This window comes from Micropterus dolomieu, linkage group LG03 (genome assembly GCF_021292245.1).
Source record: "Micropterus dolomieu isolate WLL.071019.BEF.003 ecotype Adirondacks linkage group LG03, ASM2129224v1, whole genome shotgun sequence".
NCBI lineage: Eukaryota > Metazoa > Chordata > Actinopteri > Centrarchiformes > Centrarchidae > Micropterus > Micropterus dolomieu.
The window spans coordinates 15,123,171-15,195,259 of NC_060152.1; the positions used below are offsets into that span (position 1 = coordinate 15,123,171).

Here is a 72,089-nt window from a genome sequence, read left to right on the forward strand (position 1 = left end):
TAAATTTTGTCCCAGCTCTAACCATGTCTTCCATGTGATCAGTGAAGTCCAACAGGGGGGAGAGGGGAGAAAGGGTGTCTGGAGATAAGGGTGACCATCTTTACCCCCCCAATCCCGGGGGGATGGTGAATCCTCACTGTTGGTTTTCAGTGAGGGAGGTGGAGGCTCTTCCTCTTGGCTCAGTTGTCTCCCGTGATCAGAGCTCTCTTCTGGCAGGGGCTGAGGTGGCTCTCCTTCAAGGTTTCTGGCATGTTGTGTTATGTCTTCTTCTTGTTTAGATTCCTCTTGTCTCTTGTCCTTGGCAGAGGGAACAGATGAGTGACGCAGAGAGTAAAACAGGTTGGAGCTGAACAATTTTACTCCTGACTTGTTAAGTCCATCTGCCTTAAAATGTCTGCAATCCCACAGAAAGTAAAAGTTTTTGAAGAAATGCACTGAATAGATAGTACATGCCATTGAGGGCAACGTGTTCAATGCCATCAATCTGCTGAATCTCTCAGCTCCTCTTCGGATTGATGGTATAGGGCCACTGATAAACACCAACAGTTTTCAACATTATTATTATTAAAATCCTCTTTCAACACTTCAGATTGTTGCTTCACATCATTGGTCCAGATGTGCAGTATGATGTTTTTCACAGTAGGATGTTCAGCCACGATATGCAGGATTCTTTCTGCCAAGTCAGACACTGTATCCTTCGGAAAGCAGAGTATTTTGGTGTTCTTACTGCACATGCTTCTTACATCGTTAACAGCAGAGTCACCCACAATCAGAGTTTGAGGCCCAGTCATTAGCTTTCCCTGCAGCCTTTTACTTTCTGATTTACTCTCAGTCCTTACCCTTCTGTGTGAGGACGGGAGGTTATCCAGGTCATCAGACGGAGATCCAGGGTCCTGCAATAGTGGTGAAAATCTGTTCTGCTGTTGCACACTCGGTTGTTGGGAGGTTTGTTGCTAACTCTCCCTTTCGCATCTGTCCACGGCTGTGTCCTACCAAGAACAGGGGTTGAAGAGGCGCTCTGCCTGGATGATAATGCAGGCCAGCCAGTCGCATCACAAATCTCAGGGCGCTGGGTTCAGGCGTATACTGGGTCACCATAAAAGTTAACCCAGTATACGATAATAACAAAAAACACTTACATATTAAGCTAAAATGTAATAGGGCTTCAGTACTAGCTAAAGAGTGGTAAATACCACCTTAATTTAAAGGTGGTATAACATAATTTAAATCACCACCGTACACTTTTCTGAGTAATGTTATGATAAATGTGGACATTGCAAAAACTTGGACTACAAATAAAACACCTGGAGGCCAAATGTTGATATAATAGACTGTAAACATGTCCATGACATCATCTATAGGTGTCTGAAGAGCTGATGTGAAGTTCAATATGGACGACTCCTGGACGCAAAAAGGTAGAGCTGATGCAGGCTGAATAAAGCCTGGTTGCTGAATGTGCGGCTAGCCATCTGAGAGTGCAGCCCCCCGTCACTCAAAGGGGCCACTTCCTTAATTTTGCATCACTTTAGATGGTAAATAGACTGTACTTTCCGACCACTCCAAATGATTTACACTGCATGTCACATTCACCCGCTGATGGCAGTGGCTACTATGCATGGTGCCAACTGCTCATCAGAATCAGAAACTTATACATTCACACACTGACAGCACAGTCATCAGGAGCTATTTGGTGTCCATATTTTGTACCAGCCTGTAAACCTGTTTATTTCTGCCATAGGCAGTCAGGCATTTTAACATGGGAGGTCTTTGGAGAATCTCAAGCAGCCACTCAATGACCTGCATTTTTTGGCACTTCTGCATTGGTTTCATTTTTCAGACCCGGATGTTGCCGCCTGTTGATATGGAGATTTATCAGAAACAGCCTGTTTTTGTTAAAAAAAAAAAAGAGAAAGAGACCTCAGAGGTATTACTGACTGAGGGAGGACCTCTGGCCCTGGATGTGGGGAAGATGAGTTGAGATCCCCTGGCTAAGAGAAGATTGGTAAACTTGGCAGCATGATGGTCTCCCTACATGCAGTGTCCTCTCTTGAACATGACCTGGACTCAACACATACATCTGGACAGACAAGAAGAGGAAATGGGAAAAGTCAAGGCGTCACTGTTCACGTACGGGACAACAGGAAAGAAGACCTAAAGGGAGACACAAAGGCAGAGCCGGTTTAATTAAAGGCACTTAGCTTGAAACTATGGTAAATATAGAGGCTTTCAGTTTGGCAACATAAAAGCTGTTAAATAATTCTCTGATACAGCTAAGGCAGAAAGCAGATCACAGACTAGCAAACACAGGCAGGTTTACAGAACATGGAACCGGCAGGCTGGAAAGGTTGTAACACAAAGGCAGTATGGCACATGAGCGTGGTTGGTTTATGTACTTTGGGACTAAATGAGGGACAGGTGTGCAGAGGGAAACTGGATCAGGCCACTGGCAAATGATGGGGAACATCTGAGGACATCTGCTTGAGAGATGGGGACTGACAGGGTCACAAAAAATATAGAGAATAGGTGGACGGAGAAGGGCGGCAGGGCACAAGAGGTGACTGAATACTTAACTTTTGTTTGTATGACTTTTACAATTTTTTCCCCCAGTATGTGTGTATGCACTCACCTATCCTGTGGTGGTGTATTAAGGTTTAAGTGTATCCCCTATGAAAATGGCAGCCTAGCCCAGCTTTTTTCCCGATATTATTTCTCCTTTCATCATCATTAGTTCTGAATTCAATACTCTCTCTCATCATACATACATAACACAAATGCATGCATGGGCACACACCCGCACGCGCATAGACCAGTGTGTGTTGGTGGATCTGTCCCTCTAGTTGCCAGGGAAACACCAGGACACGGAGCATCAAAATAAGGGGTTCATCGATATCTCCACTTCGTAGTGAACTTTGACTGGTGGGGCCGTCAGATGGGTTTTACTGTTCTGAAAAGGATGGGAGAATAAGCAAGAGTGTGCGCATTTGTGTACTTGCTCCTGTTATGTGTGTGCCCCCCCCCCCCTCACAACATCTCAACATCTCAACATCATAATATGTTTTGGTGGTAGAAGCCTCCACTACACCACTCATATCTACGGTCAGTACAAAAGGAATTTAGAGATAAAAGATCCCGTTGCGATGGGAACAACCCCCTGCTGACAGAACCTGGTGACATTTGGGCTGGTTGTTCTGATGATGATTATAGTTGACAGGTGTACCACATGTTCGTGGACCAGGACAGGCAGGTGATAATGGTGGCCGACTTACGGCATCCACACACATGAAATGTTGGCAGTCAGAGGGAATGAGAATAAAAAGCAACATAAGGGAAAGAAAGGCATCATTGTTTCGTTGCATAGAACACACACTATGACGCTCCTTTTGAAAGTGATTTTTTTTAATGGACTGCATTTATTCAGCGCTTTCATCCAAAGTGCTTTACAATCTCATTCACCCATTTACACACACAGATGGCAATGAAATACCATGCAAAGCACTAACCAAGGCCTAATTATCTGGAACAATTGGGGTTCCGTGTCTTACTCTACATATGGACAGCAGCCCTTAGATTGAGCCTCAAACCTTGTGAATAGTGGAAAACCCACTCTACCTGCTGAGCCACAGCTACGCATTTTTTTAAGACTAAACAGACATATTTCACATTGGAAATAGGTCAGCTGTAATGTTAAGTATTGTTTATTATAATAACTGGCTTATAACCTGTGAAAATGTGGCTGTTATTTATTCTCCTAATGCATCTTATTACATTTTGGCCATTTCCTTCTTTTTGCTTTTTTGTAAAATGTTCTTGGAGTCATGTTCTTTTCATTCCTGGAATATGATTAAAAACTTACTAAATCCCAGTTTCCATTTTCTCTGGGTCCTTTTCTATCCTCGGCTCGAATAGCAATCCTGAAATGGAAAAGGCAGAGAGACAGTTGGAGGGAGAAAGACAGAAGCAGAGATGAGTTTTAAAAACTAGGCTCTGAACATTACCTTGGCCTTAAAATTATAGTACACCACCATGAAAATGCACATAGCCTGAGAGAGATGATGAATGCCTTGGGAGCAGAAGAGCCCACCAGTAAATAACACAGATAACAAGCTCATCACATCTGGGTATGTGCTGTTCCCTGGGCAGTGTACTGCCTCAGGCTTCGTGGCATTCACACCTCTGCTACTGTTTTATTTTCACCCTGGGCTAGACAGACATATGGCATGCTGCGTTGATATGATGCCTGTTTTATTAAAAAAATTACAATCAATTTCCTCTGTTAAGGTGAGATGTGTTAATGATGTGACTGCCTTCAGGCTCAAGTAAATTTATATGATAAACCCTGGGAACGTTAGTGTGTGGTCACCTTGGAGACAAGCATTGGTGTTTAATTTCAATAGTTCTGACCCAAATATCATCAATCAGTAAGACAACATCAAGTTTTTGATAGGATCTCAGTATGTTGATGTTCATTATTTCACACCATGAGCTATGGCCAGTGAGCCAATTATAAATCTTTTTTTTTTTCACAATTAATTACATTGTGACATTAAAATGAACAAACAAAAAGTCAAAGAGCCCTGCGATGGACTGGCGACCTGTCCAGGGTGTACCCTGACTTTTGCCCGATGTCAGCTGGGATAGGCTCCAGCCCCCCGCGACCCTGTACGCAAGATAAGCGGTTGACGATGGATGGATGGATGGAAAAAGTCAAAGAGATAAGAAAAAACTTACATCACCCTATTTCCATGGCTGCCTATTGTGAGTATTTTTCACTGCTAAACTATGAACTTCACATAAGGATTATATCCTTAAGGAAAATGACTCCTGACAAACAAATCCTAAAGCAAACAGTCTTGTTGTAAAATGCATCTCTTACTGGCAATCTGAATCATAGAAAAATGGAAAATACGCAAACAATCTTGCAATATGACTGACTGAGTGACCTGTTACCACAGGCATTTCAGACATAATAATTTAAGCAAGGACCTAAATGAAAATCTGTTCTATAGCCACATCAGCCAAACCAGTAAATGCAAACACAAAATTACTTTTTCTCCTTCTGTTTGTGTGTTTTTATTTTTTATTATTAAGTTTATTCTCAGTCCGCCAGCACAGTCATCACAGTTCAACTGAACTATTGTACTTTATATTCACTGTTGTTGCATTGACTGACGTCAGGTAAAGGTTGCATGAGGTTTACTGCAAACTTTATCATAACCAACACACTTCATAAAAACTTGACATTTCCCCAACTGTAACTTAATTTAGACCAATAATGTTTGCTTGTGCTGAATACAAATGCAGGGGAAACATATTGAGGATACCATTTTTCAACCCAAACAGCCAACCCTAATTAGCTGAATTAAAATGTGGAATTGGTGCCCACATTGACAAAGATAAAACCAGATACAGACCTACACTGACCATCCACATGTCCAACACGTGTCTCCACTTGACCAAATGATGTTGATACCAGTATAAAGGACACTGGTGTAGCAGAAACTAAAATCTGCTGGCTGCAGGTTGAGGCATGAAGAACTGAAGAGAGGGAGAATGGGATGTAAACAGAGGCTGGACACAAACTGTCTCAGGTCTGGATGATTTCACATATGTATTAACACAGACACAGAGACAGATGCACACACAGCAGCTCACTACATAATATTACTTTGTACTGTGTAAAAACGTAAGTTTACACACATTCAAAAGTAATTAATCCCAGCTTCCTTTAAAACTTTTAACACGCAGTGTATTTGCACTTCCCACAAAGACAAACTTGGCTGTAATTCTGCCATCTATTTTGACCATTGACACTATTTGAAAATCTGACTAAGACTAACTTTAGCTCAAAGAAGCAAAAGCTGCTGCAGTAAACTGAAATTTGCAAAAATCTTTTCAGAGTAACTTACATAGCATTAGCTTAATTAGGTAGCCTAACTAAATTACCTTACTGTAGACCAAGTAACTCTATCCACTTGTCCAGCTAAGCTAAGTACAAAAGTTAAGTAGCTAGCCCCAACATCTAAAATTTGACGCCTAAAGACAAATAATATTGATTATTTCAAATCTCATTTCAGAACACAACCCACTCTCTTAGAAATTAGCTAAAGTTAAGTTCTCTAAATGAGCTTCCTTCAAATATCGCGAGAGGATGAGCAAGCTAAAATCAGTGTGACGTACCTACGCGTTGGAATCATTTACTGTGGTTTGAATCCATAGCGTCCTGATGGTCGTCCAGGAATGTAAACATCCTTCACATCGGTGCAAAAATAACTCTCTTAATTTTTTCGTTACAAACACAATATACACAACTTTATTGTGCTCCAGAAGTGAGTTGGCCGCTCTCACACTGTTATAAATATGTAAAATAGCCAACTCTAAACTTAGTTTGTTACAGTAGGTTGTATCCGGTAAATTCCTCCGGTTTGGGGACGCACAAAATTACCTACAAAATGTGCTTTCTGCTGTCACACAGGAAATTGAATGAAACGGAATGAAACCATCCAACCTGTACTGCGTGAACTGTAGGCCTACAATAAAGTGCGTTTTATTTTTCTAAAGCAATTTTAAATAAATAAACATAAAAATAAATAATAGAATACATAATTGCGACACAGAAAACATGGAAGCTATAATGTTATAGATATATACTTTATTAATTCTCTCTGATAAAATAAAATTACAAAATAATTTCAACCTCAAACGGCACTTTCCTTGTTCATAATTATTTAACGTATTGTTAATACATATATCATAATTGTCATGATGAATGAGAAGAATACTATAGTTTAGTAATATTAGATATCAGCTAGAACTGCGTTTAATCATAATGGTAGAAAAGACTAAGCAATACAAAGCTAGATTTCGTTAACAGCATACTATACAATATTCCAAGCGTATGTAATTCAGTTTTTCGGCCACAGCGTGTCGCTATAAGACAGTTTTCGATATTGTCTCCAATGCAAGGATAGGCTTGTCTTTTTCCCCATCACACCATTATAATCTTTGTTTCTATGTTGTATTTATTTCATAAACAGCTGTTCCTTCATGGCCATTTATCCTTTATAAGGTTAATTTGTGTTCCCTTGTGTTCATCCGTAGTCCACCTTGATCTGTTTTAAAGCAGTGAAGAGCATTCCTTGTACAGCACTGTAACAAGTCCATGCCCAGATTTTCACAGTTATTCCCTCAGAAATATTGTCAAGATATCTGCAACGCCTCCTGCTATCTTTTGTCCCCAGTGACAGCAATGTTCCCTGCCTCTTATTGAAGTCCATTTAAAGAGAGAGCACTTTGGTTGTCGAGGTGTGTTTATATCTGTGTACGTGTGTGGGGGTGTCTGTTCCTCTGTCTGCGTGGCAGTTTAAGTGATCGAGCAAGCGAGAGTGTTTTTCTTTACACAGAATACATTCATGTTAACAGTGCGTTGTTTTGGGACTGCAAGCTTGAAAAATAATGGCAGTATGTAAGGTCTTCTTCCCTTCATAAAGGGTCATAGACCCAACCAAACACTGAAAAAAATATTAATCACATCAACTTATAATCACACAGCTAAGAAATTTCCTCTCCCAAGTGAATTAAATTACTAATGTAAAAATCCATATTTTAGTAATTCTAACATTTTTTTCAGAGAACGAAAGCAAAACAACAGATACTATAGCATCCCAGTCAGTCAGATTCCCCTGACTTACTGTAAGCCAAATCTAAGTAAAAGAATAAGCAGATAATTTATTATTGATGGATAACATTTTGACTGTTATTTTAACTGTCTGCAGCAGACCTGTCGGTAGATAGACTCCAGTAAATCTAACAACAAGAAATGAGAACACACCAAATGTGGAGCATTAGGTTTGTGCAAGGCTCGTTCTTGTAGTCAGTGTTTCATAGTTGTGATACCACCTTCAAAATTAATCAACCAGATTGAAATGCCAGTTTAATAAATGTTGTTATCTATTCTTTCTTGCAACAACCATCCCAGTATTAATGCACTTGATACAACTATAATTTTTCTGAGGGTTTCATAAGAAACATTCACATAAATTAAACAATCAAAAAATGTTTAAAGACTCATTTCAATACAGCAAACCTACAAATACACTTAAACATCAGTTCAACATAATCTGTAATTCCATAAATGCAGTAATGAAGTCCTGTTGTAGTTGTGTTAGGTTGTTTTATCATCTGCTTCTGTCTTCCTCATCACAAACACATGTTATGATGAGTCATGGCTCTCAGTGTCATGCCAACTAAATTCAACTTGATTTGTAATTTGTGTAGTTCAATGAATGGTTATGATTCTCCCAACGGAGTAGTTAAAATGTCACAACTATGCATTGTAAGTCTAAACTACTGCATTAGCTCACACCCACAAAAGATAAGTCGTTTGGATGAACATTTCTTACAGTGTGTCCACATCGCTTGGCAGTGGTCTGTGGAGATTGACAGTGCATTGAGTGCTTGGCAGTATAGGCTTTAGTATTATATTGTGGGCTGCTGCATTCATTTGTTTGTGTGAGTTTAAATAGGGCCTGCATTGTGAAAGATGTTTGTGCTGTGTTAACTTGTATTGCATGGATGGCGTGTTGATATATGTTGTGTGTGTATTTATACGTGTGTGTGTGTGTGTGTATGGCGCATGCCACTAGTTTTTTTATCATGGTCGTATTGATCGAACCTTCTGTTAAAGGGATGCTCGTTAACACACAATTAGCATTCAGATAGAAAATACATCATAAGGATAAAAAGTCATGGTCATTAATTCCTGATGAAAGGAGAGAGGGATAGGGAGAGGGGGGGAGGAAAGAGAGAGAGATAGAGGGAGAAATAAAGGCCTTTTTCAGTATGAGTGATTCCATTTAGGAGCTCTGAGTTCATATAATTATTCCTAATTATTTCTCGTTCTCTCTCCTTCCACCTCTTCATCCTCTCTACCTCCATTTCTCACCCTCTTGACAACCCCCCTCCCCCTCTCCCCACACACACACCTTTTAGAGTCTCCATTTTATCTCCATTTTTCTTCTCCTTTCCTCGTCAGGGAAAGCGCCCCAAAGTCCCTAACATGTCTCATCGTTCATACTGGCCCTCCATCTTAATCCTATTATTTTTCCTCATAGTCACATCCTGTCCCTCCCTCATGGAGCGTTAGTTTCAGAGGATCACCTCCCACCTCCCTCCTCGTTCCTCTCCTTTAGTCTGAAGTGAGAGGACTAGCACAGGCCCCCCGACCCCCACACTCTCCCTGTTTCATTTCCATATTTGTCTTCTCCTCGTCCTCAGAGCTGTCTTCAGCAGCTAGAAGTGCAGGTGTTGAGGTTGGGACTGGCCTCCAGGCTCTCTTCTGGGCTCAGTGGTGGGGGTGACTGAGGGGACTCCAAGGCCAAAGTAGGGACCTGGGATGGGGGCAGCACTGGAGATGCGACCTGGACTGGAGAAACTGAAGTTGGAGCAGTGGTTAAAGAGGCAGCTGGGGACAGTGGGACCACAGCACCTCCTCCACCACCTCCTCTGCCATCCCTCGCATCCCTCTCTCGAAGCAAGTGGACCAGGGCGGCGTGCTGGGCGCTGAGGGTGGCCGAGAGGTGGGCAGGCAGGGTGTTGAAGCCGGCGGTGAGCTGCTCCACCCGTTGCTCCAATGACAGCATCTGACGCTCTAAGTCCTCGCTGCGGTCGTTGAGCTCCGACATAAGCTCATACATGACGCTCTGCATCTACGAGAGGAGAGGAGAAAAGAGGAGAGGTGAGAAGAGAAGAGAAGAAAGAGGGAGAGTACACACAGAGTACTTTGAAGAGAGGAGACAGATTGCAAATACGTAAACACGAGTATTATAAGGATTGCTTTATTAAAGCTTGTTCAAGAAAATGATTTGGGATTGAATAAGAAGAGACAGTAAAAGGGGTTTGAGAGTATAATAAAAGTGGAAAGAGGGTGAGCGCGAGGCTAGGGAGGACTGAGTAAGACACTGAGCAAAAGGAAAAAATGTCCAAGAGGGAGTAGAGAAGCTGGAACGAAGAAGAGGCTGGAGGGTAGTCTCTATGTGGGAGTTATAACAAAGACAGAAGAGAGAGAGAATGAAAGGAAGGCGGCAGCGTGTCCCTGCCTTGCACATCCTGGCCTCCGTAACCATGGTAAACGCACAAGTGGCCAGTTGAGATGGAGTCATTGAGATGGCATAATTGCAAAATATTTGGTGCTAAAGGCATTGCTCCTCGGAAAGACACTAACACACACACCTCCCTCGATCTTTTTTCTCCTCTCAATTCAAGTCTCCATCTCATTCCCTCTCTCTCTTTCACAATCTCTTTCACAATCACATACTCACCCACAGAGACACACACACACACACACACACACACACACACACACACATAGACACATGTGCGCTCACATTCTCACTCAGACACCCACACAGCAACAGAAAAACACAAGCACTCCCCTCCCTCCTCTCGTTCCCTCCTCGCTCTCTCACTCAGTCATTCCTGTTTTAACACTTGTTCCGGTTGCTAGGAGACACAAAGTCACAGAAACGGTCAGGTCAGCGCTACAACGGAGGAATGTGGTGGTATATTTTGGGGTGGGGAGTGGGGGCAAAGGCACGTTAGATATGAGTTACTAACCTGTACGATGGTTAGTGCACGTGCATGTCCTAAATAATAAAGGAAACAGATGTGTGTCTCACCTTTGAGAGGTCCACTAGTGTGTTAGCCTGATCACTGAGTTTCCTCTGCTCCATTTTTACACTGCGTAATCTGCAAACAGATACATACCCACATTAAATATACAAACACACGTACAAAGTTGAAACCCAGTAAATACACAGCGGGCGGTCCAGAGAGCTAATCCCTCTGGGTCCAGACAACAACTCTGTGGAGCGGTCACCTTGCCTAGTTGAGCTTAATTTCTACCTGCAGTGTGTCACTGGATTTGAAAGTACAAACATAGCAAGCACACAGTGTGCTCTGAAACACTGTAATCTAATACATAGCAAAATTTAATGTTGAAATAAGATTGAGACCTTAAGCTCTGGAGTAAATGAATGGGGTAATTTTAATATTAAGGAACCTTCAGGGGAGTATGACCTGTGGAGAAATAAAATAAGGGGAATGAAATTATATAAAATAAAATAATCTTTCTTTAAAAATAAGACCTGGCTGACTCTCAAAATGCAATACAGTAATTAATAACTAAATCTGTGTTTTCATAATTTTTCTTTCTCTGTTATAAGTGCACACTGATTTTAGCAGGCTGCACCTCCTGAACCACCCTCCCTGTTTCGCTAACAGGTCTAAACCAGAAAAAGTACTCATATCCCCTTAAAATTACTCGTTCACAGAGTCAGCCACTCATCCACAGTCCACGTGCTAGGTCTCTTGAGTCTGGCTTTTGAAGGCCCTTGTTAATGTTGTCAAGACTAGGCTGAACTATTGAAGATCAAAGGGGCAAGCTACAAAAAAGGGCCACTTAATTTTGATGCTAGACAGAGGATATCCGGAAACCTTTGAGTAAAACAACCTTTAACAAGACAGCCACCGATGAATTACAATGCGCGATTAAGTTCTGCTATATGTATTTGCATCATCAACAACACCAAGTACAGATGCTATGATCAGAGTGTATGCAATAGTACACAATGCACTGATTATCCAGTCCCACAACTGTATTTGCCTGGAGTGAACCTGCCCTTTAGCAGATGATGATTCATTTTCATGTGTCTCTGTGTGTGTGCATGTGTGTGTAGGGATTCATGCACTTTATCTGATTATCGGCGTTGATTCAACCTGTGGGTGGATAGAAAGTACAGCTGATTTCAAAGCCTTCATCAGCTCAGCGGCACTGTTGCGTGCATGCATGTGTGTGTGTGTTTTGAGTGTGTGGGTGCGTGTAAGTTGTTGTCTCACTGATGTATGGCCTGTAGAAACTTCCGCTGGTGTTTGCGGACCCTGGAGTGGTCGATCTTCTTCATCAGCTTGGTGTGTTTGTAGATGAGCCAGGTTTCCCTTAGCACGTTAGCTGCTGCATTCTTTATCTGCTCCCAGACAATAAACACACACACATACACACATTGTTAGCAACAGGTAGCCCTTGGCAACTGAAGCAGGCAACAGGTTTTCCCAGTCCTGTTATCTTTCTCATTTTCCCTCCATTCTCTATAGTCTGCCTGCAAAGAAAAAAGGCTAAACTACAGTTCTCTTCTAAGAGGCTGCCCTCATTCTCTTTCTACACACGTTAGCTTGCTTGCCAATGCTTTTCAGAAACGGCTCTCTCCTTAGGGAGATTTGGCAATAAGAACCAACAGGATTCTCTCCTTCACATACACTTCTCTCTTCTCCCGGTCTGTCTGCAGTTATGTGCCACATTATGTCTTAGACTAACTAAAATAGGCTGCATTATCTTGGCTGGTTGGAAATAATTCACCACAGTACTATTGCAGTTTATTAAAACCTGCGATCCATTTAATTATGACAGCAACTGAAAGAAACAATAGTGGCGTGCTCTTAAACTCACTGTCAAAGACAATCTTCATCCCTGCGGAAGAGACAGAGTACAGAAATAGCCTATGTAATGATGCTCACTTGAAAAAGCCTGATAACCATCAGAGGCAACGGCAAGATTATTATTTATCTCCATGTTACTGGTGATGGAATAGGCTTTCAGTTATTTTTAGTTTGTCCCATCTGAATGTGAGATTGCTGTGATTTAATAAAATACTCATACAAAATGTCAGCGTAGTCTTCAGATTTCTGTGGACAAGGATCGGGATTCTGTTAGGGGTATAGTTGTAACATGAGGAGAGTTGTAACAACACCAATTCCACCAATTAGAGCTAAGATAGGAGTTATGTGATCATTTCAGTATTTACCTACTTCCTCCCCAATCAGGCTTGGTGGTTATCAAGTCTGGAAACAGGTACATTTTTGACCAAGACTATATTAGTATTTTTTACTCTTGCAGATAGAATTTTTGACTTATATTAGACTGAAATGTAGTTTCTTAGGCTACATGTGATGCATTTTTTCCTTTCTAATTTCAAACCACTATGCTAAAACAGCTAGCACTTCTTTAAAAAGTGCTATACATACAACCAGGGACTTTCTATTTTAATATTTTACAGTGTGCCCTTTGCAGTCTGGGTCCACCAAGCCTGCACTGCAGGGTTACCAGCATTCATTTGTCAGCACTGTAACCAGTTCTTCACTTTCACATGTTGCCGTGTGTATCGGCCAAAGAGTAAAATATAGAAGTGCTTTTACTGCGTACCGGTGAGGACTGGCCCACTTCAAGAGAGAATCAGAGAAGAATATACACACATCGACACACACAGATACAAACATCTTTTTTGTTAGACCTAAGGATGTACAAAGATGTTCGTATTTACATAGCATTTGTAGTGAACAGATGTGGGTACTTTGTATAAAAATTTGAGAACTCAGGCTAAAAAATTCAGCGAGTTATAGTTGCTGACGCAAAAAGTGTTACAGCCGGTCCCCCCTACATCCATTTATATCCATATCTGCTCCTGTATGTTTCATGTACTGTATATCCCTCTATACATATATATATTGCACTGTAATTACAACACAGGGGTCTGACACCCAGAAAAAAAAGCGCGGGTGGACACCATAGAGAAGGGAGAGAGAATCTGTAAGGACATAAATTGAATGAGAGACTTCAAAGAGATGCTGAGCACTGAACAAAGAACAATTATACCCCCGTTTGAGGAGCACAAAAGACCCTGGCAGCTTGGCTAATCAGCACCTATCCACCGCAGTCAAGGACTGCTCACATGCACACATGCAGACAAACACACACTATTGGCTGCAGATGAAGAGAGCAGGAGGCCCTGGGCGTTGCAGATGTGTTCAGTTCAGTGACATAGAGAAAGTCAAACCAAAAAAAGCTAATCTGTCATTCTATAGATAATATATGACATCTCCATGATTGAGTCATACAGCAAACTTGCTATGTTACCTATCACTCTTAATGACAGTTATTTTTACAAATGTATTAATTCTTACCTTTTATACAGCTTATTTACTGATACAATTTTAAAATAGTATATACATCTCATGTGAATAAACCTAACAAAAAAAGTTTAGTTCACATGCCATGACAAATGGGATTTTGGATTTGAATCTAGTGCTGGAGTATGAGGTAAATGCTGCTATCCCATGTTTCTCCTCTGAGTCTTAGCTCCAAGTTTGTATCTATAGGATAACAAAACTCCCATCCATGAAGTAAGGACTGGCACTGACAGCGCTGCAAAGATCCTAAAGAGATCTTGATGATATAGCGTTACATCTTTTTAGATAGTATTTTAACACAACATTTTAAATCACAACTTAACAACACAACATAACTTGTCTAGATTATGTTTAAACAAAACACAATATCTCTAGTTTTAATCATGGGCCAGGTTACATTACAAGAGCACATTTAATATCCCTCATATCTACAGGCCCAATGGTAAATTGATATGTCAAATCCTATTTGTCAGTTGATTAATCACTGCAGGGTGTCTGAAATATGATGAATGATGACACTTTGTGTCTGTCTGGCCGGCTTGCTGTGGAAGTTTTCACACAAACTTCCAACATAATCTGTCCAGCACAGCAGAGGGAGCCTGTTGCACTGCTTCAGGCCATTCAATTAGATGATGCTCAAGCTTCACCCTTCATTTAAATCCTGGGAACTGCTTCCCATGCAAATACAGGGGACTGATAATACAACACGCATCTTACAGTTATTTACCACCCAGCACCCTTATTTATTTTTATTTCTCTCTCCTCCTGGTAGTTAATGTAGGTGGTGAGGCAAAGACGACAACTCCATAAAAAACTTAACATGAACCACTAAGAATACTCCACAAGAAACCACTTGACAGCAGCAGCAGCCATTCCTGGACCATATGGCCTGTACTTGGGCAACCATGTTGGGGCCATATGGCTGGTTTGGGTCAAAGATCTGTTCTGGCTGCTCCCCTACACGGCACACCTTATGGTAAGTACATAAGAAATCTGTTAAGACAAGGGGTTCCCACACCTCAGCATGTTGGGTGGTTCATGGCATATTGTGGAATACAAATCAATCAGTACAAATAGAAATATTTTAGAAATGTCATTACAGACAATACCATCCATCCATCCATTGTCAACCGCTTATCCTGCGTACAGGGTCGCGGGGGGGCTGGAGCCAATCCCAGCTGACATCGGGCGAAAGGCGGGGTACTCCCAGGACAGGTCGCCAGTCCATCGCAGTACAGACAATACTATTACCACTATTAATAATAACTATTTATATATCGGTATCAAGAACTAAAAAAATAACAATTGGGCTCTGATGCTTTGTTTGGTGCTTACACTGAAAAAAGAAAACCAATCCTGGATTGGATTTTTTGTTGTAATGAAGACATTTTTTTAACATCGGAGGAAAAACAGAGGTGCCTGACCCTTCCAACCCAGGAGAGCAATAATGACTGATGTGTATATGTAATTAGTAATTATGTGATGTGGTGCTAGAGATGCTATCATGTTTTCTAGGAGAGCAGAAAACATAAACAAACGGGCCAATTACCTTGGCAACAATCTCCCAACTCATCCATGTGCCACGGTGACACGTGGCCTTACCTGCTCTCACCTTCCCCTCAAAGGCATGATGACAAAGGGATGAGATGAGTATCACATACACACACAACCATGGTCACACATCCATGAATGCACACAAACACAAGAAAGAAACTCAAACAGATCAATGAAGGGTCACAGAAAATAATGAAATGAAATTTGTCTCCCACTGGTTATATATGTTTTGTGTCGCCTGAATGAGGTCATTTGCTAGATGACTCCCACAGCACACCATAGAGAACCTTTGATGAATCTAGACGGTGCTCCAAAGGAAGAGTACACTCAGGTTCAGTTAGTGGAAAAGTGGAAAACATCGGAAAGATGTGTTAATGCAGTCAGAGTGTGAAATAAATTTTAGTTGTTGTCACAATATACGTCCACGCTAATAATGATCCATCTGCCTTGCGTGTGAATTAAAAGCTGTCAGAAAGCGAGTTATTTTTACTGTGTGCAGTGAAAGCTAGCTTAGAAGAAATCTTCTGGGCTTAGATTGCTCCCATTTGGCTAGTGGTGTAAACACTGGAAGGCATTGCAGCACCTCCTCCTTGGCCAGAACCCAGAGTGCAGTCTGAATATTCAGAGGGTGAAGCTCTGAATATGCCACAGGACTTCTAAAAGTGCTCTGAATTAACCGAAGGTCCAGAGTGGAGGCAGAATACACATTCGGAGTGACAATTTATATATGAAGATCTAACATTTTCAACTGACCTCAGAAACAGACACAGTTAGCCATATTCACACGGTCAGCTGGTGTATTGCTTCGATGAATGGGATTTAATTGACATGGCAGTGCCATCAAAAGGAAGGAGACACTATTCCACTCCACTGACTTAGTGCGTACGGTAAGTGCGTCCGGCTTTTTCAGTGTCGAGAGCACTCTTTGAAGGTTCAGGGCCATGTTCTGACCAGATGGACATTCAGCAGTGCTCTAACTTAACCAATACTTCAGTATGGTGGAGCCACAGTACACTGCTGCAACCTTTTAAACACATGTTTTAACACTCTGCATCAAGACAACAAGCACTGACATCAAACATGCGCAGTTACAACCTCACACACGGTCTATTTAAAGGCTATGTCAGCTGTTATTCAATTAACATTCGTATTAATCCTATCAAAGGCCAAGGCACACTCCACTTCACTGAACTCTGCATGAAGATTAGCACTGTGCAACAAACTCGAATGATGTTTCTAAAGCACATCATCCTCCCTGATAAGGTTATTAGGTCCTCTGCCACCAATCTGCACCACACAAGATTTCAAGATTTCAACTTCAGTTTTGTCGCGCGCGTCTAAAGATCTGATCTAAGCATAAAGAGCAGAGAGCACTCAAGTGATGGAAAGTGAAAATATTTTGAAGTATGTTTCAGGCAGTGTCAAATATTACCACACATATTTGGATAAAATGACCTGTGTGGTACGAAGATGAAGGACCAATTCCAAGAAGAAAAGGTTTATATTACTGTGAGGTGTAGAAGTTTCTTTTCTTGCAGTCTTAGGTCTCTTAGCTCTGTACTATTCAGGTACTTGTGGACAACCACACTCAACACTGTTTTTAATAAAACACATGTAAAGACAAAGATCAACAAAGATCAAACATTACCAGCAGCACAGTCCACTGGACTGGCTAATAGCTTCACTAATTTAATTGACATTCTGCAAAAGGAAGCCCACCAATTTATTGAAGTAGAAAAGCAGTGTGTGTGTGTTTTTTTGGTCTATTTGTGTGTGTGTGTGTGTACATACGATGAAGGCAGGATGTAGAGTCTATTGTTGCATTATTCATTATAAAGCTGTGAGTGATTGTATTCTCTTGTTACGATGATATGGCAGAGAATGGCCCCAGCCATGTAAATCAATGCGCATACAACAGCTTCAATCATTGGTCTCTCGGTAATAGAGGGCAGGAGACAATTACCACAGCATAAACCGAAGACCCTTTGAAGGAAATGTCACCAAGCAGCATGCTGTATTCTGTTGAATGTAGCTGCTATATGTCACCTCCCTTACTTAATGACTGGCTTTGTTAAGACTGAGATTTACTGGATTGTGTTGCTCAACTAATTTAAAAAGCAAATTATGTTATGTTTTCAAATGTCATCACAATGACGATGCTAACATACTAACATGGACACAATGACAACATTCATTCGGTCATCAGCAGTCATTAGGATTCATCCTCTGGGGACCATACGTATCTTCACAAAACATTTGTGATAATCCATCCAAAAGTTGCTGGAATATTTCAGGACTGAGCCTGAACAGACTCTGGTTGACCACAGCCTGCAGGAAGGTGAGTTGAGAGCCCGGCTACAACAAGGAGTCTATTCGGTTTCTCTGTCAATAGCTTAAAATGGCTGAAATTATTGATCACCCAACCATTTCAGTCACCCAGATACTCTGCTGCCAGAATGTACCCTACATATTTGATATGGGAGCTATTTTTAAAACTTGGGTCTTTCAACTGTATGAAAAATTGAAAAGGACCGGAGGAGGGAGGGAGTGAGAGATGGAGGGAAGGAGAGGGCAAAGGAGGGAGGAGAGGAGAGACAGTGACAGATAGAAAGAGGGAGCGAGAGAAAGGGATTTACTGTAAGAGAGACAAATGTCACAGGAGAGGGGATGTGGGATGGTGGAGGGGTGGCCATGTGGGAGGAAAAAAGATCGGAGAAAGAAAGAAAGAGAGAAAAGGTAAGTGAGGCAGCAGAACAGAAAGGACGAGAAAGAGATGACCTTTTATTCAAATAACATGGCACACTGTCACAACAATACAGGGTGTTAATGTGATGTAGTAGTTGGGGAAGGTGAAGGAGGGCCAGTGAAAGGACAAGCCGTTTCGCTGGACTCTCAACCACCTCGTCAACCCCAAAAGCAATCTGTAGATATAGTACAAAATCACCTAAAGGACGATAAAACATATAAAAAAATTGTGCATTTCTAAACTACATTTCTGTTAGAGTCTGAATGGCGCATGCACAAAATGTGTGCTTTCTTTTAAAGATGACAGTTTTGCTTTATTTATGCAAGACACACTCATTCACACCACACAAGCCTACACACCCTCTTGGTGAGTTGCGTGTCCATCATGAAGTTGTGTACGTGTTTCTCAGCCTTGGTCAGCTCCAGCTTCCTGGCTACCACAGCAACCACCAGAGCCGTACAGCCAGCACCCTGAGTGAGAGAGAGGGAGGAGGAGGAGAAAACCGAGCACTGAGTCAATCAGTAAAGAGGAGGAATTGGTAAATCGGTGGCTTTTGGCTGGGGAATTAGCCGATATGATTGAAGGGAGCGTGGACAAACATGAGAAAGAGAGCCGCACGACAGAAGGAGAAGTGAATGGGAGAGAGGAGAGGATTAAGAGGGAAAGCTCTTTTCAAGATCCACATTTCCTCATGTTGACAGGGAAGCCAAGTCTATTTTCACTTCTTTCCATCTGGTGTAAGATCACTTCTATATTGCTTCTATATGAAGCTGAAAAATATGCCCCTTATAGACAAAAAAACCCCCCACATCAAATATTGACACCCCATAATTTAATTTAATTAGATGCTGTCAATCTGAATTACTTGGTGTCAGTCTTCTCCTGTCACTGGAGGCTTGAGGCCTGCAGGAAGTGTAAAACACAGACCGGTTTGTCTGTATTCCTGCTCGGCCCACATGGGACATATGGCAAATTCATTTGGGAGAGAGTGACAGCAGTCTCTCAACCAGAAAGACATGCTTGAGGAGAGAAGAGGAGCGGGGACACGGGGAGGAAGACAGACTTAATTAACTTTCAGATTAGACGCTGCTTTCAGTGGGCTGCTGAGTGCTCACAGGTTCCTCTGAAGGGGCAGGCACTGAGAGGAAAAAAGGGAGAAGAGAAGAAAAGATAAAGAGAGTGAAGAGCTACAAGTAAATGGGGAAGGAAGGAAACATGTAGGGTGGGTTTGGAGAGAGGGATGAATGCAGGAGTCGAGGGTGGGAGCATAGGATTGGAGGAGAGAAAGATGGAGAAGAAGGCAATGTTAATGAGGTCACATATCTCCTGATAAGTAATGAATTAAGATTATGAGTGTTTAATGAAAATGTACGAGTGCTCTTCCTTCCTGCTTGTGAGCGTGTGTGCAACTCACAGTGGGGGAGAAAGACTGAGAGAGAGTAAAATAGATATAAGGAGGGAAACATAGTGAGAGAGCGAGGGCGAGGGAGCATGCAACATTTTGAAGCGTGTAGGAAATAGCAAAGACTTTGTGCACACTCTTGAAAGATAAGAAAGGTCTGCCAAAAATAACTTTGGCTGGGTTCAGTAAAATGTAACTCACAAACAACCATTAGTGCCCACGTCTATACACTCATCCACTCTATTTGTATTTATTCAAAAACTATGAATAAAACATGATGAGAGCGAATGGAAAACCCATGGAGCATTTATACATGTCTGTTTTTTAGAGACTCCAATATGTACGAGTGCAGCGCGATGTGCATGTAGCCAACTGTGTATATGCGTGTGCGTTCAAAATTGTCCTCCTCAGTCAGAAACAGTAGGTGCTTATTGGTTTGTCAAGGCAGGCTGTGTTTGTGTGTGTGTGTGTGTGTGTGTGTGTGTGTGTATATGAGAGTTTGTTTGTGTATACGCCTGCATCCATTTGATTTCAGCAGGGTTCCCTGTGCAATCTCCACAGAGTGACACAGCTGATGATGGCTGTGCTGCTGTGTTTTTTGTTTCATACGCCTGGGTGTTTCCCTCGCTTGCTCCACCACCGTGCAGCCATCAACGTAGCTGTCAGAAAAAGGTTGGAATCACCCATCTGTGCTTCGTGTAATATCCACACACTACAGGTAAAAACCAGCATTGTTTTGGCTTCATGCAAAAAAAAAACCCTCCAAACATAGGAAAAATAGTTTCCCAAAAAGGGCAGTGGGCACACATAGAGAAAAGAGGGGAACACAAAAAAATGTGAAGTTTAATTTTCTTAATTAGTGTGCACATAACAAGTACGTAGGGACAGAGAAAAGCACAAAATAGGTTTGAAATGGCAGCTCCCTTAATACATAATTATACTTATAAGCAGAACAACACTTCATTCTAACCAGAAACACAGGAATTAAGGGAATTCCCTGACTGTTAAGCTAGTATACAGTATTTATCAATAATTTACCTTCCCCTATGAAGAAATACTTTCTATAATTACATCTGTGTTTTACGTTCATTATCTGTTAATTTATCTGTTTCCATTTTATCCTGCCCACAGGGAGAGTTATACTGTTGCTAAATACATTAAAACACTTATTGAACTACATTATTGTTATAAACCTTTTATTAAACATTTATACACAGTTTCCAAATACTAAATGGGGAGGTTAAATAAATTAAAGTGCATACCAACATGCATGAACATTCATGAACTGATTTATCTGATATGATACATGCATGTTTTGCTGTATATAAGGACAACATGTTGTGGTAGTCTACCCTACCACCACCCACCCACCAGCAATGACACACTAACACATACACACCAACACCTAGCCTTGGGGCAGTACTTTTCAACACGGTTGCCTTTCATGTGTTGTCATAGTAACAACGGCGACGATTTCTCCTATAGAAACTCATTACAATAATTCTCAACAAAGAAACAAATCATATCCGGTTCTCTGCCCTCTTAATCCGTGCCCGCCCCCCCTTCTCACCTCCACACTCTGTTTTGCCACAACTTGCTGCGTCCGGTCTCCCTCACCAATACAAGCCTCACCTTTCTCGCTCTACCTGCATCCGCACTCCTGCTCTGATGATGAACGAAAATAAACCACTCTGAACACAGTGTGTGTGTGTGTGTGTGTGTGTGTGTGTGTGTGTGTGTGTGCACGTATGTGTGACAGGAGAGGAGAGGGTGTGTGGGAGTCATACTAAGAGTGTATGTCAAGTTCTGTGTCAGTGTTTGTGTGGAGGATGCAGTCTGTAACAGTGGGCTTGCGACGTTCTCTATCCACCCTCTGTTTTGTGTCTCTGTGTGTGCTAACATGATAGTAAAACTTGTACTCTAAAAAACTGATTGGATGATTCACACAGCAAATGGGGGTCTGTGTGCGTGCACGTCTCTGTGCATGGGTGTGTTTATTCACACATTTAATGGACTATTCAGTAAAAAATATAGGTGAGCTGGCAACAGTCAGAGAGGTTAGACAGACCCAGTGAAGATGAAAGAATACTGTTAAAGCTACCTAGGGCAGCCCTCTATGTATTTCACTGTTGCTGCTGTTTTGATCCACATGGTAATAAGGCTGTAGGGTTCCCGGCTGAAGATTGGCTGATTCCAGGGAAGTTTCGCCAGATCCCGCCTCCTACACCTGAGACCCAGATTGAAGCGGCACAACAACCCTTCTCCAATCCCTGAGCTGCCCTTATGTCCGCCTTCAAACTCCTCAGAGGGCCTTTTCACAAAACCAAGATGGGGGATTAAGCCAGGATTTTCCAGATATCCTGGCTGAATTAAGCCGTGACTGTGTTTCACGAAAGCAAGGGCACATAAGTTACCATGGTGATTTATTCTGTGCAGCTAGCCTGCTCCAGACTAGGCTAACAGCCAGGCTTAGTTAATCCTGGTGCCTTATATGTTCAGTCATAAGTTCAGTTAATAAAAGCACATAACATAACATAATTTTTATATAATTTATATAAGTAGCACGGGCACAGTAATAAAACAGCGAAAAAAAGTGTGGCAGACAATAGTGAATGTGTGAGTTGCTAAAAATATGCTCTTAACTGAAACTGGAGCACTGGACGTTAATATGTCACTCAAAAAATGTATGGCACACACACAATATAGGATATATGGCATATATCAGACTCAGAAGGAGCTTTATTGCCAACTAGTGTTTTACACATACGAGAAATTTTCTTTCATGATAAGGTGCTACACGTAGACAAACACACAGTGCAACATTGTGCACAGTTTATTCATGAAACAACAGGGAGATGTTTTTTGACCTTTTTTTTTCTCCCTGGGATCCTCTGCGAGTTTAGGAGAGAAAACAATGATTAATACATTGTGTTACAGTCATGCTTAAAGTGTGCATTGCAATGACCACTTCTCTTTTTAGTTACTGGAACTGTGTGTAAAGTATGCTGCACAAGTCCTTTCCATGTCAGCATCAATGAATCTGTGATCGACCGTGTGGTCTCTTGAAGAAAGCTGTTGACGCACATTTATCTGAATTACTTACACCTGGCTTGACATAGTCGTTCATGGTTGCCCAATTTCTGTTATGACTTTTGTTTGTTTCCCTCTGTTTTAATAAATAACATTTCCACCTTACCACGTACTTCTGGTTAATGCTTACGTCTCCTCTACCCCTAGCAAGCTGGGACGTAACAATACACATGCAGGTTTTGGGGAAGTAGCTTGTAAGAAATACAGACACCAAAACCATCTATGTGACCTGAGCAGATGATTCCAGCCATTGGTGCACTACAATGACAAACAGCAAATTCATTATAATGGGTTAAAAACTAATAGTACATTATTTTCCAAAACAGTGCTAGTAAGCACAGTGAAGTAAGTTACTTTTGATTTTGAGAGTTATGTTAAGGGCCTTCTAATTCACGCTCTTGATTTATCTATAACCATCATCCATAAATCATCACAGTGAACTGCATCTTAAGGCACTTCTATACTGGCTTCAACATTCAGCCATGGTGGTTGCTACTTGACAATAGGCACACTTGAACTAAACACACTTAACTCAAGTGCAAAAGGACTAGGCATGTAAGTGTGTAAACGATAGACAGCCGCATTGATGGAATTGATAATAAAATGTTGTTCTAGCAGCTTATTATCTTATTTCCTCAAAGAACAACAAGCAAATCAGAAGCTCTGCTGTTTGTTTTAGAATCACTGAGCCAGTGGTCACACCATTTCACATCTTACCATGTAACTTGACTGATCTGAGGACTGTTTAGGACTGTTTAAAAATGTTAAGTGGTGCTCTTCATGTTGCCTTTACTTTTCATTCACTTTAACAAGCTCAACTACACTGCTGGCATTATTTCTATGAGAAAGGCTTATGCGCAATGATTCCCTCAGGTTTTAAAAATATAACAAACATGACAAATTCTTCCACGGCATTATCTTGTTAATGAAAAATGACATTTCAAATGTCTCATCCGGCCTTCATCGTTTTGTAGGAATGCCGTTTTGAGAAACACATTGATAATGCAGTACCTCATGCATCACATTATTATTATTTTGAAAGTCCGTTGCTCACTGGCTCTGAATACACATAAAGTCAAACCACGGGTCACAGGAGGGGTAGGATGTTGATCAGCCTGCAAATCACCCACCCAAACAAGCAGTGGAGGGAGGCTTCGGCAGACTACGCTGGATGCAGCGTGTGAGAGAAGTAGATAAACACATACAAGACAAGCCTACACGCTGCATGCTGATCAGTATTGGGGAAGATGTCGGTCTTAGGAACGTCCTTAAAATCGCAACGTGAGTAAACGGCAGGCGCTCTATGGAGGGTAACCATGGCAACGGCTTCTGTGTGCTACATAGCTGTAGCCTTTTTAACTTAAGTTAAAATTATAGGCTACATAACTTTACATGATAGGCCTACATCTAGTTTTGCGGAGACGATCTGTCATGCAAATTCCCTCCTGTTGATGCCCCAATAACTATTTAGTAAACAGTAGATTTTTGAAATAAACATCGAGGATCAGTCTCTCTTCCAATGAATTGTGCTGTGCGTCGTCAGAACCGCAACAGTTTCACTGGAACGCGCCTGCTTGTCGCTACGCCTTATGCTCGACCTCTTCACTTCACCTCAGAGACACTTGCTACTGAACATAGACTGTTTATGGTGCTCCACGATAAACGAAAAATGTTGATGCTGATATCTGTTCAGAAAAAAACACAAGAAAACTGGACTCTGATGGTAGGCTAACTCACCTTACCTTACTTGTTTTAAGTGTTTGCAAACCACATTTTATTGCACTTATAGCAGTACATTTAAAGTGCACACTACAATTTTGCACAAAACAATGCGATTAATCACAAAAAAATCTAATTTTAAACGTTGCCCATCATTAATTCTTACATAACTTTCTTCACCTTTAAAGTTTTCTGTTTCTCTCTGTACTCTCCCTTTTGACATCACAAAACACGTGGCACATGGTGTCCTATGAGAAAAGTACTCCCAGGTAACATATTATTATCGTAGCTTACATTGAGTTCTATTTTTTTCTTTCCTGACCTTCTAAAAATCCACAAATACCACCATACTTATGAGGGCAGTTAATTTGAGATAACATGACATTTAGCTGTAGAGCTATTAAGACTTTTTTGCATTTAAGAAGACACTAATTACCTCCAATCATTAAGAACAGTGTATCTTAAAGCCACAGCATGGAAAACGATGAATGGTGTCTACATTCAAACTGCTAAATGACCAGTTTCCTTTCCTAACCAAAAAAAAAAACTAGAAAAGAAAAAGGCAGTTCATGAGACAGAGCCAGAAAACAAGCCTGAAAGACTGAAGAAAAAGAAATAGTTTGAGGAGGGAAGTGAACACCTGTGAAGTGAAGCAAATAGAGGAGCAGCTTAAACACTGATACCAACAGATGGACGGTGGATCGAAATAAACAAATGGCCTCAGGGAAGGAGGGATGGACAGAGAGGAAAAGAATGATAGAGAGATAAATAGAAAGAGAGAGACGCTAGAGAGGTAGATGGTGGTACAGAAAGAAAATTAAAGAGAGATAGAGAGAGAGAGTGGGAGGACATGGCACACGGAAAGGTGGGACCTTCATTATGCAATGAGGACAGACAAGGGAATAACACGCATAGACACACAAACCACTAACGTGCTCTTGTTTGCACGCCTACACACCCAAAACACACAGAAGCACAGATGCAGGCTAATTCAGGGAGGATTGCCCAAATTACACAAATGGCAGAATTTCTCTCGCAAACGACAGCATGCTCTCTAATCTGCTGACCTTTGAACGAGGCGAGGACAGCACCGAGGGGAGGGAGAGCGAGAGATAGAAAGAGAGGGGAGAGAGGGAGGAAACATACTGACCATGATTCCTGTGAGCAGACAGACTCCTTTGCCACAGTAGGTGTGAGGAACCATGTCTCCATAGCCGATGGACAAGAAAGTGATGGATATAAGCCACATGGCGCCAAGGAAGTTACTGGTCACATCCTGGGCATCATGATACCTTAAAAAGAAATATTGTCCACGTTCAGAGGATAAAGTCAGTCAATAGTAAAATATATGAATAAACAAAAACAACATAACTGGCCCACTGGTCCTATCTGCAAATGTGGACGTCAAACCTGAAAGACGAGTCATTCAACTTTGCCGGACACAGAACATAAAACATATCTGAGGCTCTTTCCTCCATTATTCCTGCCCTGTTCACAACACTGTTGCCATAGCAACCAAACGTGGTGCAGATCTTAAACAAAGTTGTTTTCACAAACACTATTCGACAGAAACAAATGAAAATTTCAGCCTTGGATGTTGTACGTTTGCTCTGAGCATGCTATTTTCTAGCCTGGAGGGACACGCTCTTAAAATTCTCAAATGTTCACCATGTCTAAACCAGTTTAATTGAATTTTATTCGTGTTTATTTTACCTTTGTTAATTTGGTTTGGAGAGGAAATGCCAATTAAACTTGGATGTGGACCAAGCAACGGCTTCCCAGCAGCTGCGCAATGATGCATTTAATCAAGCTTATTAACCAACTGACATTTTCCCGTATTTCCATGATTATTTCCCAAAGCAATAGAACACATCAAAAAGGGTGGTTACTTTTTGCTTTTCTCTTGATGGCACATCAATAATATTAGATTACTCATAAAATCAGATCATCAATCTTTAAATATAACTGGACAATTTGATTTACAGTTCAAAACAGTTTCTCTGTAACAGTGAGATGGTTATTTCAGTCTATTTTATTTAAATTTTTAAGTAAAATATGTATTCTTATAGAAAAAACTTACTTTAGGACATAAACCCCAGGAGAAGTTATACTATAAACCCCACAACTACTAAAAGTGCTTTGCAAGATAATGAAAGGACGGGAGAATTTCATTTTAACCCACTATTATATCTATTCTATTATATCTACTATTATAACAGCACATTGTCATACATTTATGAATGTACATGTCAAAAACCAATACTCTTCCTTTGAAAGATTTGTAACAAGTGTATAAATGACGGATGACTTATTAATAATATAATATACAACAGTTGTAATCATGACATATGAAGCATTTGTGAATTTTATTAATTCACTCCCAATGACAACTGAGTAAACATGATCCACCGATGAAGGTCATGATATGAAGCTGAAAACTCTGGGAGAAATGTAGTAAGTGGACTTTGAGTCAACATTTTTGGTGAATACGCTGAATGGCTTTCTTGCCAAGACCAAAGTCCTTATAGGCGAGTCCCGACACTCGGCAGCCATCTTGGTAATGTCTCCGAGCAGTTACTTTGGACGAACATGAGCAGGCCCCTATCTGAATGAACAGGGAGAGAGCCATAACTGGTCACTGGGACATAAAAACTGCATGTATAGAATCACCACTAAAATCTGATAAAAAAACACTGAAAAAGTTTGTTGACTTTTCCCCAAAATAAGGTTTTAAAAAGCTTTTTTTTCACAACACCAACACCAATTAGGCTCTATCCAGAGTGCCGGATACATGACACCATGAGCTCATCCCACTGAAGCGCTTGAACAAATGCTATACTAATTGAAGTTATGGATACAGTCATTATATCGTATATCAAGTTTATAGAAGGCAACCTGGTATTTTCTAACACATATTTCAAGTACTGTACATCAAATCTCATCTGGTCACACACCTGCTCCTCGCTGCCACCACAACATTTGAAACGTTCTGTGCACTTACGTCAGAAGAACCACACAACTGGATTACTAGGTTTACTGGCTTGGCTGTTAAAAAAGCAGACGGTTAACAGACGGGGAGGGATGTGTGCATACAACCACCATCTTTGGCGTTATAGCCTTTCCCCATAGAATTCTATTCAGCATTCTTTAAGTGGTGTGTTTCTTTCTAAATCGCTAGAATATTGATTCCACTCTCATATCTGTATGGTAAAGGTATGGTATTTTGTGGACAAAAAAAAATAGTTTGAAAAGCTTAACAACACACTGTAAGGATTTGTTTGTGTTTGTTAATATTGTGATTTTGACTATGTTATCTTGTGTTATGAATAATTCATTCATAGGTTTATACACCAGTTTCAAGTGCATCATCGGCGAAGGTATAGTTGTTCACAAATTATCAAATATTAATGTCCTAATATCTGCTTCAAAAGGTCCGGGATACTGCAAAAACAAAAAAGTGTGTACACTAATTATAAATGCTAAATGGTAGGTTTAAAATAAAGTGTCTTTGAGGACACTATTATATTGCTGATTTATGAGATAAAATGGACAAACGAAGTAACAACTCCATCGCCTGGATCAAATTAAGTGTACAACTGTTAAGAAAGCCTCATAAACTGAAGTCTAAAGATGGATTATGTTGCACACATGTCCGAGATTATATTTCCTGCCAACTGAATTTAATTGCTCATTTGAATTCCTCTTCAAATCAAAGTCCAGCACTATGTCTCATGCACGCACACGCACAAAAACACACACACACACACACACAAACAAACACACCTGAGCGAAACAGTTCTGTTACTGACCTCTCGCATACTCGTACGGTCCAGGCAGCAATGATCCATAGAGAGATGCTGAAGACCAGCAGCACCGTCCCAGGGCAGATAGTCATGAGGGTTTTCATTACAAACCGTGTGTTAAAATGCACCTGCAATGTACACACACACACACTCAATACAGCAGAACTGATAAATGACATTGTAATACACATTTTTACCTCATCCTGCACACTGTTTCCTACACAGATTTGATGTTTTAATAATTAGTCTTCTGAGTAGGTGTTGATAGCGGCAGCACTCTCCACTGTAATTGGAGTATTGGAGTCGAGACCTGTGACACGGGTCAAACTGCAACCATCTTTGAGTAATTGGCCTATATCAGTGTAGTTTTTATCTGTGGCGCACATGTCGTCAACTTCTGGCAGATGAATGATCTGAGAGCAATGATTGAGCCCCGGAAGGGTTAAGCAGCTGATAAATGAGTTATCATGTTAGAGCTGCACTGCAGTGGCAGCTTCACCTCCACTCACCATCACTCGCCTGAGGGTCAGAATAGTACCATTGCAGATACACTCGCAACCCGCTAAATTACTCATCTAAAATCTATTCCATCTCTCCCGCTGTCCTCCTCCTCGTGGTTTGCATATTTCCACCCCGCACTACATCTCTACATTCTGATTTTACAATAATGTTTATCGTTTAAAGTCATTACAAACCTGGCACCAATCATTTATTGGATGGCTCGTACAAATTTCTCCGCACTCTTATTGCAATCTCATTTGACTCCTTTCTTTTCATGCCCCATTTGAGACATATGCAATATCTTGTTCCCATTTCACATTCCTATTTCATATTGTATTATCAAAGATCCACCACAGCTTACATCTAAGTCTCTATGCACAGCGACAACAAAGGGAGAAGGAGGGGATTTGAACAGGTAGATGAAAAGGAACAGGGTGACTTGAAGGACATAGCGGAAGGAAGGACTTGAGATCGTTGGAGAGATAGAGGTCAAGAATGAAAGGGATAGTGCTGACACAGATTTAATTCAGAGGAGAGCGCTCTTGACCATAATGCCTTTACAACTTCTTCACCTCTTTCTGGCTATCAATGCACACACACACACCTGCAAGAACAAGATCTTTCTGACCTTATTTAGGGCACCTATACTTCTGGAGGAGGCATCGGTGAAGAGTTTGCTGTGTAGAAGCATTACTCTGGCGATGAGGTAGAGGCGCAGGAACATGGGTACACTCAGCACCATGTCCAGGTCAGCCTCGGCCTGCGATGGTGCATATGAGAAAGCCAGCCGCGCCCGCCACTGAAACTTAAAGTCCCCAGGCACGGGGTGCACCGCAGACACCAGCAGCTCCAGAGCGATCAGCAGAACCCTCTCCATAGTCATGGCGATGCGCCAGTCGTCCGCTCCGTTGTCGATGACGAACAGCTGCGGGGACAGACAGGACATGAGGAGAGTTTAAAAAAAGGGAACATTGTTTTAATGTGTCGCTGTGCAAACTTTTCATCACGATCCTCTGCTGGCACAGTTCACTCATCAGTACAGCTGAGTGATCTGATGATTAAAGGGACCAGCAGTCATTTAGAGTAAATGTCTCTTTTCCTGAGATGTAAAACACCATCCATCTAATCAGTAATCTATTCAGTTTCCACACAGTGCCTTGGCTCATTTTCACATAACCTACAACTCATACTAAAATTAAACCAAAGATTGCCAAGTCATTTGAAGCTCTTCAGCAAAACAGGTTGCTAATTATCACAATCGCAACATTTTTCTGCAGAAAAAGACCACTGTGCCGGTATTTCTGCCAGTTGCATGAGCATGTGCCTAATAATGTTACTTTTATTGCAGTCTTCCCTCCCTGTATGTTGATGTTTTGCATTTGTAATTGCTGTGGTTACTCTCGATAATGTCGCCAAAGCCGTTGTTATAAGGAAGTGGTAAGAGCAGGTTTCATTACACGGGGCCCTCCTCCAGACAGGGCTGACAGGAACTGGGGGGTGGAGGGGTGGGGGGAGGTGGATGAGGTCGGGTTGATGAGAGGAGAAGGCGGTGGAAAGAGAGATGGATGAAGTGCAAAGGAAATGAACAGATAAAGATAGGAATGAGGAAATATCAGGGAAAGGAGGACACCGCAAAAAAAAAATCTTTTTTAACTCATGTTAGTCTTTTTGAGTCTTATTTTCTAAAAGGAATTTGCCACTGCAGTAAAATTATGTCAACATGTTTCTACAAAGAACTTTCTATAATTTTTTTAGAAATGTATATCTGTAAACAAAAAATAATGCTTGATAAAGATAAAGGCAAATAGGAAACAGGTTGGAATCTTGCAATTTAGCTGTGGAATTGCATGTATTTCTTTCATTTATTAAATATAAAAAATAAACATTTAAGACTAAAAAAAAGGTCTTGATTGGATATTCTTGCAGTGGCCAGAGAAGGTTAAAGAGAGACAGACGCGCCACATAGTGCCTAAAAGAAAAGCCGGGACACAGTGAGAAAAATGAGGAACTCCCCGGCTGTAAATCAGCAGAGTATGAATGCTATACTGCCTCGAGAAACAGCCAGTGCTAACAATTGCTCTTTATCACATGATTCATCTCAAGGGCTTTTAGCCCACACAAACATTTATTTAGAAAACAAAAAATACAATAACAGGTAAAACATCAGAACAAGTGAGCATGACAGCCAGCTGGTCACTGTCATGATGAAGGCAGACTGAAGCTCTAAAGCTTCCTCAACCACCTTTGGATACACACGCTGCATATTTCATCATTATCTAAATCTATCTCAGCAGGATGTTTGCGTTTTCCTTGTTATACTGTGTGCACACATGTAGCCAACATGTGCGCACACACACACACACACACACACACATAGCCTACGTACAGTGTGTGAGTCATTGTGTAATCTATCATTTGAACCACGGGTCAAACGCTGGCTGTATTCTTTAATGATTTCAGTGTGTATGTGTGTGTGTACTGTACTTGTGTGTACTTGTGTGTATTTATGTGTGCCTGAGTGAGTTTGAGAGAGAGAGTGTGCAGACCCGGCCTCGTCATGGTGACTGTTGCCAAGGCGACAACATCAAAGAGCAGCCAAGCTTAATTAGGATCCCCAGCGCGAGAGAAAGAGAGAAAGAGAGAGAGAGAGAGAGAGAGAGAGGGAGGGAAGAAGAGTGAGGGAGGAAGAGGGAGTCAAAAAGAGAGAAAGTCACAGAGAGACAAGACAAGAAGAAAGAAAAAGGAGATACAGGAAAAAATGACAGAGAGGTGTGTGTGTGACAGCGAGTGCAGAGCTACAGAGAGGAAAGCACAGACAGGTTGTCTAACACTCATGTTCTCTGCACAGACTTGCAATGGTTTATGTGTGTGTGTACTCACATTTTGGGAACCAAAAATATAAAATAAATAGTCGCACAGTCACATTACGGGGTTGCAACCAAGACATTCTCACTCCCGTCTTATCACATATGGACGCTTGGTCAAAACCCTTTGGTATCGATTATCAAAGCCCTGGGTACCCCTTTGATGTTGATTTTCAACGGTTAGGGCTCTGTGGTCAAGTTAGCAACAATAAAATATGCAAAGTCCGGTCAGACTTTCAAGATAAAACGTTAACATTGCGAAACATCCCAGAGAGAAGCTTCCGGTCTGAGATGTGAAGCGAACGCAGAAGTCCCTTAAACCTGCATTCTATCAAACAGCCAGCAGGGGACGACTCCTCTGGTTGGAAAAATAAGTCAGGCTCCATTAGAAATAATCGTAAAAAGACCTTACTTCTCACCTGATTTATTACCTCAGTAAACACTTTCATAAGGAGTTTATCGTAAAATAAACACCAAGCCGCTGTGATAATATCCTTTACCGTCCAAAACTGGCACTACAGGGCTTCCCCCACTGCATTAAACTGTGACGCTATGCAGTTCCACAGTTCCTTATAAACTAACGCTGACGTGGATTTCATGGGAACTTACCTCCCATTTGGGGACAAAAAAGCTGCTTCCCTTAAGGTAAAGTACTGAATTTCATGCAGGGTTATTGTCCTCTAAGTAACAAAAATAAGTTAGTGTGTGTGTGCATGTGAGCCAGAGAGTAGGGCACCAAACTCCATTCATTCATTCATGTTTGCCTCTGCATGAGACAGAGCCACACCATCAGCCCTCTCTTTTTTTTCTCTGTCTACCTTCTCTCTGTTTTTCCTCCTTCTAACATCCCTTACTCCCCTTCCTCCTCTCTATAAATGACATATTTCCAAATCAAAACGGAGGTGATCCAGTTTCTTGCCACTGGAGGAAATGAGTGCTTCTCCCTTCCTCTTCCCCCAGCCCTCCCCTCCTGTCTTGTCCTCCCTCAAGCTCCTGCTATCGGTCTTTTCCTGGCTAAATCGCCACAAGGAAGGGATAAATAATTAAATTCCATTAGGAAAGCAATCTGTCAATGGGAGTGAGTGAGTGCCACTGCCCCTACATGACCAGGACGTAAGGAGGAAATGAGGCAGGAGGAGTTGGGAAGAGGAAAAGTGGGTAGGGACTGTCTATGTGTGTCTTTAAACACAAACTGTCAACTCTATCAGGAAAAGATCAGAGAGGAAGGTCAGAGGACAGCAAAGCTAAATAAACTAAGACATAAAGAACAAGCCCGAAGGGAAAAATAAACAAGATCATGCAGGGGAAAAAGTGTCTTCTGTTATTTTCTTAAATTTAACAAAACATGACATCACAGTGCAGAGAGCAAGGGACAAGGGAAGGCAACGGAAAGCAGACAGGACAGAGGTAGGGCAAATAAGAGAGAAAAGAACACATGAGCAGGCCCATGTTAGAGAATGGGGCCAAAAAGGAGTAAGGTGTGAAAATGACAGCACCGAAGACAAGCTCAGGTCTCATCACATGTGAAGGTGTCAGGACTGAGAGGACACGTTCAACCTCAATCATCCCCCACTGCTACAGCTGCAACCTGCTGGAGGAGTTTGCCCCCCTTCCATCATTCCTCTTCAGCCATCCCATTCACCCATCAGTCCTTCCGTGCCTCGACCCCTTCCAGTCCCCACGGCCATCGTACCTTAGTAATCGTGTTAAGTCCCTGATTGCAGATGTCTCTCATCACGGAACCAGACACAGTCCTGGCCAGACTCCAGGCCAAGCAAGCAAGCGAGACATACAATTTTGCACACATGCACGCACACACACATACAGCTCAGGAAAAAAAGAGGTAGAAGCAGGCCAATCAGCCTCCAGTCGACATTTCCCACAGGAGGGGGAAAGACTAAAGCTTCGTTGGGGACGGAGACGGCCCTAATCACCAAAGAAGACAGTGACAAAGTGAACACCAAAAAGCATGCACGCATTCTTTAACACACATAGTCACACTTCTGGGACATGTCTGGGTCCTACAGCATGGAAATCCCTGGAACAGGCAGAAAATAACTGGGGCAAGCCAAACACACACACACAAGCACAGACTCACACACCCAGCTACATGTGTATATGCAACTTTAATTGCAGCTCTAGGGGAAAACCCTCGTGGCTGTTTCTACATAGTCGAAAGAGGAAAGGAAGGAGAGGGGGTGTCATGGAAGTGAAAACGAAGTGTTGGAAAGTGTGAGAGGTGAGGAAAGGTTCCCGGCTTTGGTGTGTGCATGAGTAGTGTTGCAGAGTTTGCCACTAGAAAGTCTAAAAACAGCAACTGGGAGAGAGTGAAGAAAGGATTCCACCAGCGTCTTGAGACCAGGAATCTCCTTCATTCAATGCAAATATGAAAAACAAACTGGGTTACTAAAAATGGCCAGAGATTAACAAGACACAAATGGCAGCTGATAAATTCACATTTCTTGGAAATAAGTGGGTGAAATGCTTCTTTCATGCCTACAGTCTAAGGAGGACGCTGTGGTTTACTTCTCTCTCATTTTACTCTTCCATTACAGTTCCCAAGGCGGATGTACATTATGCAGAATCTGCAGAAAATGACATCACCCAAGTATTAGGACTCTCAGGACTCTAAAGAAGAGAACCCTTTTTGAAAGACTACTGCTCACTTTACTTTCCTAATGCCATCTGCTTGCCTTTGAGTGGCTATGAGCGCCAAGTCGGTATCTTCTTGATCAATGGACTGCTTCTAAAAATCCTCTAAAAGTAACTGAATAACACAGTTCACTAATGCTTAAAGTGCACTAATGGACACTCTCTTGGAGTTTTTATTTGATTAATTTCAACAACAATTCAATTTTTGCCTTTTAAGTCTGGATTTCTTGCAAGTTTATGAGCTAAAATGAATCCTTTCTTTCTAGACTACTTGTTGCTGGGTATGTAAAAGTTTGTGTCTGTGTGTGTGAAGAAAAGAAAAGGCAACTGGTGAGGTGGTTGAGATAAGTGAGTCACGCAACAGACAATATCTTAAAACACATGAGCATGCATGGCCGTCCCTGGATGCTGCATGAAACACATTAAATATAAGTTGCAAGCTTCCTAAATTTGCAGATATGATTTTTTAAGCAAACATTTAGCATGGGTTTGGTCTTATGGGTCATTTATGTTTCTGATTAGATTGGAAACTGGTTTGTAATAACAGCTGTCTTAAGAGTGTTTTTCTTGATTCATCATTGGCTGGACGATGATATTGCAACCCCCAGACTGCATTGTTCCTGACCAATCTCAGGTACAATGTTAACTCAAACTAATGGCGTACGGCTGCACCGATTGAACAGTCAATCACAGCACTCTCTAAATGTCTCTTGAGTTCACGGTGGTGATAAAAATTTCAGCTCAAGTTCTAATAATGTCTGTATGATAATAGTCTTTATCTATGGAGAATTTGTCTAAACACACGGAGTAAGTGAATGCATTTTACAAAGTACACAAAAAGCAAGGTTAAACTCAATCGTACAAAATAAAAGAGGACTGAGGAAAGAAACACATTGTCAAGGGCAGAGATGAAACCATGATTACATGATTTTCTGTCAAGTTGATTCTTATTCAGTGTTCAGTTCAATAACCAGACCAGCGTTTTCTCCCTAAAATTTATGATAACTTTTCTTTAATCCTAAACCAGGTAGATTACAATACTAAATGATTCGTCTCAGTCCAGCAGGGATATGTTACCATGGCAAAACTGTTCAAGTTAATCTAGTCTTGATTGCAATGTAACAGTGGTTCTTGTTGTTAGTGTTTATATAATGTGGCTATCAAGAAATAAGGGGAGAAGGAGATGGCAAATGTACCTAAAGCGCATATACACAATATATTAATATATAAGTAAATAGGATCTGAAGTCATCCAAAACCGAAAACAAATACTGCATAAATAACTGACAAAATAGTGTATATGAATGTATCTTTATGGATAAAACTAAATACTCCACCGATTTAGTATTGCACTCTTATGACATATAACATGCTTGGACTCAGGATGGACAGTTAAAAAATTCAAATTCAGAACCAGATGTTTTTTCTGCAAGCATTATTCAAAACCTGGTGCCTACATTACCCACAATGCAACTCAACTGCCAACAGCTTGCTCTGAGGTTCAGGAATGCTATGCTTGTAGCTACTAATGCAGCCTTAAGCAGAGATGAGGAGCGGGCTACAGAGATCTGGTAAGCTCACCTCTTTCTAACACCACACCCCCAGATTGTTTCTTTTTCAAATTCACTAGCCTTCAGCTTCAACTGATGCAGACTCAAGAGAGATTTAGCACAGCTCCCTCTGGAACCACAAAAGTTAACTTTTTTTCACATATCCACTACTCCTCAAGACCCATAAACAGACGTTGAGTTCCCCTTTAGGGACAAATGTGAGCTCAGTTAAATATATGTAACTCATTATTTTCTAAATATATTTTAAAATAACGACTTTAACATTTTTCTTTAGATATTTTATGCAACACTACCATACACACATCCGAACTGTGGCCAAGTACATTTGTAGATCTGTAGGAACAAACTGTTCTGCTAAGAGCTGAAATGATTCCAGACTGCTTTAAGATAAAATGTCATAACTTTCTCACTGAGCCATAGCAAGCAGAGTCTGATGGCCACTTGCAGTCCAATCTTGTGCTTTTATGCAAATTGCACAGCAGAGTTGGAAATACCAGACACAACACACCAATAACCACCTTGAGAACGGTACATTTTTGCCAAGAAGACATAATCAGAACAACATTCTTCCACATAGGAAAAGGAAGGAACAAACAAACCAACAGAAGTACTCACAAGTGTCTCACATTTTCAGCATTTTTCAACCACAGGCTTTATCCTAGACTATCAGCATTTCAGTCATTTGACTTGTTCAGTACTGTACTGTAATATCAGCACTTAAATGAGCACATATTGAGGATATTTGTGGTATCGATGAAGAAAATTCCCATTATGAAATGCTATAACATCTATAAATCTTCAAAGTCTAATTTAATTAAGCTATAATTGATTTACTAATGTAACAATGAAACTATGCATTTGTAAATACGAAATTATAAACAAAAGTACTTGAATCCCCAAAATTTAGATATGTTTGTACAATTAATGTGGTGAATGGTCTCAAACACATCTGATCAATAAAATTCTGAAATCTTCTAAAACTAATAAATAATAGATGATGATGAGATTTTGATGATGATGATGATGATGATGATGTTGTTTTTTGATGACTTTGGTAAGAATTGTGTTGGAACATGACTGTGAAACTAATATTTGGGTATTTTAATAGCAGACATCTCACTGTAAGAGGATTTCGATCATTTGGCGATTTGCTAATTAGTGCTCTACTGATTTCATCTAAACACACAGTAAACTAATGAGAATCAAAGTTTCAGCAGCAAGTTCAGATCTGATTTCATTTTTAGCCAGGATTTTAACTTTCCAGTTTCTTGGATTGAAAATGAAAGAAACCCAATGGTATCAATGTGGTTCTACTGACTGAGCACAACACAAAACTGCAATGTTCTCACTTCTAAAAAAGAAAAAAAAGAACAAATTTATGTCAGCTCCCTGTCATTTTTCACTATAATGCTGGAATGCAAAAACCTTTAAATCACACACACTTCTGCTAGATGTTCATGTTGGTTACAGCGTGCTTATATAGGAAACACTTATCTCTCTTCCATAACAAGCTACTTACTGTCAGTAGTTAATAAGAACTCAAATTATTTTCTTTGATGGCAGTGAAAAAGGGAGAAATGTGTAATCTGTAGTCTAGACTGATTGCTATTCCTTATTTCATGCTGAGCACAATTGGTTTGGACTGTCCCCTGACAGATTAGAAGAGACAGGGAAGATGGAGAGAGAGGAGGAAGATGAGGAAAACATCCAAATGAGGAAGACAGAGAGGCAAGACACCGAAACACCGAATGGAAACGGCAAAAAAAAGTATAAAGGTGTTAGAGTTAGAGAAATGCAGACAAGTATTTAAGTATAACAGGAGAATTGGTGAGAAGTTAAATGCTGAGTAACAAGGGAAGAGAGGAGTCAGAATGAAAGGATGTAAAACACAACAACAAAATTGAATTGAGGCCCAGTGGAGGAGAAAGCACAGAGATCCGATCAGATAAGCAGGGTGAGAAATAAAGAAAAAAGACAGATAAAGAGAAGCACACTGATGGTAAATAAAGAATACTGTGAGATAAAAGACAGGTGGACAGAAGAATGGAGATCAGTGAAAGAGTGTGTGAGAGACAGAGAGAGAGAGAGAGAGAGAGAGAAAGGTGGTGGTATAAATGCTAGCTAAACCCGATAACAGCATTCTGATCTCTTGCGACTCTGCTTCTCCAACCTTCTGTGCAAATATATAAATATATATATATATAAATATATGTGTGTGTGTGTGTGTGTGTGTGTGCGTGTACGTGCATATAATATCCTGTTACATGCTGGGCAAAATGCTCCGGCAGAGTGTGTCGTAATCTGGGGATGAGATCTTTATTGAACAGTGCCTTTTATTTTGCACAGCATTGCTTCTCATGGTGTGTATCAGTGTGTGTGTGTAAAAAAAAAATAAAATAGAATACGGAGACAAACAGGCACTTCTTATGCTGCTGATGTATACAAGCAGGCAGGCTTGGTGTCAGCAGGCAGGTACTGAATAATAAAAATGAACGTTCATGTAATGAAACATGTATGGTTTCACGTGTATGAAAGCAGTTTTGCATGCACTCTGTGATGCTGCACGCTGTCAGTCAATGTTGAGTTATGGATGTAACTCAACCTACAACCACAAATTGTTGTCTTTACATTTCTATTTATGTCACTGGCAGTGAACAAATCAGGCCTTCAACACTTCTCGCTTGCTGCTGTGGCCCTGTCACCGCTCACAAGCTACATTAGCAGGTAGCTTACTGGTTAGCAAACATTATGTGATAAGCATTCTATGATGTTTAAGTGTAATTTTTTATTTGTACCTGTAATCTTGGAGGCAAGGGACATACAAAAGAGGGACCCAGAAAGCACAATATGATCTGCTCCTCCACAGAAATTGCGGAGCCTTCAGGCGAATTTCTAATTTGCATAAAGGTAAAAGTGTTAAACTTTCAACCCCTCTGGTTTTTTGTGTCACCAGTCAGTCCTGCAGTGCCTGGAATCCCCCACTGCCTTGCGAAACGATTTGCTCATTGAAAATGCATAGGGGCAAACTTTGCATTGCCTCACCCTGCATTCAGTTGGTCTTCACAGTTAGTGCTAAGCTAGGCTAAACATGTCCTGACTACAGCTCTGTATAGACATGTGAGTGATAATGATCTCACTCTCACAAAGACAACAAATTAGCAAATTTCCCAATTTGTGGAAAAGCGGCTTTAATCCATTTGCAGTATTGTATGAAAGGGGTAGTGATTTACCCACAGAATAATCATTGTGCAGTTCCCGTCGGCTCTACAGAGTCCTTCTGCTTAATGCTAAGGTTTTCTAGCCTGCACATTTTCTGTTTTGGTTCAGTCTCACCTCAGCAGTGTTGTTTTTGGCCTCACAAGGCAGCAGTTTTGAGTGAAAAAGCTCTGAAAACTGACTGTATGCTCCCTGCTCAGCACCAAACAGCAGACAGACAGAGTTAGAGAGTAGCTGGTGAAAATAGTGGAGAATTTAGCAGCAGATCCAGATATTTCCTCAGGATTTGGTGAAGACCAAAACAGAGTTAACAGAGTGAATATTGGACTTACATTCTCCAGGTGTCCTGAAACACAAGTCCAAATGAATGATAGTGTTGCTGGATGTGTAAATAAGCAACTGTTTTCAAACAGGTTTTCCACATCTGCTTAAAAAGTTGTTCTCAGGTCCTTTCCACTGACACAGACTTGTTACTGCAGGTTTAAGGAACACTCCCCTTTTATATAGAAATAATTTAGAGGATAATATCAGTTTACCACAAGTTGGGTTTTATTTGTGTAATTGTGGCCATCATATCTATTGGTAATAATAACATTGTACTCACGGGTCCAACGGGTGTGACTCATGAGTGGTCAGTTGATCAGACACGTTTAAAACAAAATCCCTAAATTAGCTAAATTCATTTGGAAGAGACACAAAGTCTAACAGTAAAACTAATTACCACCCTTAGTTGTTTAAATAAAGTGGTTTAGCTAAACTGGCTAAGCTATTGGATTAGTTGAAACCTGTCTTATTACCTGACTGCAGTGTCACTGTGTTCCCAGATTTCAGCAATTTTAGTGAGTACAGTGTTATAATAATAACCAATTGAAATTATGGGCAAAACGACAAGTACTACTCAGGTTGTAATAAAGCAGGATTATCCTTTAAAGCTGTCAGACGGTGTGGGGTAAAAAATGCTACAAATTATCACCATCCTCACTCAGGTTATTATTAAAAATGATTTTGGGATAAATCCAAACATCACCTCCCCCACACTGCTGCCCGTACCTTCACAGCAACCCCCTGAAACTCCAAACTTTATTTAATCAAAACTGATAACTGATTCCTCAAAGAGATTACCAAGACCTCTCTCTCCATCTATCTCGGTCTCTCTCTTGGCCTTACAGTAGCTACTCTCAATGTCTTCTTTTCCTTTCTTGGGTGCCTGTCACGTGCAGCTGCCACAGTGTGTGTGGGAGGATGACTGACTCCGTATGTGAATGTGACATCAAATTATCAATGAATTCTTAGCCATGTATACACACACACCACTGCACGGGCACCACATGTGCATAAACTGACTCGGTTCCTTTTCGCTTTGAATCTTAATACAGAGTGACTGCCTATTACAGACTGATTGCCAGTGTATCAGTCCCTGTGTATGACAGTGAATAAGCAATGGTCGTCTAGTTATTGATCCACAGAAGGAAAGCCCGAACCTCAGAGCAGAATGCATCAGAATCCCTATCTCAGACCCGTTGGAACTTTAATAGACATTTCCAGCAACATCCAAGCTTTGATGTAATGAAAAAAAGTAACAGCATTAAACTAATATGTGGTTAGATGGATGAGACTTGCTCCTCCGTGGTTTAGCTGGTGGGAGTAATAGCTGGTGTGGGGGCACTCATTGGGTCTGATTCCCGCAAGGCTCCCATAAATAGTCAATGTGCATCGATTGCAAATGGCTTCAGATGAAACCACAGCTAAATGACTGTGGTACCATTATATTAGTGAAATGACAAACAGCAAAACAGATATCATGAAGCATGAAAGCATTTCTGATTGATTGTTTCAACCTTGCAAGAGGCTGAGGCTATGTGCGCTTGTGTGCCTTGCGTGCATGTGTTTGTATGTTTATGTGTGTTCTCTGTGCATCTATTGCTGAATGATTGTTATTGGCTGAGTGTGTATTTAACATTCAGTGCATATCTATCTAGTTTGGTCTATCCCACTATGACTCTCATTAATGTCATTAATTGGCTGGAGCCGACACACACCTGGGTCCCTTGGTCTTCCTCAGGAGCCTGAGGGACAGAAACATATTGTGTACTCTATGGATAGAGCTTAGATGTCAGTGTGTATGTCTGCCTGTGGATGTATGTGCATGTGTTTTACCTGAACTTCCCGTGCATGGTAGGCTATGATGAGGCCCAGCAGTATGACTGTGGATAGACTGATCAGACACTTCAGGGCCAGAGAATACATGGAGCTCTGTAGAGAGAAAATTGACACACACACCCTTAGAAACATGCAGCACAAACATAATACACATTTCAGATCGACTTTGCCATGATAATTCTTTTGATATTCAGAGTACAATGAAAAAAAACATCTTAGAAAGATGTGACTCTTATGATAGTCCACATTCTGTCACAAGTCCGGTTCAACTTGGAGCGAATCCCAGATGTCCCACGATGTCCTCTCTCACTCCTCTGCTAAAATGGCATGTGTGCCATATAAGCACTGACTAAGCATAGACAATAAAAACTAAAACAAAAACTAACAGACTTTCAAACGCTGAGCAGGAGTAGAATGGTAGTATTCCACCCGTCAATATCACTGCAGTGGAGCTTTAAATCCTCTGCTTGTCTGGTTTCATAGGGCTTATAATCAATGCACTGGGGAACTTCCGATCAATACAACTCATAGCACTTCAGTGGCTTCTTTAACCCTCTCACCTCACATGCTCAGAACACAGCAATGCCTACTGGAGTGTGTGCACACACATATACACAAGCACACAAGAAACACACAACTGCCCACACTTAATCTTCTAAAAAGTGTAGTCTATTGTCTTTGTTAGATGTGCTGTGGAAATAAATAAGTGGTTTCAGGTGCCACAACATCATCAAAAAGGAAAAGGAGCATGAGCAGCCACCAGGTATCACAACTTAAAAAAGACACTCAAAAGCTGCTGGGATAATAAGAAAGCATGGATGTTTGTAGGTGAATTAATGCCCTATGAATCATCATGGCACATTAACAACAAAAAAAAAGATTCAGAGGAGGAAATGTTACTCCACCTCACATCCTGTTTTTTTTTTTGCTTTCACCTCATACACAGCTGTCATGCATGAGGAAACCTTGTTATCCATGCTACTGGCAATGACAGTCTGTATGTCTGTGCATCCACCACTTTGGTCCAGACGAAAACATCTTGACAAGTACTGGATTGTGTCATGAAATTTTCTACATGCATTGATGTCCCCCACAGGATGACTCCTACTGACTTTGGTTATCCTCTGAGTCATCTAGCACTAACATCAAGTCAAAGTTTTGACCTATTTAGAGGAATATTTCAACATCTACTTGATGGACTGGCACCAAAATCTAATACAGATATACATGGTCACCAGATGATGTATTCTAATGACTTTGGTTATCCCCTGACTCTTCTGTAGAGCCGCTAGCCAGTTGACATTTTTTGTTTTAATTTAAAAATCTTGAAGTTTTTGGATGGATAAAATGTGGTATTCATGGTCCCCAGATGATGAATTGTAAAAACCTGACATGTTAGCATTTGGCTCAAAGTACTGCTGTACTTAAGTACACCCCAGGCTGTGGATTGAGTCTGGTTTTTCATTATAATTTATTTTATTTCATCACACTTTCGTGATAGCGATGATTGATCCTACCCAAAGCCAAGTCAATTTGAAAAACACCAGACACACTTACTTGATCAGATAGATCATTGATTTGGATAAGGAAACTTCAAACAAACAAACAAACAAACACAACATTTTTTCAGGAAGAAAACATCTTGCAGTATGAACATACATGCAATAGGTGCTGTTTGGACAAAAGCACACAAAAGTGAAATTGCGAAATTACAATATAATAAGATTACTTTATAATAAGTAATTAATAAATTAAAAGCACAGTCATCAGACAGTATTTGACAGTGTTATGCACTATTTTAGGTGTCAAACATCAACAGATCCTGCATATAAGAAACATTAAAGGATAAGGCTGGTGTTATTCTTTAATCTTACTCAATTTTATAAAATGACCCAAATCAACAATGCTTTTCTTAACACTTTTCCTGTCCCTAGTCGCGATCACAACTATTAACAAAAATTCAAGAAATACTTGCAATTTTGACCAGTGACTGCAACTTTTCCTGCAATTTTGACCTATCATCTCCATTTCCCACAAAACGTTATCATACGTCAGCAAACTCACTTCCTTGTTTATAAGACGCATCAGACATGCGTGATACCAACGTCACACATTTGCCTACAAAAATAACATCAAAGGACAGTAAAAAACACTGTCCAGGAGCCTGAACCATGGAGCAAGTTCAACATACCAAGGATATCTTTTCGTTATCTGGCTTCACTAACCCTAACAATCGGGATCAGGATAAGCAGTCCCACCAGGCACAGTTACCTATAACGTTATGCTCGTACCATTACGACTTTTTTTCTTGACATGTCAGAGAACACAGATATGTGGGATAGATTTTGTTAGTGCAGAAATTTTTAAACATGAGCAGAAAACCTGCTGTAAAACAGGAGCTATTAAAGTCCAGGAGGGAATTAAAATTAATTAATTTATCATTGGGTGAAATGTGCCACAATGAAGGAGGTTACTTCCCCATACAACAGACATTAAAGAGGAGGGAAGACAAAAGGGAGGGAAGACTACAGAATGCTTGAGAGCCTTACAACATTATAACCTATTTTTTATTTTTTATTTTGAATCTTTACCTGCCACCTGAATTTTATATATTTGTATCTCATTTTATATAAATAGAGACATTTTCTCCATAAATTGATACACAAAAGAATTTTCTGGGGGAGGTCCCCCAGCCCGCCCACTTAATAAGTGTCCTCTCCAATGTTCAAATAAAACATGTTCTCTTGCATTTCTACAAATGGCTTACTCCATAAATTCATTAGAATGAAAGAAAAATGTCTCTGTTTGACAAATAGTTTAGGGGGAATATTCCTAAACACCAACTTAGGTTTGGGCTCCCAATTTAGGCTATGATGTTAATATTAGACAAATACAACATAGTATAAGTAACACAGCTGCAGCTGACACATGCAGAAAGACAGAAAATCGCCTACAGTGCAAGGCGTACCCTATAATATGAATAGGTTCATTTGATGTGACAATTTTAGCCTTTTTCTTTGAACTTGGCTGTGTGTCTGCGTTTCCACATTAAAAGACTCTGAATAAGTGGTTGTTCCAACTCACTTTCAAGAATTCTCATCACTTGAAAATTCTGATTAATTTATTTAACACACTCAAAAGTGTTCTATACATTGTTCTAAATTAAATTCATAAAGCAACAAAACTCAAAAACTCCATTCATGCCATGAAAGGTGCTCAAAAGGTGGTCAAATCTCAACTGAATCTCAACATTTAGGCTACTGAAAACTCAAGATAAGAAATCAAGCTGCGCCCACATAGCAAAAGGTGAATTGCTACATGACCAGTCTCTCTAACATATGATAGCTACTAACCTACATTAAACATTCATATTAAACTTAATTTCAATCGGCCTACCAAACTATAAGCTCATAATATTCAGCCTTGCATAAGAAAACTCAAAACAATTTATTTTAACGGCTGTGACAGACTGTGTGACACGAACTTGGGAGCAAATGACAAAAAATATATGACACATTCAAAGCGGTAAGTAGGCTTACTGTCTCAAAAAAAAAACTTAAAAACCTACAACAAGTAGCTATTAGTCTACAAGGCTTTAGTAGCCTACTTCAATCAGTCTCTGTTGGTTTAAATGGCTATATAAAAGTTTCTCTGCATCACCACAACAAACAAGAAGCCTATGAAACACTCTGCGGGATCTCCTACGGATGGTGATGTCAATATCCAAGAGAGCTGATTGGTCAGTAGGCTGTGTTTTTATAGAGTTGATCTCTTATCTCAAACATAACTTGCTCAGGATCAACCTCAAAGTACCTTGCTAAGCTCAAATACTGCTTCGTGGTACAGGTACCTGATCTACCAAAGCGGGAGTAAACTGTTTAGCAAAATGTGCAGTATTGTGGTCAAACATAAAAAGAAATCGTCTCTTGACAAACACTTTGCCACTGCAAAACACATGCAGAAAGAGGCAGAAACACATCCTGGAGCATGTCGGGTGAGACAAATCACTGTGACACAGGCTGTTCCATCTCGGTCAATTGCAAGTGCTGAAAGAATCTGAGTAAGCTAGTTTAAATATCCATCGTAAGGGTTAGGGTTAGAGTTAGTCCTGCGAAATCCTGGAGGACTGTTTAATGATTCAACTATAATTCTAAAGTTAAAAATATCACTTCTACCTTTGCAATTTTCACATATCCCCACAATTTCATAGCAAAAAACGTCCAAAAACATTGCAATTTTAGAAAAGCTGCAGCAAAACCAGGCATTTTAGGCCACAACAATCACAATAATGGTCCCCCAAATCCTGGAGGGACTGACTTTCGAAGTCCTTAACCATGTTAGTCACACTCAGCCTAAGTTCACTCGCTGGAAATGAATACAAACAATCAACAATAACTAAAGCAAAAACATAAACAAATACTTCAAGTTGACAGAAAAAAATAACAAAAGGAAACACACGCAAAAGAAAGAGGTAAAAGAAAAAATAACATACCCGCTCCGACTCCCCGCAGCACAGCATTTGCCAGGCCAGGGTCCAGAGACCTAAGGTAGGGCCCCCAAACCCCAAGAAACTGATCCGGCCTGGTGTGGAAGATGCCACAGTGATGTGATGTGAGATACTCCAACAAAATCAGTTGGAATTAACTCTTTTCTGGCAGTGAATGCCAACATATTATACAGTCTCTTGTTGTCTCAGCTGCGTAGTTATGTGCCTATTTGGATGTATCATGTCTTTTAAGAAAAGAGGTAAAATAATTAATAAAAAATCACATATGAATCAGGTAAAGATCTAAGATGTATTTGCTTTGTCTAGTGTGTATGTCTATTTCTCTCGAAACAAGCATGAAGTAAGATATTGGCTTACTGACCTTTTATCAGAAATTGGGCTTTGTGTCATTCATGAATTTCTAATTGAGTATTTTAGTTTCATATGCTGTTTCAAAAGCTTTTCCAACCTGTGAAATATTGGCAAAAAACATTCTGCACACAGGTGCAAAATGTCAGGAATCAGCAGTCAAACAAAACATTTAGTTTGACTCATTTTTCAGGCTTTACACAACAAGTTGTATTCAGTGATTTGGTTTTAAAAGCCACACTCAATAAAGTGATTCATTTGTCCACATCGGCACAAGGACTATGCTTTGAATTGCAGTGTAATACACAAAGAACCCAAGGTGCATTCATACTTGAGATCACTAAGGCCACAAGATGAATACAATAGCTTACAATCCTCTTCAAGAGAAGAGTTGAGCCACCTTAAAGAGTTCATATTATTCTTTTTGATTTTTCCCTCTGCTTTATTGAGTTATATACCTTTTCTGTGCATGTGATAGTTCTGCAAAGTGGAAAAAGCCCAAAGTCCACCCCAAAGGGAGTTCCCATGTCCCACAGAAAACACTGCTCTGAACTGCCTGAAAACAGCTAGTTTGTAGTCCAGCCTTTTCTTCCGCTTTCTAGTGAGGTCATAAGAAAGTAGATCATAGTGCTTGCCTAGCAGCTAGTCAGACACGCCCTCAAAAACACCTGGAAAAAACACACTGAGCTGCAGCACAGGGTGACAAGACGTCCACCTGCTGCCTCTCCTTTCCCATCCAAACATTAGCTACCCTCCAGGCAGTCAATGGACATAAAGTTGTTACTGTGATGTAGAGACAGAGCTCAAGTTTTTTATACAAGTAAGATGCCTCACTCTGTAGCTAAAACAAAGCGTTCAACACAAAGGGTGAAAAGGGGAGCTGCAGCAATGTGCAGTATAACAAAAATATGGTGTTTTTTGAAAATGAAACCATGTAAACCTGTTCTGGTACAACCCCTAAATAGGATTTTGTACCAGAAAATGAGCATAGGTAGGATGCTGTTAAGTGTTCATCGCCAATCTCTCTCTTTATCCGAGTGCACACTCCGAGTTTAGACACACATTACTCAGCCTTTCCTTCATTACGTTCTTAAGCACAATCTACATTGCATTTTTGGTTCATGAATATATATTGCAAGTCAGCCTCCTGGAAAATAAGAATGTGTTAGTGTGATACTGTGTCTATTTAGGGTCTCTGTAGATGCTTCATGGCCTTAATGGTATTAATTCAACATCACAGAAACACACACATACATACAGTTTAGTTTGTTAATCCTCACTGACACCCTCCTCTGTTGATATTCGTTTTTCACATAATTATCAAAATCTGTGAGGATTGAATGAGACTGGGTGCCCTTTCTGTTTACATACAGACATGCACACACACACACACACATACACACACACACACACACACACACACACACACACACACACACACACACACACACACACACACACAAGGAGAGCATTAAGTGACAGTTGTTCATGTATTGCTCATATCAGTGTGGTTATGGGCCATTGCACAACATTGGGAAAATACCATCTAGCTTTATCTCACCGCTGATTTCCTCTATCAGCTTGCCCAAAGCTTGAGCTGTCTTTTGGTCTTTCTTTGCTCACGCTTTCTCTTCCTGTCTCAGTCTGTTTCTCCTCTGCTAAGATCTCATTTGCACTTGCTGAAGCAAACTAGGTGCAAAGGAAGCCAACATTGTTGTGCTAATGAGAAAAATGCACACTAGGTTTTCAGAAGCATTTCTGTTTAAACACACAGTTTCACTGGTGAGCTGAAATGTGATTTGCTCTGAGTTTTCTTCCTCTGTCTCTCTTTCTCTGTCTACTTTCTCACCTCTCTTGCTGCGTTTACCTCCCGCCGTCTGTTGGCCGTTCAGTTTTTTTATCAGTTCTGCCCATCACACTGTCAAGAGCATTTTGTTTCTGCCTGTTTCCACTTCACTTACTCTGCCTGTATAGTGAATGACGGAGAGGTATGTGTATATATGATTGCCTTCTGTTCATTTTGGCTTTTTTATACCATGACCTCAGAGAATTCTTGAGTCCATTAATTTCTAGTAACTGGACAGCTCTGATGCGGGTGTCTGCCGATCTAAATGGATGCATTTAAACGCATGGACCTACATTAAAATTTTGATAAAGACAGCAACAGTGAGGCAAAAGGTTATTTCCTACTTCAGTAGGTGGAACCCTGCAGACCTGCATGTGGTCAGCAGATGTACACATTCTTCAATACATACTACAGTCTATGGCACTAGAAGACCATATGGTGACCTCATGACAGCAAGAAGAAGCAAGAGCTCCTTTGTTTATTGTATTTGGTTGAACAACAAGAAAAAGCCAATTGTGTGTCTTTGTACTTTCTTGAAGATGAATTATAAAGATGTGAATAGCAACAGATCTCCTTGTACAGCCTCTCTTCAAAACAAGTATCCACTTTATTTCTGTGCAGTCGGCATGCTTGTCTTGTGTACAGTCCAAGAGGACCTTTGCGGACAAGGGCAGACAACAAAATGAAAGTTTTGTGGACCCTTGCGTCCACGCAGAAGCAGCAAGCAAGAATTGCCTTTTAGATAAAGCGTTTTTGCGAAACGCTTTCGATAAAGCGAAATTGTGACGTTTGTGTAACGAGTTAAAGGTCCACACTTTGTGAAATACACTTATACTCATTTTCTTGCCAAGAGTTAGACAAGAAGATACCACACTCATGTCCTTGAGTTAAGTATCAAGCTAGAGCTGGCATGCAATTACCTTAGTATAAAGACTAGAAGCTGAGGGAAACAGGTAGCCTGTCTGAAGTTATAAAATGCACCTCTAAAGCTCATTTAGTAATGACAGTGTCGTTGACATGTACTAGCCCAAGTGTAAATAATCAAATGAATGATGGCTTAATTCCATTTAGTTGCTTAAGTTTCAGGGTCCTGGTATTGTGCATACTGGTTAACTGTCACATTGTCACGACTTACTGGGACACTTAAATACAACAGAGCCATAGTGTAATGTTATTAATAACACCTTTTGTTATATATTTTTTATATTTTGTTATATTCTGAACTGGCCTTTGACATATTTATTTGTCTTGGTGTGTTTTTACTGGGTTTATGTTTCATGTTTATGTTTTATGCCCGCTTGCTGCAAAACATAATTTCCTCTTGTGCTACAATAAAGAGCTGGGCTGACACCCCACTCTGACAAGTCAAAATGTCTGCAATAAAAAAGGCTCAGTACAAGGCAGAGGGACAAAAATTAAAATTGGTGGCCCGTGTACTGTAAAGTGAATATATAATTTGGCAGATACTATCCCGACGTATATGGTACATGTTTTCAATGGTATGCATGTGTAATGTGTGTGTGTAAGTGTGTTTCTTTTCCTGTTTCTTTTTGTCCAGCTGTGCATAAGTGTGCGATTAGGGTGTATTGATCAATGGCTTGAAGGACAGCATGTAGAGATAATGAGGTTTTTGAGCCTCTTTAGTTCAATCGGCAGGCAAACACACTTTCAGGCACACACGCATGCCTGTGCACACACTTAACACACACCAAACGAGGTAGTATCAAGATGAGGGTTTCCCCCAATTGTCCTATCTCACCCTTATTGACACAGATGTGAGAGCAAGTACACATCGCTTAACAGCACATTACTCTCGTAGTGATAAGTCACTCACTACATGTGCTGGTAATGCATGTGAATGTGTGTGTGAGAGTGTGTTTTAATGAGTTAGCCTTGGGGGTCTGTGATACCTTCTTGCAATCAATCTCCAGGGAAACAGACACTAGACAGAGAAGCGATGTCACCTTACCAGGATAAACACACACACACACACACACACACACACACACACACACACACACACACACACACACACACACACACACACTTGACTGCACATTGACACACACCATTACAGCCCTACACACTCAATTAAATCCAGACAAAAGGAGATGTGAATGCACACACACACACACACACTAGCAGGTGCGTCCATGGTAATAATATGACAGAGCTGAACACACAGAGACATAAAGACACACACTCCATAGGTATGTGTATAGACAGAAGAGACGCCTCAGTGACGTGAATGTTTAAGTTGCCGGTGGATGATGTAAGTTTTAACACATCCGTGGGTACCAACACGCACACATACAGAGGGGTAGCCTAGCCTTGTTACACTGAAGAAAATGAGCATATTTGTACCTGTTAGTAGCAAGACCTGTGGGAGCTACCGTCCCTTAGAAGCCTGTGATCTAGAAGATGAAGGGAGTGTGGAGTGGAGTGGAGTGGATCGGAGGAAGAGAAAGGAAGGGGAAGAGGAGGAGAGGAGGGGGGGGGGGGGGGCGGAGAAGTGCTGAGATGGCTGATAGCACCTTTAGAGAATATGGTGGCAGTTGGTGAGTTTAATTCCCTGATGGTCCTCATGTGCTGTCTGAAGAGCAGCACGCAGCCACTGTAAGTGGCCTCGCAGAAAAAAAGGTCTGGAAAGGTCTCCACATAAATGTCGGCGAGAAATGTCATAGGTAGGCGAGCAAGGGCTGGGAGGGAGAGACGGAGGTAGTGCGGGGCAAATGTGGGAGATGTTGTAAGCCTGATGAGATGGCAATGACCCCCTTGGGGAAAAGTATTTAAGACTCACCAGGGGGAGTGTTTACTACTAATAAGTGAGAAGGATGGAAGTATGTAAGAAAGGAAAGTAGGAAGGGAAGGGAGACTGGGTGTGAGCATTGCTGTGAAATCGTTGATGCTTCTGGTTAGAAATGTGAGTAAATGGGTAGATACTCATGATCCCCCGTCCTACTGCCTCTCACACAACACCCATCTGTATGTCGAGGTGTCAAGGGTGTGTATTGGCAATGTGACAAGTGAAGTCGACAGCAGCTGTGCATTCCCTCAGAATAGCCATGTTCCATTGCAAGCATGAAACGTGCCATGGAGCCGGAGCCGACGAGGAGCCACATGGGCCTTGAACTGATCTATAGATCTGACAGTGACAGGCCACATGCTGAAGTCCTAGGTGTCCGAGGGCCTCAGTTATTCTCAGATAGAGACACATGCCAGAACAGGATCACTGCCTTTTAACCTGTTCCTAATAAACTCAATTAATAGAAGCTCATAAAAGTGTTTTTCAGACAAACTGTCCTCATGTTTCTGTTAACATCTGAAGTGTCAAGGTCCTGGATAAGGAAATGTATCCAGGATCATGAAATGTAGAGGTAAAAAGAACTTCACACAGATGTACAGAGGCTCAACATTTCTCAGTGTCTCAAGATAAGTTATGGTGGCAATTTGAGAGGCTCTGTTTTGCTTTTGTCTTGGATGCTTTTTGTAGGAAACCTCACACTTCTGCCTGAGAGCAAATTCAATTATTTCAAGTTCATGAATTATTTAATCATATAATACTCTCTCTGCAAAATCTGGCTCAACAAATGTGATTGGACATTTACAGTATAGGAATTCACTGCCACTGCCTAGAGCATCAATGGTGGAAGAAGTATTCAGATGATTTAATTAAGTAAAATGTCCACAAAAATACTCTGTCCTTCATTTAAGTAAATGTGCATAGGTATTTTAAGAAAAACGTACTTAAAGTATCAAAGTCAAAGTTGTTGTTGTTGTTGTACAATATATTACCTCATTAGGTTGTTAATATTGATGCATCAAAGTGTAGGTTTTGTTGTGACTGGTTGAATTGAAGCTAATGAAACTACTTTATATTGCATTGGATATATAATTTTTGTAAAATCTTAATCTGAAAAGTAACTTGTACCTATTTCAAATAAATGTAGTGGAGTATCTTCAAAATTGTACTTAAGTAAAATTTTTTCCCCACTACCACTGAATATACATACGCAAGAACATCTGCATAAAAACTTATCTTACTGATTTTGTGGATGTAAATTTGACAGAAAGATAGAGGCTATAATACAATGAATGGAAATCTCAGCTGTAACCACAATTTGTGCTGACAGGGTTTGAAATCTGTTTCTGCACATGAATATACATATGCTTACTCACTATACCCACAGTCACGAACACCATGTCCTCCTCTGTTAACCTCTCCCCACTTATCCTTCCTAACACACACGCCATCCAACCAACCCTGTTTAGTTCCATTCTTATTCTTCATCTCTATTTTTGGGATCAAGATAGAGCAGGTGTCTTACATAAAGTCTTACGGCGCTGTTAGCAGGATATAGCACGTGTGTTTGTATATATACTGTATATGTATATATCTTGTGTCTTTGACAATAGCTGTAAACGTCATCCATGTGTAAAATGTCATGTATACTGCCGTTGCATGTACAATATGTGTTTGAATGTGTGAATATATAAAATTCTTTGTACCTATCACTTTTCCCCACAAGCGGTCACTACACAGCACAAAAACTTGCAACTCTGAAAGGCAGCATCCATTTCCAAGGTGTGAGTTTGTACGACACGTGTGTGCTGGGGTGGACAGTGTATGTGTGGGTGTGTGATGATCAATAATCAATAGAAGAAATCATTCAAGGCTTCCACCCCCTTAGACTGCTTTAAAGCACTGCACGAACCTCTCCACTTCTCTCTCTGCCGTCCTCCCATCTGTCTCCCTTTCAGTTCTCTCTTTCATCCTCATGATCCATTTTTCACAACAACCAGCGGGCTTCTTTCCACCTCAATTATCTAAGTGAGGGCTTGAACTGTCTGATGGAACTCCAGTAGCTGTTGGAGTCAAACCAAACCTGCAACCATAAAAACTGAAAAAATATATATAACTTGGCAGTTTAACTTCTGCATTAAAAAATTAATTTCGATCAAGCTTTGCTAAAGCATACTTAACTCTCTGGATTCAACCTCTTTTTAAAAATGTACAACCCTGAGACTATGAGGTGCAAAGATGTTGTACATACTATTCTCAATATACCTCAACTCTGACTTCCTGTTCTCAACTAGATATCTAAATAGAAATAGATTAACCAGTTTAGTAAGAGCACTAGCAAACACAGTAGCCGCCTTGTTTGAACTCACAGCCGTCCATCTTAACATTAGACAATGCAGTCTGATTCAGATGAGCGTAGTATTGGTAAGACCTAAATCAGGCTTTTCATTATCACCTTTCCTTTATTGTTTCCTTCTACAGCCTTTCATTTCTTGCAGAACTGCTTCAATCTTCCAATCACACTCCCCTAGTTTGACGCCCACTGGAAGAGCACGGGAGCAGAGGGAGAGCGAAAGTGAGGGGGAAATGAATCAGACAGGCACGGAGTTGAAATAGAAAAGAGACAGACAAAGAAAGAGAGCACAAAAAGTGTCGGCCGTCTCCTTCAGGAAGGAGAAAAGGTCGACAGAAAGGAAGAAAAGAGAGAAGGAGGGATTTAGAAAGAGAGAAATTCAATCCATGAATTTTCATTAATAAAAAGACATAACCTTTAAAGGAGGGTTTTTCATAAAGTAATGAATGGGAGACAGAGGTAAAGAGAAAAAGAAACAGAGATACAGCCAGCCAAACAGAACAGGCAGACTACAGAAACATAAGAGGAGGGAGGCAGAGATGAGAAACACACCCAGCTGGCTTGTTTTAAAAGACTACCTGTAAATATGTGCTCTCACATGATCCCATTTCACGTCATCAGTGATCCATATGACAAGCTGCATAAGTGGAAGTAATGTTTCCACTTATTAACTAAAGAAAACCAGCGCTGTGTGACATGTCAGATTAAAACAAGGGCTTGAACAAGGACAGAAGTATCTCCGCATCGGGAAGGTGAGCACAACATGCTCCAAACCTCACTGGGACCCCATGGCACACACACACACACACACACACACACACACACGGGCGCGCGCTCTCGCACACACACACAAACACACGCACACACACACACACACACACACACACACACACACACAAACAACCAAAATAAACAGACAATAGCAGCCAGGGGCTAATTCAGCTTATTACACTCCCCATTACACAGACAAATGAGATCCTGGCCTCCTACTGATAATCTGCCCCCCCCATGTCCTCTGCATCATTGTATTACATCACCCAGAAGCAGCAACTGTCAAGCTTGGTCATTACAGTACACAACCTTCCAACAACATGGGCACAGTGTTGGTCAGACTGAGTGGGGTGTACCAATCATGAATTTGGTGATTAATTGGTGAAAGCTGACTCTAATTATCTGGCCAATGACCCATCCAAAACAGCCAAAGTTTGGGTGTCCTGGTGACGTGGGGATTGAAGATGTGTACCATTTAACGTCCCTGGTTTGGATCTGGCTGGTGTGATCTGAAGTTAACCAAAGAGTTTTCAGCTATGCACCAGTGCACATTGCTACAGCCACCATGACAGTCTGGTGTGATGGTTGCTGACTTTTTTTTTGGACACCTTTAATGTGCTAAGGCTATGTTAAAAGGGGCAATCTACCAATATATTATAGCTCTTCAATTTGAGGGCTTGTGAGAGACACAGATTAAAAGCAGAATGGTCAAAACTGTAACCACAGAGGAAGAGATATCCTGACATTTAGTCCCTAAGGTAGATCCTACACTTCCCATAATGCAACTTGATGATGTATTTCATTAGACCCTCCCTGTCTGTTAATGACCATGTCTTTACAACTCTGCACCCTCAGTTTGTAAGACAAGCAAGGATAACCCCGATGACATTGCTATGACATCATCAGGGTTATTTTCTCACACTTGACACAGAGCTCTGCCAGAGCCATAGAACACATTGTACAGCTGTAGCCGTGCTAACCACGACTAGTAAACTGATCTTCATGTGTGAAATCAGTGGTGGCCCTTTAAGTATCATGGTCTGTCCAACACATTCTTACCGTCAACTCGTCACATACTGAAGCTTGGCCAAGACCCCTTGGTGTATCTTTTTAACGCTCTGGGTACCCTCGCTGCGTTGTTTTTCAATGTTTAGGGCGCAAGTAAGCAACAGCAAATATGCAACATCCACTTAGACTTTCAAAATAAAATAACTTTTTAACATTGTGAAAGGGCACATTGTTAATGTTGCCAAACGTCGCAGTTTGGTTAGGTTTAGGCACCAAAACTATTTGGTTACGTTTAGGAAAAGATCATGGTTTCAAGTTACGTACCTCTGTTACGTAACTTACTTTACGTAAGTTGAGTAACTGTGTCACTTACTTAACTTACATAACTTAAGTAACTTAAATAAAAATATTTAATGTTGACTTTTTGTTTTACACGGGAAACAACCAGATCCATCAAAGTCCTTATGTCCTGCCACTCAGCAGCTATCTTGATAACGGCTCCGGGCAGTTATTTCGGACTAACAAGACCAGGTCCATATCTAAATGAATGGGGATGGAGCCAGAACTGCATTTCACTCTTGACCATGCATTCATATGTTACAACTTGGGAGTGAGAACGGGTTGGTCTGTCCCCTCACCTTGGTGTACACGCCCCACGACAGCTCCGTCTCAATCACCATGACCACAATGCCAAACATTCCAAAGATGAGGGCATAGTCACTTAGCCTCTTTCTCTTCTCGAAAAGCGCCCTGCGATGCCCCAGTTTATAGCCAATGTTTTGGTTCTTCCGTTTGGAGGCCTTGGAGGTGCTGCCCCTGGCCCCAGTGCCCACCACCCCAACCCCTCCCTGCCTGCTTCCCCTCCCTGGCTGTGCCCGCCTGCTCTCCACCAGAGTGTGGTTCTGGTGGTAGATCGACATCTGGTTGGATGTGGAGTCCGTGATATCATACCCGGCTCTGGGGTACGGCGAGTCTTCTTTGGATGAAATCACAATCTCGGGGGGGCTCTGAATTAGAGGTTGATTGGTAGAGCACTGGGCCACCAAGGAGGTAGGAGGGGCTTCTCGCTGTCGGTCATGCCCCCCAGCAGCCGTCGCCCCGGCAACAGCTGAAACTCCACCCTCTTTGGTTTCGCTGCTGCTGTCTGATTCAATGAGGTTTCTGCGGGAAGCGCTGAGGCGGCTCAGGGGCTTCATGACCCCACCTGTGTACTTACAGGAGCTCATGGCGATCTCTGTGAAGGGGTTACTGTCCCTACGGTGAACCAGAGGGCTGGCCTGTCTGTGTTTGCAACCCCTCTCCCTGTCACGCTCCCTGTCCCTCTCCCGCTCCATAGAGGGCGAGTGGGAGGAGTAAAAGAGGGCGTTGTAGACCGGGGAATCCCCACTCAGGCTGTGCTGCGAACCCAGGCAGGAGGAGAGCGGGGTGCTGGTGGGGTGCAGGGCATTGGGGATGGGTGGGGGCAGAGGCTGGGTTCCAGAGGATGACAGGGGCAATTTGGGGAGCGATGCTGGAGGCAAGTTGGGCGTGGCAGGGGATGGTGACGGGGTGCTGCCATTTAGACGGTCGAGGCTTGATCCTCCCATGTGGTTGGAGTGGTTTGATCCTGGCTGGTTGCCAGTGGTGGAGGGATGGGATATACTGCCCAGGGGAAGGAGGAAGCGCTGGTCCTCATCCTCGCTCCCTCCTAGCAGAGCCAAGCTCAGAGTGGGGGGAGGCTCCATGGTCACTGCTGTGGCCACGCACCTGTCTATAGACAAACACAAAAAAAGAGAAGAACTGTAAGACACAGTATGATGAACATATCACACATAGTGATGAAGACAGCACAGACAGAGAGAAAGACGCTGGCGGAGGAGTGGTAAAGCTTTGTGAGGGATAATGGTTAAGAAATGAGGAAAAAGGCAGAACTCCAAAATATGAAGATGTGTGACAAAGAGGGGCGGCAGAGTGAAGAAAAGTGCCGATAATTGGGGAATATGCTATTCCTTGAGTCACATTTGAGTCAGTTGCCCAGTCAGCCCCTCTCAGCGCTGTCTCTCACTATCTGTGTCCTCTGCTTCTCTCACATCCCACAATGCTTCCAGCAATCTATGCCACAAAATGTCATCTGTGCTACATTGCTGGAGGATTGAGTAGATCCTCTCCTTTACACCATGGATATGAGATCATACTCAGACAAAAGGATAATAATTCAATCAGTCTGTATGATAGCAGGGGAAGTACTGTGACTGTGTGTGTGTGCCTCAGTTAATCATAAGTTGCCTGCATTTGTTTGCATTTGATTGATCCAAAACAATAACCTACTTTCAGTGTGATATAACCAGACACCTTCACGGCCCCCTCCTCCCTGTCTGTTCCTCCACCTACCTCCTACCTCTTCTTGCTCAGTCCCTGTCCCCCAGGTTAGTTGTGTTGAATCACTGGCTGGATGAAAATCGAGCACCACACTTTTTCTTTTTCATGTTGTCACGGCCATCCCGTCATCTTTTCGCTTCGCCTCCTTGCATATAGCTCCTTCCACAGGTCCTCGGTTGTCTCCCGAAATTGTGCGTCGCTTCACACAGATGTTGCCTGCGTCTCCGCACACTTGATATGATCAGTTTGTCTCTTTCTCAATCATCAGAGATCTCTCAATGGTGCCCATTTCGATCTCGTCAGTGACAGTCGACTCGAGATGAAGAGGAATAATCCATGGTGACTGGATTAAATCTGTCAACCTGTGGCTGCACGTCAAAAATATGCAGCAACATATCCTATAAACCGGCAAAAGAGGCGAAAAAAACAACACACACACACAAAACAACGCAAAGCTGGACGTCAAGTAAGTCCTCAGATGAAGCCTGTGATTTAATATGTGACTCCACCGACTTCCACTCAACCTACAGCTCACTGTCTCCTCGGATCTGTCTCTCACTCTCTCATCCAACTTCTCTCCCTCTTTCTCCGCCTCCAGACCAGCCGATCATTTCCATTGGACGGAATCAGAAAGGCGAAATAAGCGCTGAAAACAGGTGGCGTCGTTTGTAAGATGTAGCCGCCAAACAAATGTCAAATTTGTTATACTAGAATTATTTTTATTTTTATTTTTTTCACGGTGGCTTCAGAAAACATTATTTGTAGTCTCTGTCTAATAAATAGACGACTGGCCTATCTGGTCCTTTATGGCACCTGGACGCAGGACCTGGCAATTCAATGTCAAAAACACATTCAAAGAATAATCTTCACATTTGTAGAATAAATGGGAATACATTTGTGAAACAAAGAATACATCTTGCTAACAAAACTATGATGTACCAAAACAACCTGCAACACAAGGCGTGTGGAAGCAGAAGAGGCAGGAGCGGCGCATCTCTGTGCGCCTTCAGCTGAGTAGGTACATGGAAAACACCTGTTCACTTCTCTGTTTTATGATTCAGTTGAGTAATTGAGAAATCCCCTTGGAAAATTGATTTAGACTAAAATAACATATTATAGGCTAATGTATTAGCCTCTAACCATCATACATTAGTGTTTTTCTTTCATTTCTTATCTGTTGATCTAGGCGGTGAGCTGCTGCATAAAATTGCCCTTGCAGGGGTAACTAAAGTAATATTGAATTTAATATTAAGTTAATAATTAATGCCTTAAGGTGAACAATTAACAAAAAAAATCTGATGCATAATTTACAATAGATGGATGTAACCACCGTTTTTATTAGGGATTCTCTGATTTCATTCCTTGTAGACTAATCAATTTATAAACTCTGCAGAGTATACAGCATAATCCTACATAATTAGACTATTCTACCTGGCTTAATCGGTTTAATATTCTGGTTCTCTGTGTGCGTTATGTGCACCCTTAATCGGATGAGCGCTGACGCGGAAATGTGTGGGAGCGGATTAAACTGTTTCCTCATAACAGGTCAGTCTATCCGGCGATTATGCAACACGACAGACATCAATAAAGCAAATCATATCGTGTGCAGGATGCTTCCAAGTATTTAGCTATACAACACCAGTCTATGCCAACAACTCACTCAGAGTTAGGTGGTGGCTCATTAATAACGCAAAAAAGTTTTCCTATATTTTTGTTTGTATGTTTCTGTAGCATTTTCTACATGACTTTGATTTTAACATTGGATTATTTCATCCGTTTCTTCCACATAAGAGTGAAATAAACACAGTAATGTGTTGTTTCTGCCCTGGGCTGATTCGTGATGGGTCAGTGATGGAGAGCGGCTGGTTCAACAAGCAGTAAATTCTTCATAGAAAAAGGCCTGGGGAAAGGTCAAAAGTTCAGGTCTGCTCCATCAAAGTCATTTACTGGGGGCAATGGGACAGAAATAGGAAAATAGAGTCAAAGAAGCTAGGACAGAGAATATATATTTGGGAATGTGTCTGTATAGGCCTACTTCTGTATTTGTTAGGTCTGATTTAGGTTTAGACCTAAGTGAGGATATTTTTGGTGTATGGTTTTCCGACTTAAATCTTTTGTATTGGAATGTGGTCAACTTGGGTTTGACTTCCGACTTCCGACCTCCAACGTAAATGGAACGCACCATAACACCTGTGCCTCGTTTTGTTACCTGCCTCTTGAGTATTTGGATTTGTTTGTTCTCTTTGTTCTTTTCGGATCGTTTTTTTGTATGTTGTCAAGTGTCCCTGCCTGTTCCCTGAATTATTCTGTTGTGTTAAGACATCCTTTTGTATTTCATTCTTTTTGTATTTCTGTTTTTTTTTTCTTGTTCTGTGGATTGTTAATTCCCAGAATTGCCTGACTCATGTTTTCTGTAAATTACAATCACTTGAACAAAATAAAATCTGTAAATTGAAGCTACTCGGCCTTAGTGTCTGCGTTTGGGTCCTCATCCATTATTCCCGTGTCGCTTGGTGAAAGATTAACAGTACGATCCAACCATTAACATGGAGCTACCAGGCACCTTTTTTGTTGAACTTGGGTATTTGCTTTATGACCTGGTTTGGCTAACAGTTGGAAGAATGCCATTTGTTTTGAGTCCCCGCAAGCGGCCTGGACTATGAGGCACACCAGAAGGTTTCTTCCAGGCTTTGGCTGTGGAAAGTTAACTGGGTGGGCTAAGAGATTCCTGAACACCCCTGATTATGAGCCTGCTAGCTTCCATGCCATATGCCATCTGCCTTCACTCCAATCAACTAGTCAACGAGTCATGAGCCAACAACCAGCCAGTCCTGATCACGTCCTGGAGGCTTCATCCCAACCTGCAAGCAACCAGTCTGCACTTCAGCCATCCTGTCCATCAGTTCCAGTGCCAGACCTGGCTGGAGACCCATGGACATCCAGCTCTCTGGTATGCTTTTTGTTGGTCCTCGGTCCTCCTTGGCGCCAAAGAGCACCCAGACAACTAGCCTCCGGCCTGCGAGCAACAGCCAGCAAGCATTGTCAAATCTGCATTACTGCCTGCCTGCTTTCTGGATAACCTGCCTGCACCTTGTTCTGCTAGTCACCCTGCACCCTACACACCCACCACTTCATCATCGCCATCGTCCAGTGCTGCGGAGGTCTCACTGCCTGGCATTCCAGAGATGTAGCTGCCCAACTATCCAGATCTCTTACTTTACCGATGCTTTTATGTTGTTCCTCACATGTAAGTCGCTTTGGATTAAAGCATCTGCCAAATGAGTAAATGTAAATGTACTAAGCTAGCTAGCTCCCCAGAGACTTTGCTACCAGCTCACCAGAGATTCAGCTGGTTAGCTCCACAGAGACTGTGCTGGCTACCACCCTGGAGACAATGGTAATTAGTGCCACAGAGGTACCACTTGTCCCACCTGGTTCTACATGGCGGTCCAGCCGACTGCTGCTCCTCATGTCCAGTCAGTGGTCTAGCTAAGTCCTGCTCATCGTGTCCAGTTGGCGTCCTGCTGACTCCTGCTCCTTGTGTCCAGTCAACAGTTGCTGAGCTACATCAACCCCCTGACTCTGCTGAGAAGCTGCCCTGTCCTGCCACTGCTGAGCAACCTTCTGACTCTGCTGAGTTAAAACCAAGTTCTGTCCCACTTTATCTGCCATTGACTTTGACTCCTGTGCTGCAGCAAACCTCTGACTCTGTTGAGCTACAGCACCTTACAGTCACTATGAAGGTCCATCAAAACCCTTACTCTGTGGTGCTGCCCCGTCGCCAGCCTTAGGTTTTGCGCTCCAGCTCTCTGGCTGTCTTCCTGAGTGTACTGTTCCGTTCTCCTGCTCCCAGTACACTTGCACTGAGATGTCTCCTCCGAACCTCCCTTCACCCACGCTGGATCATCTTGGAGTCTTTTATTTAGATTTTCTTGGACTTCTTTGGATTTGCTGTTTTGATTTTGTTGAGATCATGAGAACAATGCGATATGACACGATACAAAAGTAAAAGCACAAGCTATGCAATTCAATATTGTATTGAGATTTATTTTACTGTATTAGGCAGAAATTAACTAAATCATAAATTACTTCACATATTCGTTTCTCTAGTACTGCAACTCTGAAAGCATTTCATTTATGCAGTTTATTTTTCACCTCTACACCTTTTCTTTCTTTCTTTCCAGCTCTCTGTCTCCAGTTACATCTTTATAGCCCCACACACATTTAAAAGTTAAAACATTTTAGGAAGTTGCAATACTTTGCTCATCAGTCTTGAAAGGGGGGGGGGGGGGCATCCATCTCCACACTCACACCATGTCGCCGCTTCTGTTGAGTTAGTTTATCTACATAGTAGCATAGCATATCCACTGTAAGCAGCTGAGATGAGAGAAACACTTCAGGAGGAATCAATCTGAAGGTAATTTGTAACAATTTGATACATAATGATTGGTTACATTTCTAAATAATAAAGACATAGGGACTCTACTAATCATTGTATATAAATAATCTGATTCTTGTTCTGCACTGAGTGGGGGATGCTTGTTCAACTAAGACCCCTTTTTACTGAACCTTTTTTCACTCAATCATTGGACTGGGTCTGAGTTTCATCTTCAGAGGATCCATCAGACGAGTCATCAAATGAGTCTTCTTCATCAAGGAGAGCTGGATTCCAAGACACACCCACTACTCCAGACTGAGCACATGGTCTAAGTCAGCAGTATTATAGTAGTATAACGATTTCAGACACAGAATAAAGACCAAGAATTGCCTCTTTATCTTCCTCATCCTGTTCTTCATGCAGCATCTCTATGACCAGTATAGCCATAAATCTGGAATGACTGGTACCAGCCATACAAACACTGGATAAAGAAAATCAGAAGCACAATAATATTTTCAATGCCCTTCAATCAGCTGATCTAGTATATGCTGTTCTGTTTTGAGATTTATTTTGTTGACCTGGCTAATGTTACCTAGCTAGAATAGAATGAGCTAGCTAGCTAATTATATTTGACATATTTTTCTTTCTCACAATGGATGTCAAGGTCAAGGTAACCTTAACTTAATGTTCAAATGTTATGTACAGTTATCTTTCACAAGATATCTAATATTTTTTTTAGGTAAAACAATTGTAAAATAAGACTTACATACATCAGATGTGCAAAAGCAGCTGTGTTGTGAATTGTGTCAGTTGTGAAATGTGTGGCAGGTGAATAGTTGTCTGCAGTAAATATGTTTGTAATTGCAAACATTTACAAATATCAAAAGTTTATATCAAATTCCATAGTGAATACACATGGCTCATTTTTGAGCCATGTGTGTAAAATTAATGTAAAAATACAAAAACTACTGTATGTTTGTATATACAGTAAGAAAGTAAAAATTAAAAGAAATTGTGGTAAAACAAGATATTTAATAACTACTTGAATTATTAGATGATGAAATAAAATGATTTCAAAAGATATAGCCAAGAAACACTCAGCCATGCATGAAGTAACATAGGAAATGAATAAGGGTAATTTTTTACCCATGTTATGCATTAGAAGGGGTTTGCATATCTTGTGCATCAAAGGGTTAAAGATGCCACCTTGGGCTTTAGGAGGACATTTTTCACAAAATCCTGACATTTTACAGGTCAAATCATTTATCTGTTAATTATAAAAGTAATCAGGAAATTGAGCAACGGTGAATGAATAAAGGAATGCAGTTGCTGAGTTTAAAAACACAAATGTGTGTGTGGTTATGGAGGGTTAGCACATGTGGTTTTGATCGCATCTGCACAGCCGGTGTACAACCCTGATATTTGTGTTTTATCATCTTATCTACTCAAATAAAAAAGACTCAACTAAATTATGTAGAAGAATAATGAACTGAGCTAAAATATTCTGGCAGCAGTTTCTTCACAGCTGCTCTGCCAATAAAACCCAGGAGAGAGAGAAAGAGAGAGGGGGCACGAGAGAGAAAGAGATTTGACAAACACAATATAATACAATGAAGCACAGAAAATGGTCGGGGGTAAAGGGCTGCCAGAGGCCCAGGGGGACATTAGGACTGATAGAAAATAGGCATGGTGGCAGGCCACACTGTATGTCTTTCACAAGTCTTAATATTGTTGACAGAGGTTAGGGGGCAGCAGAGAAAAATGGAGAGTTTGGAGCAATGAAAGCAGAGGGGAGTGACAGAGAGGAGGAATGATGGACCCATTGAATGAAAAGGTTAGTCTGTAGTTCTGCCCTGCAGTATACGTCAGATGTATAGTGTGAATAATAGAATACAGAGGAATAATAGGTCCTCTGGCAGTTGCTATGCCAACGCTGTAGTATACAGATGAGTTCTCACTCCATCTGATCTATCTCTGTTTCGCGTCGACCTACGAGTCTAAAGCCACATAAAAGCTTGATTACAGGAAATGATACTGTATAAATCACATAAAACTTCGAAGGGACACACCAGGTGGGTGTGTGTGACAGGAAATAGAGGAAGTGAATAATGTGCATCCAGTGGGGGGAAAAAGAGATGTAGAGGAAATGTGAGAGATACCACTCTCCTGTCTGTATGGTAACTATGAAGCTACAGCCAGCAGCTTTGCAGCTTAGCAGTAGCTGGTTAGCTTAGCTTAGCACAAAGCTTGGAAACGGTGCAACAGCTAGCATTGCTTTGTAATAAAATCTGCCTATGGTACCAAACAAAAAGTCTGCCACATGACCCTCTGAAAAACCAAAATGTATCATTTTTACACTTAGTTTTTGTACACATTAAGCAAACAAGATATAAAATATTTATTAGTAATCTGCAGAGGTGCTGTTAGGTGGTAGGTGGACAAATGTAGTGGAGAAAAAAGTACAATATTTATTTTTGAAATGTAGTAGAGTGGAAGTATAAAGTGGCATCAAATAGATATACTCAAGTAAAAGTACCTTAATTAATTATACTTAAATACAATGTACAATGTGTGAATATTGTACGGATTTCTCCGAATCAGACATCTGTTGTTGGCCAGATTTATGGTAAATGTCAGAGAAAGATGAGTGCATGCATTGCATTGGTGCATGGCTCTTCTTTATAAACCACTGGGCTGTCCCCACTCTATCAGACATGCTCTAATCGTTGCCCTACACTGGCTCCATTGTATCCTAATGGCTAAGATTGCATTAGGGCCTGGAAGCTGTGCAGGCTAAACCACAGCCCAAATCCGACCACTATATGCAGATGGATCTCTACACAGCAAACTGCTTGAGAGAGACTAATCAAATACAGAGAACAGGAGACTGTAGGGGGTAAAAGATCCAGTGGAGGGGTGTGTGTATAGGGGGGATGGCAGAGCTTGCAGAAGGCTGTGGGTAATGCGTCCACTCTCCCACTTAAGTGGCGAGCAAGCAGTGCAGAACATCTCGCCTCCAAACAACGGTGCCCTTTTAATGAAAGGACTGACACACGTGCAGGCATACGCACACACAGCATATTGACACAGCTTTATTGGACTCTATGTCTGTCTGATATTGATCAAACACCAAACAAAATACTTACCGCTCCATGTCAGGTCTTGTGTTATAAGATGTAAAATATTGCGTGGAAGGGGAGCGTCGTCACCCCTGACCGAGGAGCGAACTAGTTATGTGTGCTGCTTACAAGTGTGTGCAGCTGACATGTTACTAATATTTGAAAGTTTTTGAAGAGTTCAGAGGCGAATTACAATTTCACTGTGTCAGCATGATAGCAAAGTGTATGCTGTGGTGGTGCTGATGTACTGGTTGTGTGTGTGTGTGTTTGTGTCAGCTGTCTCCTGACTAAAAGGCACTAGTCAGCAGATAGTGATACTACAGGATTTCCACTTGCACACACTTTTCTTGTCACTTTAAAATTCAGTTCAATTCAAGTTTTTTTTAGGTTGGATACTGGACAGTCATTCACATGGAGTCCCTGAAGCCCACCAGTAGGGTTGGGTATCATTTTAAATTTTACGATACCAGTACCAAAATCAGTACCCTTAAAGTGATACCGATACTAATAGTGTACTTCATTCGATACCTTGCTATTTTTTTTGTTGCTATGGACAAGCACCCTGCAACCCTGTATGCAGCATAAGCTGTTGACGATGGATGGATGGATGGATGGACAAGCAAGGAGATCTATTTCTTTTTTTTTTTCAAAAACCTGTTAAAAATATTAAAAAATATAAAAAATATTGGTCATCCTCAGAGGAAGGATGACAGCTTGGGAGTGTCACCTAGTGAAATAGTTTAGTGACCACATGAGTTGTGGAAATAGCAAATAAAAATGTAGTAGAGTAGTGTTAAATGACACCAGAAGATGAAACCAACGGAAAGCCAAGCTTGTGGTGGTGAACTTGCAACAGTGACGAACATGCCTGAGACCGCAGCCGAAGATGAAGGGGCTGTTAAAATCTCGCATGGCACAAGCGAGTGCAGGCACATAAGGAAAAAAAGTGCAGAGCTTTTCTCTTTCTTTCAGTGAGTTGCTTGCATGTTTGGCTTCAAGCAAAACCATACAAAGAATAATTTTTTGCTGCGATCTGTTTACAAAAAGTATCGAATGAAATACTGGTTTGACGGGAGACATTTCGATACTACTCTATGCAGGGCTGTTTCGATCGATATCTTAAAGGTATTGCTACTTGATTCCCATGCCTACCCACCAGTGCCCAGGTAGCAGGGCTGCTGTATCTTCATACCAAGTGGCTTCAGTCAGTTTGAAAGATGCCTTAATCTTATCACAGATTAACTGCAAAAGGGTGTGGTTGTATACCTTGTCAGCTAACACCACCCTTTTTTGTTGTTGACTGGAAAGGCAGTGATAATTATTGTAATGGTAGGGAATAATGTGGTGCATGAAATATGTGGCCTGTTCTGTGTCCTGAAGATGCACAATTCCAACCAGACGAGGTTGAGACGAGGCTACTGTTGAAGCCACCAATGGCGACGTCGTATAATTGCATAATCCCGCAACCGTTGGCACTTTCACATAGTGAAACGGCTTTCCAAGTTACCTCCACTGAGCCACCTACGCTGCGGCTGCCTGAGCTTATACGGTCAATTTTCAAAATAGTCAATAAAGTCAATAAAATCTAAACGTGTCAGCAAAATTCATGTAGGCAAAAGGCTCTGATTTTGAAATGCTCACTGTGGATGTGCAGCCTGCAGGCGACGGAACAAAACAGGGTCACAGAGATCTGTGAAGAAGGTAGTAGAAGCACAAAAATTAAAAATATTAACAACAAGTTAATTCTGAGACGCTTCCAGTGGACATTGACACTGGGCTGAGGGCATAACAAAACTGTGGCGGAGCCAGAGTCAGTGGTCTTTCGGAGTTAGACAGTAACTTGTAACCACAACAGAGTTGAAACGTTACATCTATTCCAGCATGCCGGCTGTGGCTTTTCACACAGATATTGTTCTACCAATTGTACTACCAACATTTCCAGCTCAGAGGCATATCAAATCGGACCCCACTTTCTGGCTCGGTACCTTTCATACAGCACAGCGAGTTGGCATATTGGTGTAATAATCATGGAAAATTGGGCAGTGTGAAAGCGACTATTGTGGTGAGTTTATGGAGAAACTGTTGTTGAAATGCAAGAGCGCAGGTGTTGCTTTAAGATTGGAGGGGAGAGACAACAATTTGTGCTTTTTATGCATTAATTTATAGTGGAAATGTCTTTATTTATACAAAGGGAAATACAAAATTCAGGCAGCAGATGACAATTAAAAGTAAAATAGAATATGATGCAATAAGGCTTTCAGGCAATCTGTAATGCTTTCAGATATGTATTTTCTCCTGTAGATCAACTTTTCTCATTTCATTTGATCCCTGCTGAGTCAAACCACATGCAGGAGTGATTTAGTCTTCCCTACTCTTTTGTGTCTTTTGTTTGGGGAAGTAACCTCTTTAAATGCGCATGTGGCACCTGTTCACGTCAATTCAGTTATAAACTCCTGGACATTAATAGCTCATGTGTTTCAGCAAGTTTTCAGCTCATGTTCAAAACTTTCAGCACATTCAAAATCTATCCCACATATATGTGTTCTGAAAAGTGTAATATTATGAGTTTAATATAATTATTTAATGAAAATTCACAATATTTTTTAAAAATCTACCTGCCGTATACTTTGCCGTGCTCTGCTGATCTGGTAGGATCCCCTCAGACCATCTGACAGACACAGAACCATTTAGGACTGTACTAGATGAGACAAGGAGGTGGGAAATCAGATAAAATCATCAAACTTGCAGACACATCATCTTCAATTTTTATATTGCAAAACTCTACCAGTTACGTTACCACTGCGATTCACAGCACAACAGCGGGTCCACTTGATTACTATCATGGTGCACACTGGTGTTGCATCAACTTGGCAGAGTTCATGCTGCAAGTCGACGTCTCTGTTAAACATTTGTTTTTCACTGCATGAGAAAATTGATGTGGTGTGAGAGCGTGTGAAAAGTCAACTGCGTGAGTCTCACGCTCAATGTGTGAGTTTGCATCTTACCAGTAATTAACTGCAAAAAGGTATTGTTGTTAAAACTCGTCAGCCAACACCACCCTTTCTTTTGTTAATAAGAATGGCAGTGACAGTTGTTCTAATGATAAGGAATAATGGGGTGCGAGAAATATGTTGGCATGTTCTGTATCCTCATAGTTCTGTGAGGGTGTGTCAAATTTAGGCCTCTTTTAATACACAGGTAGCAGTAAGTCAAGGCCTCACGCCTTTTGACAAAAGGAATGTTATTATTGTATGCTATGTGTCAGTCTTGATTGAAGAGGCAGTTGGCTACGTTTGTCTGCAAGTGTGTGCAGCTGTCATGATACTAACATTTAGAAGTGTCAAGGAGTTCAGAAGGTAATTACAGTTTCAAAGTGTCAGCATGATAGTAAAGTGAATGCAGGGTTGGTGTTTGCATATGTGCGATGACTGCAGTCTCACTAAGTCAGCTGTCTCTAATCTCTCAACTAAGCGACACTGCCTGATTCCTGCACTGTACACTGTGTTCCTTAAAAAAGTAAAGTACAAACAATTTTAAGAGATCTCATGTACTGTGCCCCTCCATCGCTTCAGAGACAGCTGTAACAGTGTCTAACAGCAGGATAAGAGGCTATCACACCACTGTCCCCCATCTCAGTTATTTCCCACTGTTTGTCACCATGCCGCTTTTCCACTCACCGATATGAGTGCCATGGCATCGAACATGATGAGCCAAAGCTCCCTGTGGAGCCGTGACGTGATCACTCTCTTTCTCACACACACACACACACACACACACACACACGGTGTGTGATGGTTCTTTTTCAGTGTGTTTGTAATTTCTGAAGCCACGAAAAAACTATGACATAAACTTAACAAAGTTTCAAAGACATGTGAGCACAAGAAATGGAAAACTGTGTCCCTGAACAAAGGGGGGTCAATATTAAATGTAATTATCAGTATCTGGTGTGGCCCTGTGGTCCTGTGCAGGTGTTTTCACATGTGGTCTGCCACTGCGAGGACAATGAGTTGTCCTTTCTGCTTCCCCTTTTGTGCTTTCTTAAGCATCTCACAGTACAGACATTGCAATTTATTGCCCTGGCAACATCGGCAGTCCTAATGCATCCTTGCAGCATGCCTAAGGCACGTTCACACAGATGAGCAGGGAACCTAGGCATCTTTCTTTTGGTGTTTTTGTCAGTAGACAGGTCTCTTTAGTGTTCAAAGTTTTTATAACTGTGACCTTAATTGCCTACCATCTGTACGCTGTTATGGCCTTAACGACCATTTCACAGGTGCATGTCCATTGATTGTTTATGGTTCATTGAACAAGCATTAAAAACATTGTTTACACTCTTTACAATAAAGATCTGTAAAGGGTTTTAGATTTTTACAGAATTTTGTTTAAAGTACAGTGTCCTGGCCATATCCTTAGGAAAATCAAGCTTAGCAGTTCATTCTGGAGGTTGGAAACAGCAATTGACAAAACAATCCTAATTCAAGGTAAACTTGCTTGCCTGTTCTGGAGCTTTCCACCGGATCACAAGGTCCTCTTCAGCAAATGGAGATTGCTCAGTTGGCCATGGAACTGCAGATGTTCGACTTTTCCAGAATTCTTAGCACCTCTAGGACTTCTCCATGCTGACTCAGACGTTGAGCTTGACAAAATATTGTAGCTTCAGAACTAGCAAGTAAGTTTACCTTGTTTTGTCAATTTTGGCTAAACGCCTTTGTTCCTTAATCTTTCTAAAGTGTTGCTGCCTTTTCCGTAAACACATGTACATTACAAACCAAACATTTCCAAAATCATGTAATGGCAGGTCTTCTATGGGTTTTTTTGTAAAGTAGCTCAAGCTTAGGGCTTTTTTTTGGTGTATTTCTGCTTAGGGGTTGCAGTCATGGGACAGAATCCATTTTTATGTAGTAACCCTCGGGGTCAAACAGGTTACATACCATCACCTAACAAGGTCACAGCCAAGCTAGTGCCCCTGTGAAGCTGTATTCACATTTTTCAGTCCCACTATGTAACATTTATTCAATGACCAACACCGCTGCAAAGTTACACTCCATCTGGACATTTACTCCTACAGTGACTGCACCATGGTATATTATCATGTTACAACATTTGTACCAAATTGAAAATGCCACCCAGTACCTTCACAGTACACAGTAGTTTTCCAGGGCCCCTCTTGGACTTGAGGCTCGACCCCTCCTGTTGCACATACGATGGCCATTATAAATTTGCACCGTGCTCCACAGGTTCTCATGATTTTGTGTTTTTTAGCTTAGCTCCTAAACCATTCCACTCCCCACTCACCCTTCATGTATTCCCTCCTTCCCCACTCTCATTTATTTTCCATTGGAGAACATCGATTGGCTCATTTAAGCCCTTCGGACTGGACTAATATTTCACTCCATGCAGCCCCGTTCCACTCGTCCGTCCTTCCCTCCAACGTGCTTTACTCCTCTCCCTCTATGATTAGTTCTGCCCTCCCACCATCCAAATACTTGACAGAAGAGACCGTATGAACCCAACATGATGGGTGGAGATCCTGATTGAAACAAGCCCTCACTATTGCACACAGACCATTTGGACTGCACAAACACGCGTGTATATGTGTAAACACGTTTGTCACTATTGTTAATGTGAAGGGAACCTCAGTGATTGATTTCTTAGGTCCAACTGTTATTAAGTGAAGGGCTATTATCATACAAAATGGTAGAGCCACTGTATGCCTTAAAAATATGTCTATATTAATAAAAAAATGATGATGTTGGGATTCCACTGCTACAAACCCTCCTCTAGTGAAATGGGCCATTTGGGGGCCATTAACAATAAAACCATTCACCAGGCACTACACTGATTGGCTGGCAATATTGCTTCCATCATCTTGTCCCTTAACAGAAACAATTGCTGCTGAATTGGACACAAGACCAAATCTAATACTACACAGAACTGATTCAGAATTAGACACAGAATATCACTATTTGTTCCCAGTGAGACATCACACGGAGCGACAGCTCTAAATGGCGTTCAAAGTGTTACTGCATCACATTAAGACACTGCTGAAACAGTGTGGAGTATCAGTATTATCCAGTATCATGATTTTACAGCACATAATTAATATCTCTGAAAGAATACACCAAGAATAGACATATTTTGACTTCTATAATACCCCCTTTTTATTTGATTCATCCTCATTATCATAGCTTTGACATTTTGTATTACTTTGTTTTATATTGTAAATATTCCATCCCTTCTTCCTATCTCATTGGTCTACTGTCCATCTTTACGTATCTCTATATACACTTTCAAAGCAGTTTGCATCTGGTTAGATGCTACTTGGTTGCACTGGTACTTGTGGAGTACAATGTCAATTCTGACCTAATCCAAAACACGTCATAGTCTTTTGAAGATGTTAGTGCTGGCAAAAATTTCCTCATCTTTAAGGTCTAAAATAAACATTTGTACAGTACAGCATAAAAATGCACAGATCTTAATCTGGGGCTGATTTCATGTTCTGCACATGCACACAGCCTCCAGCCCTAAGGCAAGGACATGTTTCCATCTGCTGATTCTTTGGAGCATTGCAATAGGCTCTGCGGCTATTTGGAGGCATGGCTCTCAACGCCACGATGAGGAAAGGAGCTCCTGTGGGAAAAATTTGCAAACTGTACAAAAGCCCCGTGGTGTTCCTGAGGTCCCCTTCCTCATACCTACTTACTCAAACATTTAGCCTACAAAGTGTCTTTCCAGTCTTTCGTTTCCACATAAGTATAATCCAAAGCTTTGTCATATGAGGAGTCAGAAGCAGATTGAGTTTAAGAAAGGGGACTGAAAATGAATGTCCCCTTTCTTAAACTCAGCAGGAGCTCCGACACAATAAATATCAATAAGCTGCCACAAAATTTCAACCCCCCTGAATCATTCAGACACTTCAACCCCCAGGTGAAGGAAGTACTCTTGTGGAGGTAGAAGTATGGGACAAAATCTAACAGGCTCTGATGAGAAGAAAATACCAGAAACGCATCACTCCATTGAAACACTGCTACTTATTTTATTTCTTTTACTTTCCAAATTTCATTGGTAAAAAAAACAGCATATTCCATTGCAGTTCCATTAAAACATCAGGAAAATAAATGTATAGAAAAGCAATTGTAGATGATTTACAAAATATATACATTAAACCTATACATATACATACACACACACACAGACACTGTATGTACACATTATACTCAAACATCCATTTTTGCATACAGTGGGGTCCAAAAGTCTGAGTCCACTACCGAGAACTGAACATTTCAATGTTAAAAAGTACGCAAC

General features: G+C 41.2%; 2 protein-coding genes and 1 long non-coding RNA gene across 6 annotated transcripts in view; all 3 read right to left on the reverse strand.

The window, feature by feature from the left end:
• Positions 1 to 3,677: 3,677 nt before the first annotated feature.
• Positions 3,678 to 6,076, reverse strand: LOC123969028. Its single transcript, XR_006824612.1, has 3 exons — positions 5,944 to 6,076; positions 5,412 to 5,535; positions 3,678 to 3,911 (listed from the first exon to the last, which is right to left on the reverse strand). It is a non-coding gene; the product is annotated as an uncharacterized LOC123969028 (long non-coding RNA).
• Positions 6,077 to 9,162: 3,086 nt separating this feature from the next.
• Positions 9,163 to 57,758, reverse strand: kcnn3 (potassium intermediate/small conductance calcium-activated channel, subfamily N, member 3). 2 transcript variants are annotated; one of them, XM_046045161.1, is made up of 10 exons: positions 57,307 to 57,758; positions 55,568 to 56,679; positions 41,291 to 41,386; positions 29,460 to 29,756; positions 28,337 to 28,458; positions 25,678 to 25,819; positions 18,676 to 18,786; positions 11,893 to 12,020; positions 10,674 to 10,743; positions 9,163 to 9,704 (listed from the first exon to the last, which is right to left on the reverse strand). In XM_046045161.1, the coding sequence occupies exons 2-10, from the start codon at positions 56,651 to 56,653 to the stop codon at positions 9,282 to 9,284; spliced, it is 2,475 nt and encodes an 824-aa protein (XP_045901117.1). In that variant the 5' UTR covers positions 56,654 to 56,679; positions 57,307 to 57,758; the 3' UTR covers positions 9,163 to 9,281. The 2 variants fall into 2 exon arrangements, with proteins under 2 accessions (XP_045901117.1, XP_045901118.1); XM_046045162.1 differs by lacking the exon at positions 57,307 to 57,758 and having other exon boundaries at positions 55,568 to 55,739; positions 55,965 to 56,155.
• A 14,038-nt stretch (positions 57,759 to 71,796) lies between these two features.
• Positions 71,797 to 72,089, reverse strand: part of adar (adenosine deaminase RNA specific) — a 15,680-nt gene continuing 15,387 nt past the window's right edge. For all 3 annotated transcript variants that reach the window (XM_046044153.1, XM_046044152.1, XM_046044154.1), the window contains exon 16: positions 71,797 to 72,089. This exon is cut by the window's right edge and continues 2,678 nt beyond it. The gene's annotated coding sequence lies outside the window, so the exon portion shown is untranslated.

What these genes read in the sequence shown, in the direction of transcription:
- kcnn3 (XM_046045161.1), bottom strand. Translation starts at nt 56,653, where the DNA reads ATGGAGCCTCCCCCCACTCTGAGCTTGGCTCTGCTAGGAGGGAGCGAG. An exon ending in ACACGCAACTCACCAAGAGG is followed by an intron (nt 12,021 to 18,675) that starts GTGTGTAGGCTT and finishes GTCTGGGAGCAG; the next exon opens with ATAAAGAATGCAGCAGCTAA. An exon ending in TTTCTACAGGCCATACATCA is followed by an intron (nt 10,744 to 11,892) that starts GTGAGACAACAA and finishes ATCTGTTTGCAG; the next exon opens with ATTACGCAGTGTAAAAATGG.